At 40.8% G+C, this 72,089-nt stretch overlaps 1 long non-coding RNA gene across 1 annotated transcript; it reads left to right on the top strand.

Moving 5' to 3' along the window:
* Positions 1–47,540: 47,540 nt before the first annotated feature.
* Positions 47,541–48,123, top strand: LOC127214642 (uncharacterized). The gene is made up of 3 exons (XR_007833883.1): positions 47,541–47,623; positions 47,707–47,771; positions 47,912–48,123. It is a non-coding gene; the product is annotated as an uncharacterized LOC127214642 (long non-coding RNA).
* Positions 48,124–72,089: the final 23,966 nt, after the last annotated feature.

Below are 72,089 nucleotides of genomic sequence, written 5' to 3' on the forward strand. Positions count from 1 at the left end.
AGAGGCCTAATTTCTCCAGTGTCTTCTACAACTTCTGCAGTACACATTTAATGTTTAGGTACAAGATTCATGTTAAATTAATTGTGTGTATCGTGTAAAATACATTTTCTTTATTTCTTTACATACTTATATTTATTTATTTTTGATTTTTGAGATAGCTTTTTTCTTTTATTTTTACATATTTATTTTTTTTCTTATTTTACATATTGATCGAAGGTCCCTCTCCCTCCCTGCCATGCCTCCCAATTCGGCTCCTGTCCTATTTCTGTCCCCAACTCCACAGGGAGGGTGATGTCTTCCAGGAGGAGTCAAAAATCTGTCAAATCATTTGGATTAGGGACTATGTCCTCCCTCCTGCCTCTAGGCTAAGGGAGTATCCCTCCATTTGACATGTGCTCCCAAAGTCATTTCATGATCCAGGGATGCATCCTGTTTCCAGGGAGACAACTTTTTTCTATGTATAGCACTGGAGCATGACATGAAAGTTGCACTGTAGAGCAGGCTAGTCCCAAACTCATAGTGACGTACATACTTCTGAATCCTCAGAGTGATATTATAGGCTTGAGACACTGAACATATCCATACATCCATACATGGCATTCTTGTGTTGGATTGCACTCCAATACTAAACTGTGATGTGGAAGAGTAGAATTGTTCATATAAAAAGACGTACCAATTCATAGGGATATTGAGACCCACAAAATAGGATTTAGCTGAGGGAGTGCTGCCTATAAAATTACACAAAGATGAGTAGTGTGCTAATAAGGCATGTTAGAGATTAGGATGCTAAAATATACATTTGATCTCTAAGATTGTCCCGGACATTTGGCTCCAAACCATGAAAAGGAGAAACTCCTAATTCACAGAGAGCCCCCAGGCCCATCTCCTTCTAACAAAACAAGACTGTTAAAAATCTGATCAGCAGACATTGCTTGGGCACATTGAACATTAGGGCCTGGTGTTCCAGAAAGGGCCAGTTTTCTACAGAAAATCATAGTCATCCCAGATGGGCAAGATAAACTCAAGTGACAACTGTTTGAAAGGGAAAACCCTTTTGTTTTGAGGGTTGGACTGAGCAAGCAAGACTCTCAATCATGGAGATGGATCAATGCTCATTCTCAAAACTTGAAAATTTATTGGCAGAAACAGTAACAACCTGGAATCTTTGCCTTAGGACTGTTCCATCATGCCCTGAGATATGCAGAATAAAATAGAGCTCCTCCTTTAAAACAAGGAAGATGCTTATGAGGGAATGCAATTGTCTGCGGCCAGAGCTTTTGTGTAGGTGTTATTTCAAATACTGAGAACACAACTCTTAGTTCTGCTGACTTTCTAGAATTCTCCCATTTCCTTCCATTTCCCCCTGGAAATCATAAAGAGGAGGCAATTCTTCATAAGATGATTACATAGAATAAGACATAAGTTAAGCAAGACCTCCCTGCCATAGGTTTTATCTTTTCTTTGTTCTGCCTTTCCTATCTTCCCCATCTTCTGGCACATCTGTGTTCAAAACTATCATTAAAGTGTGACATGAGAGCATGTCACTAGTGTACTCTGAAATAATTATGGTACTATCTTTTCTGTTGAAATCTTTCATTGGCTTACTGGACCGACTTGCAGTTCCCTGACCCTTTTTAAATTTTTCAAAGTCTCAGCTGTCAGGTGACCCTGGAAGAACTTAAAAATGGCAGCATTAATGGAATGCAAATTATGTTTAAGAGCCAGACAATGATGATAAATGTGATTAACCCCAGCTATCAGATTGCACATACAGGCATATTTCTGTGAGTTTGAGACTAGTGTGCTCTATAGAGCTAGCCCACTACAACTAAGGCTATAGCACAGGGAAACCAAGAAACACTGTCTCAAAAAAATATCTGTTGTAGGCTTTCTCCTATGTGTACATTAGTGAGAGATAGTTAAATGTTATCATTACAGAGACTATTTTTTTTTCTTTTCTTTATTTACCTCTTTTGTCTATGGAGTTATTTGTTCACTGGAAAGGCAAAATCTAGAACAGCTTTACTCCCAGCATTTTAGAATTAATTTTCTGAGACATGCTTTCTCAATTACAATGGTTGCTTTGATCTCAGCTCGTTGCTTTCCAGGGCAATGTACTTTCTGTCCTCTTAAATACACCTCATTAAATTAAGTGACTGTATGCCCTCAGAAGGGAGAAGGATGATTTTTTTTTGTTTGTTTGTTTTGTTTTGTTTTTTGGACCAAGCATCTTAAGCACCTAATTTGAGGATACCAATTTCTTTTAAGGAAATATTTAATAAACAGAATCTGTAACACTGCACATTCATTTAAAATATAATCCACATCTACATCATAAATGATCTCAGTGAGAACAAGGTAAGAAAGTATGACCCCAGTGTTTTAAAATTGTCCATATGAGTCATGAAGTTGACTGTCCATTACACTTGCAACAAAAAGATTTGCATACTTTCATGTGGAGCATGTATGCTGCCTTCAGACCAGAGTAGAAAGAAGAGTTTATTGCGTGCACTGTAAGGAGAACCAGGGTAGGATATCAGCTGCTGTGTCCATCATTAAAAAGGCTGTGATTGCTGCATTGTGATGGTTTGAATGTGATTGCACCTATAATCTCTTAGGGAATGGCAGTAGTAGAAGGAGGAGATTTGTTGCAGTGACTTTGGCATTTTGAGAAGAAGAGTATCATTGGTGATGGGTTTTGGGGTTTCCTATGCTTTGGATATGGAAAGTATATAAGATGTCTTACTGAGGCCTGCATATCAAGATGTAGCCAGCACCATATTTTTCTTCAAATCATGCTCCCTGCTATGATGAAAATAGATGGAATTTCTGAAACTGTGAGTCAATCCAATTACAACTTTTCTTTATAAAATTTGTGGGGGATCTCTTCGTTGCAAGTAGAGTGATGAGTATTCCACCCCTGATTGTCACTGGGGAGACTAGGGTTGGAATCCCTGATAGGGGGAGCTTTACCCAGGAGGCAGAGACAGGTTGACCTCTGTGAGTTAGGGACCAGGCTGTTCTACAAGAGCTAGTTCCAGGACCACCTTAATGTCACAGAGAAACCCTATCTAAAGAATATCAACAAAAAGATTTGTGGTGGTCTTAGAACTTATACACAGCAATAAAAATCCTAACTAATGTAGGTTCAGTGATTTTCTTCTTTAGATACTCAGGATGTATTGATTCATATCATGTGAATGAAGACAGACTAGATTTGTTGGATAAAATTTGGAAGTTATATTGAGCTGGGTATAGCCAATGGTGTGATGTCATTGAGATTTGCATTGATCACAGCTACTCCAGATTTTGCTACCTAGTGATGGGAAGAAACTGCTGCAATTTCTTTAGGGAAAGGCTTTGAGTGCTCATTAAGAAGGAAATAAATGTTACTTATTTACTCTTTTCCAATTCCCCTGGCTGGTATTGGGAATGCAAATGACTACAAGGATATGGTAGAATGGAGTTCATTTAAGATCTTTGAAGCTGGTGTAGGCACAGTGCAGAAAGAGGTGGGAGAAGGAAGGAACAGGAGCAATTTCTTGCTTTCCCTTGGTGGAAATATCAGTGTGGAGCCTATAATCAATTGTAGATGGTTTACAAAATGTCTGACTGGCCATTTCTTGGTGTCCATAGACAAGGACAATCAATAATCTTGATAAAGTACTGATGTGATAATGAAACCAAATTGCTGACTTTTGTGTAGAAGGTGCAATGACATCAGCCCCACAGCATGGTCAGTGTGTAAGCTTCAGAGCAGGAGGAGCAGACCTGCCTAACTGTCATTGCTGCAGGGACAGGGAAGGGAACATGTGCCCTGTGCTGACCTGGGCACTGGCCCTTTTCCTCTGAGCCTCTCTGTGTGTAGGTTCCCTTTGGGGGAGTGAAATCTTTGTGTCCACACTGGGCTGTGGTGGGGCACAAGTTTTATTCAAGCACTTGATAGGCAGAGGCAAGAAGCTCTATGTGAGTTTGAGGCCAGTATGATTTTCAAAGAGAGTTCTAGTGTAGGTCCCAAACATAAAGAGACAGCCTGCCTTAAAAACCAAAAGAAAAACTAAAGGAAATAAAACAAAACAAACAAACCAAAACGAAACTAATATTGGTGTTCAATATGAAAGACAAAGTTTCTTTTAGTATGAGTTGGGAGCATCCAAGGGAAAAACTGAATGTTTGCTTCTGGAATTTATGAATATTGCAATCCACAATCAGACTTTTCTTACATTTGCCACACACAGTTTAGAAAACAGTGGAAAATGGTCATGAGAATCATCTTTCAGCAATACAAGATCACAGCTCTTTTAACTTTCCACACTCAATAGCTACCATAGCATGTCTCAGGAACGTTGAGCTCCTGGAGAAAAAAAAGGAATTTCTTATCTGCTCTTTTCTCAAGTGTGCATGGTGTTTAGTGGGTGGACAGGGCAGTTTCCACATGCTGTGGCATTATACATGTGGTTGGAAGTAGAAATTAAATCATTGTTCTGTATTAAATTTTGTGTGGGCATGATGGGGCTGGTTTTGCCTTAAACCACAAGGAGCCTTGAGAGTTTGCAGAAACATAGAAAAAGATTACCACCATTTTTAGAGAGAACTCTAAACCATGAGGCATTTCTGTTGGGAACAATGCCAGTACCTGGAGTGTCAGAAGAAGACAGCGAGCATTCTTCTGAGTTAATTTTGTGGGAGTTGTGAATTCTTTTTATGTAAGATCTAAATAACTAGCATGATGGGTAGCTGGTTAACATTGGTAAAGATCTCGGTTTTCCTGCCTGAATTTCCTCTGGTGTTTCGATAAAAATTTGATTATATTTTCCAGCTTTTGTTCTTGTCTCTGTCTCTGCATCTTGGCTTTATCCTTTCCCAAACATTGTACACCTTCTTGATCACCATATATTTGTTTTAAATATAAAGGTCACAATATGTCAAAGTATAACCTGAACGTTTCCTGGATTTCCTCTGTGTCCATTGTTATGTCCTCCTTTTCATTTCTGATTTTGTGAATTTGCATGTTCTCTCTCTGCTTTTTCATTAGTTTGGATAGAGGTTTGTCTATCTTGTTGATGTTCTTGAAAACCCAACTCTTTGTTATATTGATTTTTTTGTATTGTTTCCCTGGTTTCTGTTTTATTGATTTCAGCCCTCAAATTGTTTATTTTCTGGCATCTACTCCTCCAGGGTGAGTTTGGTTCTCTCTGTTCTAAGGCTTTCAGTTGCACTGTTAATTCTCTATTGTGACTATTCTCTGTTTATGTTCATATGGGGACATAGTGCAATGAACTTCTCTGGTACCACTGCTTTCAAGGTGTCCCATTAGTTTTGGTATGTTGTGTCCTCATTCTTGTTGAATTTTAGGATGTCCTTAATTTCTTTTTTTTTCTTCTTTGACACAGGTATGGTGCAATTGAACATTGTTGAGTTTGCATGAGTTTGTAGTGTTTCTTCATTTTGTGTTGTTGTATTCCAATTTTAAAGCATGCTGGTCATTTAAGATACAGGGGACTATTCCAATTCTCTTGTAACTCTTGAGGTTTGTTATACCACCTACTATTTGGTTGATTTTAGAGAAGGTTTCATGTGGAGCAGAGAAGAAGTTGTTCTTTTGTGTTTGGATGGAAAGTTCTATAGATGTCTGTTAAACCCAATTGAAACCAAACTTCTGTTAATTCTTTTCTTACTTTGTTAAGTTTATGACTGGTGGTCTTGCCTATTGATGACATTGGCATGTTGAAGTCTGCCACTATAAGTGTGTGAGGCTTTAGGTGACATTTGAATTTTAGTAGCATATCTTTTATGAATGTAGTTGCCTTTATATTTGGAGCACAGTTAGTCATAATTGAGACTTTGTGTTGATGGATTTCTCTTGTGATGAATATGGAATGACTGTTTTCATCTCTTTTGATTAATTTTGGTTTGAATTCTAACTTGTTAGATATTAGGACAAACACACCTGCTTGTGTTTTGGACCCATTTGATTGGAAGATCTTTTCTTATCCCTTTACCCTGAGTTTATGTCTATCTTTGAAGCTTAGATGCATTTCTTGTATGCAGCAGTGAGATGGATTCTGTCCTCATATCCACTCTGTTAACCTGTGTCTTTTTACAAGCAAGTTAAGACCATTAATGTTGAGGGAGTGTAAGGAGCATGGAATGTTAATGCTTGTTTGTTTTAGATTTGAATTTGGAAGTGGTATTGTGAATTTATTAGTCTTGCTTTACTCTTGATTTGTGGTGAAGTGGATTATCTGTTGCCTACATATTTGTGAGTATAGTTAACTTCCTTGGCTTGGAGTTTTCCTTCCAAATTTTTTTATGGCTGGATTTGTAGATACATATTGTGAAAATCTGTCTTTGTCGTTAAATATCTTGTTTTCTCCATCTATAGTGATTAAGAGTTTGCTGGGTATAGTAGCCTGGGCGGGTATCTGTGGACTCTTTCTACTCGTAGGACATCTATCCAGGACCTTCTGGCTTTGAGGCTTTCCATGGAGTAGTCAGGTGTAATTTTGATAGGTCTGCCTTTATATGTTACCTGGAATTTTTCCTTTGCTGCTCGTAATGTAATTTCTTTATTTGTATGTTAGATATTTTGGTTATTATATGTCAAATGGGTCTTTGTTCTTTGGTCCAGTCTATTTGGTGTTTGGTATGCTCATTGTACTTTCATGGGCATGTCCTTCTTCAGAGTGGGAATGTTTTACTCCATGATTTTGTTGAATATGTTTTCAGTACCTTTGAGCTATGCTTCCTTACTTTCCTATATGCCTACTATTCTTATGATTGGCCTTTTCACTTCCCACACTTCCTTTTTTGTTAAGAATTTGTAGGATTTATGATTTTCTTTGGCTGATGGATCTATTTCCTTTACTTTGTCTTCTGCACCTGAGATTATCTCTTCCATCTCTTAAATTCTGTTGGTTATGCTTTCATTTGCAGTTACTGATCATTTGCCCAGTTTTTCTATTTCCAGCATTCCTTCATATTACATTTTATTTATTGTTTCCATTTCAGTTTTCAAGTCTTGAACTGTTTCCTCCACCTGCTTAATAGTTTTTTCTGGGTTTCTGTACTTGCTTCAGGATATTTCTTCATTTCTTCTATTTTTTGTATGTTTTTTTCTTCCACTTCTTTAAGGGATTTTCTGATATCACTTGCGTATAATTCCAGATATCCACCAGAGGAACTATGATACAAGGTATATTCTAAGAGATTCATCTAAAGTCCTTCACAGAAGGGGAAGGGACAAAGCCCCCAGATCACATGGGAAGTGGGGGAGCAGTGCCTGGAGAGGGAACTAGGAGAAAGAAAAGGGAAGGAGAGGGAAGCTAGTGTGACTAGGAAGATTGAGTCAGAGTAGGAATAGAAGACAAGAGGGGGGAGAGAAAGAAAGAAAGCATGAGAGAGAAAGAGAGAGGGAGAGGAAAGAGAGATAATGGGAGTAAGAGCATCATCAACCCAAGCTTCTCTGCCTTCTGGTTTCATAATGTACCAAAGGCACCACATATAAGACTGGTAAGAAACCTCCCCTATGACTGTTGGCTATGCTTGAAGCTCTGATGGGCGATGGAAGCCTGAGTTACAGGACTAAATAAGCAGAAAAGACACAGAACTTGAGGGCAGGTTTGGATCAGGGCTACCAAATATTCTAAACTCTTTGTATAGATACAGAAGCCATTAGGGTTTCCACGCAACAACCCAGCTTCCCTGGGTATGAAGGTGTTGGTTTAAGTATGGCTTCTTCCTTCTTGCCAGGGATGATATGGAGAGGAAGGACTCAAGAGTTGGTGGGATCACTTTTTGCGGGAGGTGTGGTTTACAAGGTTTCCCTTAGCCGCCATCCTGTAGCCCATCGGCACCTGTATCTTGAGATGGACAAAGCAGGTTGTGTAAAGCTTCAACCTTAATATTGAGCTGCAATTGGAGAGAGGATGGTTTGACTCCTGGCAGTGTTTGGTAGCACCATTACAAGCCCTGCCCTCATGGTGTCAAGGGGGGCCCTGCCCTGGATTAACCTCACTTCAGACTTCACCCTTAAAAGGACTGCTATTGTGTTTCCAGAGTAGTGGAAAGGGACAAGGTCTCCTGAGAAAACTGGGATCATTGTCTGCAGTGAGGGAGAGTTGGGAGAAAGAGAATGGGAGAAGCAGATGGGAGAGGAGGAAAAGAGGAATCAAGAAGACTGAATTTTGGAAAGAATAGAGGAGAGCAACAAAAGAGATACCATACTAGATAGAGATATTATAGGTTGTAAGAGAAATCTGGCATTAGGAAAATGTCCAGAGATCTACAAGGATGGCCACAAATAAGAATATAACAATAGTGGAGTGGTTACCTTAAATGCCCTTCTGTATAATGAGATTGATATCTACTTTATAGGATATTCTAGAGCCTTCATCCATTAGTTGACAGAAACTGAAGCAGAAACCCACAGCTAAGCACTAAGTAAAACTTCTGGAATCCAGTTGCAGAGAGGGGAGGAGTGATGAGTACAGGGGCCAAGACCAGGTTGGAGATGCCCACAGAATCACCTAAGAAAAACAAGAGGGAGCTCATGCACACCAGTCTGATAGTTGGGAAACCATAATATGACTGACCTAAAACCCCTACAAGTGCATCTCATTTAGAAGGCCTGGTAAGTCTAAGGGACCTCTGGCAATGGAATCAGGATGTATCACTGGTGTATGAAAGACTTCAGGAGCCCATTCCCCATGGACAGATATATCCATCCACACTGAATCGCTTAAAAAGAAAATGGGAGGTACTCTTGAACAAATTGGTACAGGAGACCACTTTTTAGACATAACTCCAGGAGCACAGAAACTGAGATCAACAATTAATGAATGGGACCTCTTCAAACTTAGAAGCTTATGTAAGGCAAAGGACACAGTAGACAAGACCAAACCGCAGCCCACAGACTGTTTTGTGCATGGCAATAGACAGAGGTCTAATTTTGGTCTTCTAAACTCCCATCGTCCAGTTGTACCAGCACCATTTTGATGGGAGATGTCATTCTGAAAATATGTTTCTCATACTGGTTAATGAATAAAGCACTGTTGGACTATAGGACAGATAGATAGGCGGGACTAGGAGATAAGGAGGAAAGAGGGAAGGAGGAAGGAGGAGTCAAGATGGAGAGACTGGGGAAACGAGATGCCTGCCCTATTCCCCGGCAAGAAGAGACACCGTGAAAATACATAGATCAACAGAAATGGGCTGATACTTATGACAGAGTTAGCCGACAAGAAACTAGTACCTGGCCAACAGCATTATATCAAATACAGAGTCTCTGTATATTAATTGTTGCTGGTGCGGTGGCGGGACAAGACCAGCCCTGGGCGGAAAACCTTACTCACCATTTGTTGAAGATGCTTTCGTCATTCCATTGTACACTTTTAGCTGTTTTGTAAAAAGTCAGGTGTTCCCTATGTGTGTGGGTTAATATCAGGATTTTCTATTCGATATCCTTGAGCTACTTGTCTATTTTTGTGCTAATACCAGGCTGTTTTCAGGACTATAACTCTCTAGTAGATCTTAAAGTCAGGGATAAAGATGCCTCCTGAAATTCCTTTATTATACAGGTTGTTTTGGCTCTTCTGGTTCTTTGGTTTTTCAATATAAAGTAGATTATTACCCTTTCAAGGTCAGTGAAGAATTGTGCTGGGATTTTAATGGAGATTGCATTGAACATGTAGATTGCTATTGGTAAGATTGCCAATTTTACTATGTTTTTTCTACCTATCCATGAGATTGGGAGATATTTACATTTTCTGGTATTTTCTTTAAAGACACACATTTTTATTATGTAGGTCTTTCACTTGTTTGGTAATTGTTACCCCAAGATACTTTATGATGTTTGTTGCTATTGTGCAGGATGATGTTTCTCTGATTTCTTTATCAGCCCCTTTGTTGACTGAATATGGAATGGCTACAGATTTTTTTTATTATTTAATCTTGTATCCTCATACTTTGCTGAAGGTGTTTTTCAGATGTAGGAGAACCTGGTAGAGTTTTTTGGTTGCTTATGTAAACTATCATATCATCTGAAAATAAAGTTTGAGTTCTTCCTTACCAATTTGTATCCCTCTTGATCTTTATTTCTTGTCTTATTTCTTTAGCTAGCCCTTCAAGTAAAATAATGAAGAGATATGGAGAGATAAGGCAGCCTAGTCTTTTTCTTGATTTTAGAGGAATCGCCTTAATCTTCTCTACATTCAGCTTTATATTTGCTCTGGGTTTACTATATATTGCTTTTATTATGTTTACGTAAATTCCTGTTATCCCTGATCTCCCCAAGACCTTTAACATAAAGGATGTGGAATATGTCAAAGGGTTTTTCTGCATCTAGGGAGATGATCATGTGACTTTTCATTTTCAGTTTGTTTATGTAGTGGTATATTTGATGTATTTTCATATGTGAAACCATCTCTACAACCCAAGGATGAAACCTTCTTCATCATGGTCAGTGATTTCCCTGATATAATCTTGGATTCGGTTTTCCTATATTTTCTTGAGTATTTTTGCATCAATATGCATGAGGGATATTGGTCTGTAATTTTATCTCTTATTTGTGTCTTTGTGTGGATAGGTATTAAGGTGATTGTAGCCTCATAAAAAGAGTTTGGTAATGAACCTTCTATTGTGTGGAACAATTTCAGGAGTATTAATATAGATCTTCCATGAATTTTTGGTAGAATTCTTCACTGAAGAAGACATCTGGCTCTGGGATTATTTATGTTGGAAGGCTTTTCTTTTATTACTTCTACTATGTTAGTTGTTATAGGTCAAATTAAGTTGCTTGTCTATTCTTGATTTAATTTTGGTAAGTAATAGTTATCCAGAAATTTGTTCATATACTTTGAATTTTCAAAGCTTAGATAATATAGGTTTTCAAAATATGACCTTAAAATTGTTTGGATTTACTCATTATGTACCACTTTTTGTTTCTGATTTTGTTAATGTCCATGTTCTCTCTATGCTTTTTCGTTAGTTTGGATAAAGGTTCGACTTCCTTGTTAATTTTCTTGAAAAACCAACTCTTTCTGGCATTGAATTTTTGGATTGTTTTCCTGTGTTCTACTTTATTGTTTTTTGGAGAACCCATTTCTTTTGGCTCTGCCGCCTGTGCTACAACTATATCTTGTAGACCAGGCTGGTCTTTAACTCACAGAGATAAGCTTCCATCTGCCTCCTGAGCTCCAGCATTAAATGCATTTGCCACCACCACCCAGCTATTGGTATCTTTTTAAATGTCTTCTTTAAACACATTACTGCTTTTATCTCTATTTTGATGCTCTCCTATGTTTCGTAGATTTTACTTATTTCATTAGTTTTCTCAAGTGATGCTGATTATTGATTTCTGTGTAGAGCAAAGTGTCTTCTAACTGTGGCTTGTCTTATGCTGTGTAATTGAGGATTGTTTTGAACTCCTAATCCTGCTTCTTCTGTACAGTGCTGGGAAGAAAATTTTACACTTTGTTCCACTCAGGCCCTTGCCTTGTCAGTGAGAAGGAAAATAGACCAGAAAATGAATGAACTCCCAAGATCTCTGATTATTTTGGTGTCTTATAAATGGAGAAGGATTTGTGCAATGATTGAGTTCATGTCCCACTTGGATACAGCTGGAGTCACAGTGCAGAAAGATAGAGGCAGGATGGAAGCTGAGATTTCCTCCTTCAACAGTAGTTGAGGTAAGCAATGTCGAATTACGTAATCATTCCTAGATAATCCATAATTGTGGATTGTATACATCCATAGATCCATAATTGTGGGCTGTTTCTTGGAATCCACAGATGAGGGCTATCAAGATTCTGGATAGAGGAGAGACCTTATCATGTATACAAATTGTGTTAATTATAGTATTCAGCCAAAACCGTTCTGGGTGTACTCTTGTGGACTATGTAACAGGACTTTTATGTTTACTGGGTTTGGATGTACAATCTGAGAGAAAAGGTTTGAGGAATACTTTGTGTGCTCTAATTGAAACCCCTAGTCTCTGGAGCACATGTCCATGAAGCTATTTTCAGCTTTTCAAAATATTGTTTTTATTTTAGATCATAACTACATCATATCCACTTACACTTTTCTGCCCACAAGCCCTGCTATGATTACTCAATGTTCTCTAATTCACAGCCTGCTTTTCTTAAACAGGAGTTTCACATTAAACACAGTGAATATTGGAAGGTGGCATACATTTGGCTGCAGTATTTCCTAGCTATTAGGTCAAAGGTTGCTGACCAGGAACAATGAGTATGTAACAATATGTGCACAGAAAGGTCACTGTGATTTTCATAATGAGCTGCTTGACTTACAGGATAGTAGAAGAATGTATATTAAAACACAAACTTTCTGGAATAGGCCACTATCTGCAGGGTGGGTTGTGCAGAGCTACAAGGACTATAAAATCTGAGTCATTGATTTCTGATTCCATGGTAGTGGGCTGCAAAATTTTAGGTCCAACAGAGTGGTCCCAGGCAATGCTGGACTCTGAGAAGGCTTCTTTCCATGATTCTCTTGTCCTTCTGCTCTATCGAGTTGTAAGGAAGAACACAGGTTGCACCATTCTGAATGTACAGTTTTCAAAGCAGGTCTGCTCAGATGTCATTTCTGCAAAATTTGTATGGACCATGAGACAGACTGGGGTTCTTTTGGTCCATGTGGTGACCTGGGCAGTTACCCTTGTCCTCTGAGCCTTCCTCTCCATGTGTTTCTTGGTTTGGGGGAGACTCCACATCTCTGGCATGGGTGGGTGTGTTGCTTATTATATAACTGTCCAGTGTGCATATTCATGCAATGCTGTTGGTGTGCAGTGGGGGCTGATACTGGATAACTGAAGGTCTGATTTCTTGATGTTCTGAATATTCCACTCCACTTTAAGGTTTGCCTTATAAATATTTTAGAAAGTAGTAAAAAGTGGTGATGTGGATGTCTATCAGCAATACAAGATTATAATGTTTTTAACTCTCTGCTACCAAGAGTTACAATACTGTACTGAGTGAAGATTAATTCCAGTGTACAAATTGTGTCTTTGTTCTACAGAGATTCTCTGGTGTGTATGGTTTGGGACAGGGAGTTAGGTCAGGGTCTTCATCTTGGGCTTAAATCTCTTGGAAGGAAGCAGATTTTAAATTATTCTCCCATGTTGTTTGTGGAATGGGCATCAGTGGGGCTTAGTTTACCTGAATCCATAAAGGGGCATAAAGGTCTGCAGAGCCATAGCAGAAGATCAGCTCCATTTGCATAGAGAGCTCTAGAGCAGGGACATCCTGTCTTTGGAATAGATATCCATAGCTGCAGGGTCAAAAGTTTTGAAGGGTCACTTTGAATCGATTTATTTGGAGTGTTGAAGTCTGTGTTTATTTAATCTCTTTACACTTGGATGCATAGGTATTTGGATAACATTGGTCATGATCACACTTTTCATGGCTAAATTTCTTTTGTACTTTATATTAATAGTTGATATATTTTGACCTTTGCTCTTGGGTTATTCTCTCTATCTCTCTTATTCTTTTACAAAGAATATACATATTTTGATTGTTGTTACCTTGTGGTAAGTATAAAAGTCATATTATATCAGTTTGTGTATCTTGTTTTCCTAATTCCATTGAGCATTCTGTGTATTTCCAAAATAAAATGTTAATGTGCCTTTGTAATCTCCATTTTGTTATTAATTGTTGTTTATTGTCATTGGATTGTATTCATTTCATGTTACAAACTTAACATGTATAGGATCTTAAATTCTGATACTTCATGTTTCTAAAGACCATTATTTAGTTCTTTATTTATTTTGGTTTTATTGTTAATCCACGAAAGAGTTTTGGCTCATCAGAAAAAAACATGTTGTGTATCTTGGCAAGAGACTCAGCACATCTTTTGGGGGGATGACCAGAGTTCAGATACTGACATTCAACTTCACATAATTATCTACATCCCGTAACCTGTATACTTCTACAAACCATTTTCTCTCAAACTCATACATACAAAATATAGCAATAAACTGGATAAAATGGTAAAGATTAGTACCATGAATATTATTGCCATAAATTCTAATCTTATACACTATAATTTAGCTTTGACACACTGCACTGGAAATTGTAAAGCTACTTCTAGTTGTTCTTTTTTTTAATTTTATTTAATTTTATATAACAGTCCAATTAAATGAAAACAAACATTTACACACAATATTTGGGAATTTGGGCGTCGTTCTTTCCAAACTACTTCCTGCTTTCTAAGGGGCGCTGTCTTGGGGGATTCGAAGAAGATTCAGATATCCTGGCTGTAGTCTGTAGGGCTGTTTTGCCCAGCTGTTTTGAATGTAGGATCAGCTTTTACTCTGTTTCAGGCAGTCTGGTGTGATCAAGCCACATTAGTCTGGAAGGAATCCACATCTTTTCATTTTCTGTGGAAACAAAAATAGAAATCCATTTCCCCAGTAACTTGTCCTTCAACTTAAATTTTGGAGTCAAAGCATTTTTTTTTTAGTTTAATATTTTAAATGTCAATCCCAGTTCCCCTCTCCCTCCCTCCCTCCCTCCCTCGTTCCCTCCCCCCAGCCTTACCTCCCTCCTTCCCTCCCTTTTTACTCTCTCTGCCCTCTCACATGCACTCTAAACACCCTCCCTCCCATCCCCCCACCCCAATTCCATATGTAGGGGAGTGCTATCCAGTTGGGGTCATGTAGATCTGACAGGTCCTGTGAAGTAGGGACTAGGGCTTCTCTCCTGTCTCTAGATTAAGGCAGTTATCCCTCCATGGGGGATATGTTCGCAAAGTTCTTTTGTGAACCAGGGATACAACCTGGCTCCACTGTCTGAGGTCTCTTTGACTGCTCAGACCTTCTGGCTGAGACACATAATCAGGGGGCCTGAGTCAGTCCCATGCTGGCTTCCCAGCTATCAGTCTAGTGGCCATTAGCTCCTCCTTGTTCAGGTAAGCTGTGTCTATGTGTTTCTGCAGCATGGTCTTGTCCTCTCCATCTGCATCTGGGTTCTAGTTCGACTCAGTGTTTATGTATGGGTGTTTGATCCTGTTTTCAACAGGCATTAGTTGAGGGCTCCATGGAGAAGTTAGTTGTTGATCTCACTCTCCAGGAAGGACATTTATGATAGCCTTTCCACGTGAGCTCAACTTGTTAGTTGGGAGCAGTCTTATAGTTCTCTCGGCCTTTCTTTGTGTTCAATTTTATCTTCAAACCAATATTGGCTCCCTCTTTTATGTTCTCTCTCTCTGTCTCTGTCTCTCTCTCTTTCCTATCTACTAGTCCTAACCAGGCTCAATATTCCTGGTCGCACATGTTTTCCTTTCCTTCCCCTCATTTTCTCCTACTTCTCTCTCCATTTGCTGTCCTCCCCCCACTTCACCTGAGCTCTGGGGACTTGTTCCTTGCCAGTTCTGTGAGGGTCTTTATATGAATCTCTTAGAATACACCTTGTAGCCTAGTTCATCTGGTGATGTGAATTATAGGCTGGTGATCATTTGATCTAGGTCTAAAATCCATATATGAGTGAGTACATACTGTGTTCCTCTTTTTTGTGACTGGGTTACCTCATTCAGGATGGTTTCTTCAAGTGCCATCCACTTGCCTGCGAATTTCAAGATACCAGTATTTTTTACTGCAGAGTAGTATTCCATTGTGTAGATGTGCCACATCTTCATTAACCACTCTTCAATTGAGGGGCATCTAGGTTGCTTCCAGGTTTTTGCTATTACAAATACTGCTGCTATGAACATAGTTGAACAGATGTCTTTGTTGCATGGATGTGAATCCTTTGGGTATATGTCTAAGAGGGGGATTGCCGGGTCCTGTGGTAAACTAATTCCCATTTTCCCTGAGGAACCGCCATACTGATCTCCAAAATGGCTGTATGAGTTTGCACTCCCACCAGCAGTGGAGGAGTGTTCCACTTTCTCCACATCCTCTCCAACATAAGTCATCATTGGTGTTTCTAATTTTAGCCATTCTGGCAGGGGTAAGATGGTATCTCAAAGTTGTTTTGATTTGCATTTCCCTGATAGCTAAGGATGTGGAGCATTTTCTTAAGTGTCTTTCAGCCTTTTTGATTTCCTCTATTGAGAATTCTTTCTTCAGTTCTGTACCCCATTTTTTTAATAGGGTTATTTGGTGTTTTGTTGACTAGTTTCTTGAGTTCTTTGTATATTTTGGAGATCAGCCCTTTGTCGGATATACGATTGGTGAAAATCTTTTCCCAGTCTGTGAGCTGCTGTTTGGTCTTGTCGACTGTGTCCTTTGCCTTACAGAAGCTTCTAAGTTTGAAGAGGTCCCATTTATTAATTGTTGCTTTCAGTGTCTGTGCCCCTGGGGTTATGTTCAGGAAGCAGTCTCATATACCAATTTGTTCAAGAGTACCTCCTACTTTCTCTACTAAGAGGTTCAATGTGGCTAGTTTGCTGTTGAGGTCTGTGATCCATTTGGACTTGAGTTTTGTGCATGGAAATGGACATGGGTCTATCTGCAGCCTTCTACACACCCTCATCCAATTGTGCCAGCACCATTTGTTGAAGATGCTGTCCTCGCGCCATTGTATAATTTTAGCTGTTTTGTCGAAAATCAGGTGTTCATAGGTGCGTGGATTGATATCAGGATTTTCAATTCGATTCCATTGGTCTACCTGTCTATTTTTATGCCAATACCAGGCTGTTTTCAGAACTATAGTTCTGTAATAGATCTTAAAGTCAGGAATGGTGATGCCTCCTGATGTTATTTTATTGTATAGGGTTGTTTTTGGCTATCCTGGGTCTTTTGTTTTGCCATATAAAGTTGATTATTATCCTTCCAAGGTCGTTGAAGAATTGTGGTGGGATTTTAATGGGGATTGCATTGAATCTGTAGATTGCTTTCGGTAAGATTGCCATTTTTACTATGTTAATCCTACCTAATCAAGAGCATGGGAGATCTTTCCAATTTCTGGAATCTTCTTTAATTTCTTTCCTTAGAGTCACAAAATTCTTATTATATAGGTCTTTTATTTGTTTGGTCCCAAGTGTTATATTGCTTACTGGGCCAACTTGCAGTATCCTGTCACTTTATAAATTTCTCAACGTATAAGTTGGTGTCAGAATTTGAAAAAACTTAAGGAAACATACATGGAATGTAAAATCTGTTTTAGGAATGAGATTTTGGTGGTAAACATCTAAAATCACTACACTTAGGGGGAGGGAGAAAGGTAGATTTTTGAGACAAGGGGGCCTTTTTTTTCTAAAAAAATTTTTTAAAAATAAAAATATTTTTTTTTTTAAAAAAAATTTTTTTTTTAAAAAAAAAAAAAAAAAAACAACAATAACACCAATGCCCCGACCAGTGGGGCCTAGTTATTCGTGGGTCGAGGTGGGCTAGAACCTGAAAATAATGGGAGAGAAAGAAGGAAGGAGACCAAGCAATCTTTGTCAAGGTCTAACTTTATTAGGCACAAAGAGGGCTTTTTAAAGCAAAGCAGCGAGGAAATGGGAAGGGGTAGCTGTGCTGACTCTGGGGCTCTTTTATTTTCCCAGGCCAAAAATATCAGACCCTAGATGTCTGCCTATTTCAGTTCCTGGCGTCTTAGTTCATCTCAGTTCCTGGGTTGAATGGAACATAAATATCAGACCATAAGTGTCTGTTTATCTCAGTTCCTGGGTTGAATGGAACAGACTGCTTTTTCAGCAGTTTTCTGCTTTACCAAGATAAGGCTCAATTAGAGTTTTAAGGTATACGTTTCTGTGCAAGTGGATGTGACTCAAGGCCAGCTCCCAACATATCCCCCTATTTTATTATTTTTTATGGAGGGTCTATCTTAGGCTACACAGTGGGCTCCCACAATCGGGACCCTGGGGATGGGCTTGTCACTATGTAAGGAATGGGTAGGACCTCTGTCTTAGGCTACATAGGGTGCACCCGCCCTCAGCACTCAAGGACATAATAAAAAATCAGGCAAGAAACTCAGGCAAGATGAGTGGGCTCCTCAGACACGGCCCTATGATATTCCCGCATTGAGGGACATACAGCCGAAGAGGAGGGTTTGCATCTGCTTTTGGCACTGTGATACTCCCATCGTTGACGTCTCCATATTTGAGAGAACCAGGTCCTCTGTTGTTCGAGTCCTGTGAAATCAAGTCCTTGTCTAGGGAGATCAGAATTGGCATTGTCAGCATCCTCAACAGGTTCCTCAGAGGAGTCCTGTTCCTTTTCCAAAAGCTGATGATAGTGTACAAGAATAGGTTTTTTGAGTATGGAATCAATTTGAGTTTTGATCAGTTCAGTTAGTCTCTGGAATGTCCAAGGCCCAAAAGTCAGCAGAAGCAATAATCCCACCAATGGTCCCAGGAAAGAAGGAAGCAGGGTGAAAGCCAAGGGGAGGTGGAAAACCAGTTTTTATACCAGGACTCTGCCTGTTCCCTCTGTCATTTACGTTCCTCAAGACTTGTCTGTACTCTATCTAAGCTGTCTTCCACTAAGCCAGTCTTGTCAGCATAAAAGTAACATTCCTCTTTTAAGGCCACACAAAGGCCACCCTGTTGCAAGAATAATAGATCAAGCCCTCTTCTATTCTGTAACACAACTTCTGCTAAAGATGTATGTGAATCCTTTAGATTTTTTAGTCCATATTATAATTCTTTAATATCTTTATCTAATGCCACTGTGAGTCGATTGAAATGGGTGTTAGTCTGTACTAGAGAGGCTGTTCCTGTCCCTACCCCAGCAGCTCCAAGACCTAGAATAACAGCCAAGGTAATGGCAGTTACCGGTTCTCTTTTTACATGGCTGAAAGTATCTCGACCCCAGAAGTTAAGGAAGGTTTCTGGATCATGTATAGTGAGTCGAGGTACCAACTGGAACAACGTACAATAGTCTCGTTTCGTTAGAAAAACTTAGACTACCACATAAGTAGTCAATCCAGAGGAACAGGCAAGATAGGTTCCATCTGGTGCTGTAACATAAATGTATTGTGAGGAAATTACGACTGTTTGGTTCCATATTGGAATTAATGAGGAGGGAGGAATCATGTGAGGACCAAGAAGACAAAGACCCAGTCCTGAGACTTGGACAATGGTTAGGCCTTGTTCTGTGGAGGAAGTAGGGCTCCATCTTAACTGGCTAGTATCATTAGTAAAGACAACATTATCAAAAACAGCAATCCCTTCGTAAAAGGGGGGGACCTGGAGAAAAGCAAATCCAGCATTCTTGTAGATCTGTATTATTGGTCAGATGGAGGGTATGAATAGTTGAATTGGCTAATGCAAGAATCAATTCTGCAGAGGAAGGAGGTCCAGGGGGTAAGGTGGGTTGAAAATTTCCTGTGACCTTCATGGGGGAAGGGTAAGGTTTGGCAGAGGGTCTAACAGGAGGCCTATGAGGGACATTTCCCTTCTGGTGTAATTCAGGATTGGGGACAACGGCTGTTTTAGGGCTCGAGGGAAGAGATTTTTGTAGCTGTATTTTAAAGGTAAGGCCTATATCTTCTCCTGAAATATACAGGTCAAGACCCCATTGAGCTCCCTCAAGTTGGCCAATTTTGTAATTGTTTTCCCCCCATTGGTGAAAGAGATCAACAAAGGATTACACCAGTGATTGGAGCATTGTCGATTATAGGGAACAGGTCCTGAATTTAACTCATAAGAAGGGGGATTTAGGCGCTTAACCATTATAAGATTCCCAACTAGAGGAGGGTTTCCAATATGTGTCCCCAGTGGTCTCACATCCCCAGGCAGCGCAAAAGTAATCTTGTTCAAAGCCATATTTGTCCTCTATAGATCGGTCTCCATGGGATCCAGGGCAGACATATATAGGTGCCATAGTAAGATAAGTCCTGGACTGCCCATTAAAACATCCCGCTAGGGAAGTAGATCTAATATTTGTATTGACCGGTCTGGACTGGGGCAAGTAATAGCTAGGCATTTCCAACCTGGTTTCAGAAGCCCCCATAGCCAGGGCACAGAGATCAACAACTAAGAAATCACAAGAGGGTTGGGGCCCAACATGTGAGGAGGTGTTGGCTACATCTCCGGCTTCATTGAAGATGATCCATGTATAGTTTTAGATTCGATACTGGTTAGAGATGGCAGGAACTCCCAAGGACAGCAGGCTGCAGGCGGTCCAGAGAAACAGCATGATTGTATCTGGAATTTAAACACAATTGGAATTTTTCTCAGGGTTTCCCTTGGGTGGGTTATATAATTTTAACAGGCGTACAGGCAGCCATCTGGAATTATTGGCCTGAATATCAAATATGCAGGTATGTGCTTTTCCCCAGATAAGCACTGGATCTTGGTCCATGCCATTGGTTGGTAAGTGGATCTTTCCATAATGCCTGGGTATGATCGTGTGCTGTGGTCGGATGCCAAAGGCAATCAGCAGCTGACTTTCCAAATTTATCATAGGTAAGGAAATTAAGCACAAACAAGGAATGGTTTAGAAGATTTTTAGGACTATTTTTATTGGGGTACAATTTTTCTCCCCCAGAATACAGTTTATAAAGCATATTTTTAAGTGTCTGGTGTGTTCTTTTGACAACTCCTTGACCTTGGGGATTTTAAGGAATGCCTGTAATATGTTTAATTTTTTTATTGGGCACAAAATGTTGAAATGCTTTACTAGTATATCCAGATCCGTTGTCTGTCTTTATAATTTTTTGGAACTCCCATGTAAACAAAACTTTTTAAACAGTGACTTATCACATGTTTATTGGCTTCTCCAGTTTGTGCAGTGGCCATTAAGAAGCCTGAATACATATCGACTGTCACATGTACATACTTTAATCTGTCAAATTTTGTAATATGAGTAACATCCATTTGCCATAAATGATTAGGAATCAGGCCTGAAGATTTATTCCTGTATTAGTTACTGGTAAATATTGTGGGCACATATCACAGTGTTTGACAATCTGTTGAGCAGTCTCTGTAGTTAAACCAAACACTTTTCTTAGACTATTCCTATTTTGATGATGACGCCACCTTCTTAGGGGAGGCTGGAAATGAATCCAATATATAAGGCCATTTTGCAAAAACTGGAGGAAAGTATAACTACAACAAGAAGCTGTTCATAATCTAGGTGCCAAAGATGGGCTTTTTCAATGCTTTTTAATAGAATTGGATGGCCTCTTTGGCCTTGGTGTAATTTGTCTGGGAGAGGTCTGAGCTGGATCCCCTGGAAGAATATTATATATTGGTCTAAGCTCCCGTTTTAATGGAGAGAGAGGTGGATCCATTGAACATCTACCAAAAACTTTTTTGCCAATTGTGAAGAGTTTTTAAATTTGAACAATCAATTTGGAGTCTTTGAAGGTGGAGGACAGTCTGTTGGATTTGATAGCCTAGGTATGTGTAAGGAGGTTTCTTTTGAAATCCATGAGCCTTCAGGTGTAGCACTGACCACGCCCATTGGGGGGTGGAGCGGTGGGCGGAGGTGACCTGAGGAAGGAGGGTCGGAGGGGGCCAGGAAGGCACTCTCTCTTTCTGGCGTGACTCAGACAGGAGAGGATCGGGTTGAATTTCCTGGTCTTCATCTGTCTAGGTTGTAAGTTATTTCCTCCCTGAATAAACATCTATTCGGCCTATTTGTTTATCCTGATCCTTATTTACCGCAATATTCAGGAGTTCCTGTCATGTTGCAAACACTTTAAGACATCTCTCCTCAGCAGGCTCTGCCAGCAGAATATCATCCATATAATGGATAATGTAAAGATTAGAAAACCTCTACCTGATAGGATCCAGGCAAGCAGCCACATAAGCCACATAAGCCTGGCATATTGTAGGACTTTAGCCATTCCTTGGGGAGAGCACCACCCATTGAATGTGACGGGTGTGTTTCCCATTAGAAATTGAATCGAAGGAAGGCTAAATGCAAACCAGGGGATAACTTGGGAGTGCAGCAGAATGGAAAAGAAGCAATCCTTTAAATTAATAACAATTAGATGCAGGGAGGAATTGGGGAGGGGTAACTTTGCTGACTCTGGTGCTCTGGTACATAAATGTCTGTTTATCTCAGTTCCTGGCGTCTTGGCTCATCTCAGTTCCTGGGTTGAATGGAACAGACTGCTTTTTTTAAGCAGTTTTCTGTTTTACCAAGATAAGGTTCAATTAGAGTTTTAATGTGTAAGTAATTCTGCAAGAGGATATGACTCAAGGCCAGCTCCCAACAGAGTAGGACTTCTGTCTTGTCTCTAGGTTAAGGCAGTATGCTCCATGGGGGATTTGTCCAAGGTCCTTTTGTGCACCAGGGATACATCCTGGTTACACTGTCTGGAGGTCTCTTATACTGCTCAGGCCTTCTGTCTGAGACCCATATTCAGGGGGTCTGAGTTAGTTCCATTCTGGATATCCAGCTATCAGTCTAGGGGCCCCTTATCTCCTCCTTGTTCAGGTCAGCTGTCTCTATGTGTTTATGCAACCTGGTATTGTCCTCTCCTCTTTATCAGATTCTAGTTTGACTCAGTGTTTACTTATGGGTGTTTGCTTCTGTTTTCAACAGGTACTAGATGAGGGCTCCATGATGGTGGATAAGTTAGTTGTTGATTTCACTATCTGGGAAGTGCATTCATGGTAGCCTTTGAGGAAAGGATTTCCATCACAGAGCATTGTGTAGAAACTTTTTTGTAGTCAGGTCCATTATTCTATTGGAGCACAGGGATGGCAATTTACCAAACAAGAAGAGGTTCTGTTTGTCCAGCACCTTCTAGAAGTTCTGCCCTTCACATCTAAAGTTTAGGGGTCAGATCCATGAGGAGTTACTATCATTTTTTTTTATCTTTTGCCATCAAAATAGCTTTTCTTCTGTTTTTAAAACAAAATAAATAAAAGATCTTATTTTACATATATCCCAGTTCCATCTCATCATCCCATTCCCCCAAGCGACCTTCCCATCCTATCCTCCATGCATTACTCAGGGAGGCTGAGGTCTTCCAGAAGGGATCATCAAAATCTGTCAAGTCATTTGAGCATTAGCCCAGGCTCTCCCCCTTGTGTCTAGGCTAAGGGAATATCCATATTTAGAGTTAATTTTGGGCATGATCTAAAATGATATTCTTTAATTCTTCTTTAATGTGTGTGTGTGTGTGTGTGTGTGTGTGTGTGTGTGTGTGTGATTTTTTGAAATAGGATTTCTCCTTGTAGCTTTGCAGCCTGATTTAGAATTTTCTATGTAGTGCAGGGTAGCCCCAAACTTACAGAGATCTGTGTGTCTCTGCCTCCCTAGTGCTAGGTTAAAGTCAAGTGCCAATAAAGACATGTATATTTGATATTCTTGTGTTGGAACACACTCCACCGTTGAGCTCTTTTGTGGCAGATGGGAATTGTTGATATAAATGTTTACCAATTCTTGGTGGATAGTTAGTCTCTCAAGGGAATTTAGCTGAGGTAGTGCTGCCACTAAAATAAAAAAAAAAATGAGTTTCATGCTAACCAGTCATGTTAGAGATTAGGATGCTAAAATATGCATTTGCTCTCCAGGATATTCCAGATATTTTGCTCCAAATCATGGCAATGGACTAAGCACTGATTTAAAAACAGCCCCAATGCCCATCTCCTTTCCATGGAGGAAGGCTTTTACAAGCTGTTCAAGGGTGCATTACTGAGTCACAATGAACATTAGGACCTCGTGTGCCATAAACATCCATTTTCTTCTTGAGAAAATCATGGCTGTCATATGAGCAAGATGAGCCCATGTGACAAGTGTTTGAAAAGGAAAATAGTGATGTGTTGTTGGCTGCTCTGAGCAAGCAAGAATTTTTGTCTAGGGCCTCACTTATGAAGAAATAACATAGCTCCATCTGAAACACAGGAAAGTGCTTGTCAGAGCAAATAACAGCCTCAGGGTTCTAGTCTTAGGTGTTCATCCTTTGAAACAAGGAAGATGCTTGGGAGAGAGTGCAATTGTGTATGATCAGGGCCTTTGTGGAGGCTTGCTTCAGATCCCAAGAACACAACTCTTCCCACTACATTGAGCTCTGGTTATTGGGCCCATCACAACTGAGGTCTTAGCTAGTAATGTCATTGGGATTCCCTTTGTTTCCCCTGCACTGCATTATTTGAGTAGCATTCTCTTTGTCCCTTTGAATGGTAACTCCTGTTGACTTCCTAGAAGCCCCCTACTTCCTTCCATTTCCACATGGGAGTAGTATACAAGACACTATTCCTCACAATAAGCTTACTCAGAATAAGACACAGCTTCAGGAAAACCTCCCTGACCAAGCTTGCATCTTTTCTTTGTTCTGCCTTCCCTACTTTTCTCATCTTCTGGCACTTCTTCCTAAGGACCTGTCAGTAAAGTGTGATCTGCTGTTTCATGTTCCTCCTGTACTATGAAATAATTATGGTGCTACCTTTTGGGTTGAAGGCTTATATTGCCTTACTAGCCCAACGAGCAGTAACCTGTCACTATTTAAATTCCTGAAATTATAAGCTGGAGTCAGACATTGAAAGAACTTAAAGATGGCAAAACATGTCGAATGCAAAATCTGTTTTAGGAGTCAGGTTGTGGTGGTCCACGCCTTTAATCACAGCACTCAGGAGGCACAGGCAAGTACATCAATGTGAATCAAGTTTAGCATGTTCTACACAGGTACGCCTGAGATTCTCTCTTCCATCTCTTGAATTCTATTGGTTATGCTTGTGTCCGTAGTTCCCGATTTTTTGCCCAGCTTTTCAATTTTCAGCATTCCTTCCGTTTGTGTTGCCTTTACTTTCTCAATTTCAGTTTTCAAGTCTTGAACTGTTTCCCTTCACCTGGTTAATTGTTTTTTTCTTGGCTTTCTGTCCTTTCCATAAGAAATTTGTTCATTTCTTCCACTTTTTTTGGTTGTTTTTTCCTCCATTTCTTTAAAGGATTTTCTCACATCTTCTTTGAGGGCCTCTATCATTTTTATGATGGTAATTTTTAAGTCGTACCCTTCTGCTTCTTCTGCTTTGTTGTTGTGTTCCATTCTAGTTGGTGTAGATTCCCTAGATTCTGGTGGTGTCATGTTTGTCTTTCTGTTGTTAGGTGTTCTCTTGTATTGCCTTCTTCCCATAGCTTCTTCCAGTAGGTGTTGTTGGTGTCTCCCCCCCCCCTCTCTATGGTACTTCCCCGATGGGCTTATGTGGGTCTGAGATTCAATATCTGTAGCTCTGTGTGGTCCAAGCTCTCTAGGAGGTTTCTCCGCAGACCGGGATCCAGGGATGGGGTCAAGGATGAGGATCCAGAAGAAGATGCCAGCAGGTACTCACAGTGGTCCTCTGGCCAATAGCTCTGGCCAATAGCTCTGGCCAATAGCTGGCGGAAGAGGGCAAGGGCTGAGCTGGAACTTGAGAAGGTTTTGCAGGATGGTGGGATCTCCCTGGAAACTGGCGCTCTCCAGCTGAGACCTCATTCTTTGGCAGAGGCCAGGATTTGGTGGTCAAGGAATTTGCCTGCAGGAACTCTGAGTGGACCCACAGAGATAGGCGGATATCTGGGAGGGCCCCCGGGACTCCAGCAGAGGACTGGAGGCGGGGTCAGAGACCAAGCCAGTGGAAATTACGGGTGGTCCCGCATGGATAGTCAGGTCTCCTTTGTTCGGAGTTGCTCCTAGAAGTCTCCGAAGTAGGGTGGACTGTTGGCTCCACCCTCTGTCCCAGTGCTTAACCCCTGGTATCATTTTTATAGATTTCATTTATTTATTTATTTATTTATTTATTTATTTTGAGACCCAATTTCTTTGTGGCTCTGGAGCCTGCCCCAGACTAGATCTTGTAGCCCAGGCTGATCTTGAACTTACAGAGATAGGCTTCCCTCTGCCTCCTGAGCACTAGCATTAAATACATGTGCCACCACCACCCAGATATTGGTATCTTTTTTAAATGTCTTTTTTAAACATATTAATGCTTTTATCTCTATTTTGCTGTACTCCTCTTTCTTAGATTTTACTTATTTAATTCCTTTTCTCAAGTGATGTTGATGATTGATTTCTGATTAGAGCAAAGTCTCTTGTAACTTTGGCTTTTCATATGCTGAGCTATTGAGAATTGCTTTGAACTCCTCATCCCACTTTTCCTGGACAGTGCTGGGAAGAAAATCCTACATGTCCTTCTAGTCTGGCCTTTGACTTGTCACTGAGAAGTAAAATAGACCAGAAAATGAGTGAACTCCTTACATGTCTGATTATTGTGGCAACATATAAATGAAGCGGGATTTATGCAAGAATTGAGTACATGACCCACTTTGATACTGGTGGAGTCACAGTGCAGAATGTGACAGGCAGGGTGGAGGCTGAGATTTCCTCCTTTATCAGTAGTCGAGGTGAGCAATGTAGAATTAGATAATCATTCCTAGATAATCCATAATTGTCCCAGTGGGTAGTTTCTTGGAATCCATGGATAAGGACTATCAAGAATCTGGATGGAGAGAGACCATAACGTGAATACAAATTGCTATAGTTACAGTATTCAGCCAAAACAGGTCCGGGTGAACTGTTGTGGACTAGGTAACAGGACTATTACTTTTTGTGGTTGTAGATGTACAGTCTGAGAGAAAAGGTTTGAGAAATCCTTGTTGTGCTCTAAGAGAAACCCCTAGTCTCTGGAACACATGGCCATGAAGCGATTTCCAGCTTTTCAAAATATTTTTTTTTTAGAACATTACTGCATCATATCCACATACTCTTTCCTGCCCCCAAGCCCTAGCATGATTCCTCATTATTTTCCAATTCACAGCCTGCTTTTCTTAAACAGGATTTACACACTGAAAACAGTGAACATTTGAAGGTTTCATGCCCAACTATGTGGTCAAGAGTTAAAAGCCATGAACAATAAGTGTGTAATAGAATGTGCACACAAAAGACACTGTGATTTTCCCAATGAGCAGTTTGTGTTCCAGGACAGTAGAAGAATGTATACTAAAACACAAACTTTCTTGACTAGGCCCCTGTCTCCTGGGTAGGTAGTGCAGAGCTACAAGGACTGTGCAATCTGAGTCATTGACTTCTGATCCCCTGGTAGGGGGGCTGCAAAAATTATAGGTCAAACTGTGTGGTCCCAGCCAATTTGGGACTCTGAAAAGGCTTCTTTCCAGGACTCCCTTTTCCTTCTGCCCTATTGAGATTTAAGGAAGAACACAGGTTACACCATTTTAAGTGTAGGATTTTTAAAGCAGGTATGCTCAGCTGCCATTTCTGGAATGATTTGTATGGACTCTGAGACAGACTGGTTCTTTTCATCCATGAGGTAACCTGGGAAATTGCCCCTGTCTTCTGAGTCTTCCCATTCATGTGCTTCTTGGTTTGCTAGAGACTCTGTAGCCCTGGCATGGGAGGATGTGCTGCATATTACATAACTGTCCAGTATGCACATGCATGCAATGCCGTTTGTGTGCAGTGGTGGCTGACACTGGAAAACTGAAGTCTTATTTCTTGAAGTTCTGTATATTCCATTCCACTTTCAGGTTTGTCTTCTAAATATTTTAGAAAGCATTAAAAAATGATGATGTGTATGTCTATAAGCCATACAAGATCATAATGTTTTTAAGTCTATGCTACCTCCCCTTATAAGACATGTTACATGAAGTTTAATTCCAGGGGACAAAAGGAGTCCCTGTTCTGCAGAGATTTCTCAGGTGGGTATGGTTTTGGGTAGCGAGTTAGGTCAGGGTCCTAATGTTGGGCCATCTAACATGTGGCAGGAAAGCAGATTTTAAAATATTCTTCCATGTTATTTGTGGAATGGGCATCAGTGGGGATGGCTCCAGAGTCATAGCAGAAGATGAGCTCCTTTTGCATAGAGAGCTCTAGAGCAGGGACCTCCTGTCTTTGGAATAGATATCCATAGCTGCAGGGTCAAAAGTGTTGAATGGTTACTTTGGGTTGATTTAATTGGGGTGTTGAAGTCTGATTATTTAATCTCTGTACACATGGTTTCATAGGTATTTGGATAACATTGATCAAGATCAAACTTTTCCTAGCAAACTTTCTTTTGTACTTTATATTAATAGTTGATGATATTTTCTGGCCTTTGTTCTTGGGTTATTCTCTCTATTTCTTTTATTCTTTTACAAATATTGTTCGTATTTTGATTGTTGTAACTTTGTGGTAAGTATAAAAGTCATATTGTGTCAGTTTTTGTACTGTGTTTTCATAATTACACTGAGCATCCTGTGTATTTTCGAAGAAAAATGTTAATCTGCCTTTGTAATAAGCATTTTGTTATAAATTGTTGCTCATTGTCATTGGATTGTATTCATTTTATGTTGCAAACTTACCATGTATAGGATCTTAATTCTGATGCTTCATATTCCCAAAGACCATTATTTAGTTCTTTATTTATTTTGGTTTTATTGTTAATCTGTGGAAGAGTGTTGGCTCATCAGATAAAATATGTTGTGTATCTTGGCAAGGGACTCAGCATATATACTTTTGGGGGATGACCAAAGGTCAGATACTAACACTCAACTTCACATAATTATCTACATCCGATAACCTGTATATTCCTACAAACCATTTTCTCTCATGCTCAAACACACAAAATGTAGCAATAAACTTTATAAATTGATAAAGATTTATACCCTCAATCCTTGTCTTGTACACCATAGTTTAGCTTTGACACACTACACTGGAAACTGTAAAGCTAATTCTAGTTAGTCTTAATAGTCAAAATATGGACTCAGATATGTGGTTAATGATGAACGATCAGAGAAGCAGAGCAGTGATCCCCTAGTTCTTACTTCTACTCTATCTTCAGACCAAAGGGTCTGGCGATTTTGATCCTAGGAGTCTTCCATTAGAACACAATGAGCTTCTGTCTTCTTCACCCTTATATTTCTCTCTCCTCCCAGCCATATCTACCTCCAAAGTACAGGAATAAAGGAATGAGCCATGACCTGTCTTTCTTTCTCTTTAGACAGGATAAATCCAGTGTATCCTGGGGTGGCCATGAAATTATATAGATCCCCCTGATCCAAACTTCTTTGATTAAAGGTGTGTTCCTCCATTGCCTGTCCTCTATGGCTAACTACTGCCTAGCTACACATTCTGTTCCTAAAGCAAGTTTTTTTTTTTTTTTTGATAGATTTATTTATTTTTTGTTTTTTTGGTGTTGTTTTGAGACAGGGTTTCTCTGTGTACATTTGGAACTCTACCGAAGACACAGAGATTCACCAGCCTCTGCCTCTCAAGAACTGGAAGTTAAGGCCTGTGCCACCACCATCTGGCAGGCTTCATTTGCTAAAGCACAAACAAAATACAACAACACTTGGAGGAAAATTTTACAGTCTCCACAAATATAATTCCATGTGGATCCTGCTGAGTCTACCCCTTTATAGCACTGAAGCGTATTTCTTTGAAATACTTGTGTATACTGAAGACCAGATGGAACATCCACACCCATAAACCAAACAAATACCAAATTCTTCAAATGTACATTGGTCAGCACGATTGATGTACTAGCTGGCCCAGAGCCTGTAAGACATTCCAATAAAGCCACGTTCTATAGACCTAGAGAGATATGTTCTACCAATCCTGCTCTAACAGAAAACATCGAGTAATGCAGCTGTTTCCTCACCTTCCTACTGAGGAACCTGTGTTGGTTCACCATAGTCCTCATAGATAAAGACATTTTTCTCAGCCACACTCTTTGAGTATTCAGCTTATCATGCAGATGACACTTGTTATTATTATTCACTTCTCAAGAATTTGACTCTAATTTCAGGAATAAAACTCCAATACAATTGACCAATATCCCTGGCGTCTGTCAGGAGAAAATTGTATCATCTTGTTTGTAATATTGCTCATGCCTTTCTCTCATGGTTTTCTGAGGTACCTGTAACAACCAGGTAAAAAGTCCCCTCAGGTCTCCTGACCTCAGCAAGATAGCACAGAACAAACATCACTTGTGTCCTAAAAAATGTCCCTATATTTTAATATTCTGGGGAGTCTTCCATCTGTTTAATAAGAGAATCATTTCAGTCAGCATTGTACAATGGTCTGAGCAAGATCTACACATTATGTGGAGGAAGAAAGAGAGATTGAGTCTGTGCATGCAGGAAGAGAGCTGGACCATTTAAGGGTGACATGAGGAAGCAACATTGAAATTTGTGTCTGACTATGCAGTGGTGGCTGTCTTCTTTTATTCCAGCACTCAGGAAGTAGAAGAAAGTAGATTTCTGTGAGTTTGAAGACAGTCTGGTCTACAGAGTAAGTTCCAGAACAGCAGGGTCACACATGGTAACTGTGTATCAAACACCAAAAGAAATTAATTAATTAATTAATTAATTAATTAATTAATATTGAACAAGTAATGAGAAAAATCTACTAGAACGTGACAAAAACAAGATTAATAATAATAATTAGGAAGTAATTGACCAGCACAGTTTACTGAGTGAGTTCTTGCACAGCAGGGACCAACAGGGAAATTCTGTCTCAAAAAAAAAAAAAAAATCAAAAAACAAAACAAACAAATAAGTTCCTGTTCGTGCAGATCTCTGAAATGTCTAGGTCTAGAGTAGAAGCCAGGGGCAAAGGAGGTTCGGGGCTTGCTGTGTGTATAAGAACACTCTTCCCTTGAGAAAGAGCTCTTGTCACTCAAGCCTCACTAGACAACCAGGGACACTAAGCAACCCTGCCAGTTTCAGGTCTTGAAGGAGACTTCCTGGAGCCATGCTGCAGGCTTGGTTTTATATCAGAACAGGTGCCAGAGGAGTGATTGCTGCTCTGTGAGTGCTGCTGTGCGGAATTTATTGGAGAGCATGGATAAGCACAGAACATGAGGTATGGTAAGCAAGGGGGTGGGGAGGGTGGGGTGGGTATTCATGAAAGTTGGTTTGGCAGGCCCTCCAGGAGGAGGCTATTCTGGAGTATGCTGCCACATTCAGTGTTCTGCTAGGCCATTGTGGTCCTAGCAGCTTCCTGACCAGGGTATTGCCTATGAATACTTCTCCATGTGGGTTGCCTGAGGAAAGGAATTAAATCAGGTAAGATTGTGAATAATCTTCTTTGTAGTCAGCTCCATTATGGTTTTGGTGCACAGGGATGGCTATTTATAAAGAAGGAGGGGTTCACTTAGTCCAGTGCCTTCAAGAAGTTCTGCTCTTCACATGTAACATTTAGGGGTCACATCCATTCAGAGTTATCATGTTCTCTTTTGCCATCAAAATAATTTTTCTTCTGTTGTTAAAAAATAAATATAAAGATATTATTTTACATATCGATCCCAGTTCCCTCTCCCTCCCATCCTCCTATTTTCGCCCAGCGACCTCCCCATCCCATGGGCCATGCATTCCTCTGGGAGGCTGAGGTCTTTAGGAGGGGATCATAAAAATCTGTCAAGTCAGTTGAGTTTTGGCCCAGGCCCTCCCCCTTGTCTCTAGGCTAAGGGAGTATCCACATTTGGAGTTAACTTTGTGTATGTTCTAAATGGCATTCTTTTTCTTCATTTCTCTGTGTAGATTTGCAGCATGATCTAGAATTTTCTATGTGGAGCAAGCTAGACCCAATCTCATAGAAAACTTCTTGCCTCTGTTTCTGAATTGCTAGGTTAAAGCAAAGGGAAAATACAAACATCTGTATACGGCATTCTTGTGTTGGATTACATTCTACCACTGAGCTGTGACATAGAGGAGGGGAATTGTTTATATAAAGGATTTACCAATATTTGGGAGATAGGGAGTTGCAAAAAACTTATTTAGCTGAGATATTGCTACCCCCAAATTTAAAAAAAAAAATAGAAAAAAAGTTAAGTTGTGTGCTAACCAGGCATGTTACAGAATAGGATGTTATAATATACATTTGTTCCTCAGGATACTCCAAATATTTGGATCCAATCCATGTCAATTAGCAAAGCAATGATTTACAAACCCCCAAGGCCCACCTCCATACCATTGATTAGGTCTTTTACAAGCTGTACAAGGGTGTATTACAGGGTTCCAATGAACATTAGGTGCTGGTGTGCCATAAACATCCAGTTTTCTTCAAGATAAAATCATGGCTCTGTCATATGGGCAAGATGAGCCCAGGTGAAAACTGTTTGAAAAGAAAACAGTTGAGGGCTAGACAAAGCAAGCAAGACTTTCTCTTTAGGTCTTCACTCATGGAGAATGAACATAGTTCCTTCTGAAACCCAGGGACAATAACACCCAAGGTTTCTAGAATTATGATGTTTCTATCAGGTCTTGAGCTATCAAGAATAAAGTAGAACTCCACCTTTAACACAAGGAAGATTCTTGAGAGAAAATTCAATTGTCTGGGGCCAGTGTCTTTGTGGGGGGTTTGCTTCAGACTCTGAGAACACAAATATCCCCACCACATGGAGCTGTGTTTATTAGGCCCATGGCTACTGTGGGCTTAGTTGGTGATGTTTTGGAGATCCCTGTGTTCCCCTTGTACTGCACTTTTTGAGTATCCTTCTCCTGAGTTTGTCCCATTGAATGGTAACTCCCACTCCCTAGAGTCTCAAATTTCATTCCGTTTCCTCATGGAAGTAGTATACAAGAAGCTATTCCTTATAAGAAATGTACCTAGAATATGGCATGGCTTAAGCAATACCTCCCTACCTTACCTTTCATATTTTCTTTTTCTGCCTTCTATTCTTTTCTCATCTTCTGACATTTCTCCCTCAGGACTTGCCAGTAAAATGTGACCTGCTGTTTCATGTTACTCCTGTACTATGAAATACTTATGGTGTTATCTTTTCTATTGAATGCTTATATTGCCTTACTGGCATAACTTGCAATATCCGGTCACTAGTCAGACATTCAAAGTACTTAAAGAAGGCAACATATGTTGAATGCAAAATTTCTTTTATGAGCGAGATTGTGGTGGTTCACGCCTTTAATCCCAGCATTCAGGAGGCACAGGAAAGTTGATCTGTGTGAGATCAAGGCCAGCAACGTCTAGCAAGATATTCCTAAAACAACTAAGGGTTTTTATTGCAAAGAGAATCTCTGTCTCAAAAAAAAAAAAAATCCAAACAATTAACAACAAAAGTGACCATCTGTTGTAGGTTCTTTCCTCTTTGCTCATAAGCCAGAAATGAACACAATTTGTCATTGCACACATATTTCTTTATTTATTTCTTATGTCTATGGGCAATTCCCTTCTGTCCTCTTGATTACTCCTTCTTACATTAAGTGACTGTATGTCCTCAGTCGGTTTTTGGGAACAAGCTTCTTAAAAAAATTATTTGTGGATACCAGTTATATTTATGGATATATTTAATAAACAGAACTCATTAATTTGTAACACTGTTCATTAAATTAAAATATAATTCTCTGAATCATAGCAGGAGATTACCCCATACGTATAGAAAGCTCTAGACTGTGGGGTGTCTCTATTAGTAACAAGTATCAATAGCTGGAGTGTCAGAAACCGAACAGTGTAAATATCCTTTTGAGTTTTGTATGAGTCTATGTATTTAAGTTCTGAACACATAGAATCATGGGTAGCTGAGTAACATTGCTCAAGATCTAAGTTTATCTGGATGAGTTTCCCTTGTATTTTTGAGAGTAAAGTTGGCAGTATTTACCTCTTATTGTTCTTTTCTTTTTCACTTCCTCTCTTTGTTCTTTCCCAAATATTGTACACCTCTCAATCACTGCATGTTTATATTAGGTATAGAAGCCATGCTGTGTCAATATATGTACTATGTTTTTCGTAATCCTCCAGAGATTCTAACTGTTTCCCCATTTTCCTGAATCTTTCGAATCAGATATACTCTTATAAAGTGTCAGGAATATAATTTGCACTGTATTCAATTAATGTGGCAAATTTATCTCATACAGAATATAAATATTAACTCACCAAGTTCTCATTGATCATTTACTTTTCTCTTCATGTACTCTCTGTTATTCTTATTGTTTTCAATCTGGAAATGCCATTTACTGTTTTTCCTAAAAAGTTCAATGGGTCTTGGATGGTGGCACAGCACATATTCTACTTGGGGATGACCTGAGTTCATACCCCCAAACCCAAAATTCTAGGCTCAATACAACCTCACCTCCAGATGCAGTGTTTCTGACAACCTCTACTATGTTATGTAATAAGTACACATGGGAAACATCTCTCACACACAATCTGAATATACAAAAACTAGGAATGAATTTGTTTTCAAAATCTTTGTTACTTAAAAAACAATGAGCGCAAAACCAGTCACTTTTAGTACATGATTCTAATAATGTAATGTTTCATTTTTTTAGTTTCATTTAAAGTTTTATTTTCATTTTACATACCATACACTCCCTTCCTCCCCATCTTCTTCTCCAATTTCTCTCCCTTCCCTTCCACCCTTTAGTAGTCAGAGAGGGTAATGCCCTCATTCAGGACTCACCAAAGTCTGGCATACAAAGCAGAGGAAGGACCAAATCACTCAATTGTTTATCAAGACTGAGCAAAATATCTCACTATAGGGTGCGGATTCCAAAAACACAGTTCAAGCAACTGGGATGGATCATGGTTTCACTTTCAGGGGCCCCCTAACAGATCAAGTCACCTAAGTGTTTACTACTTTCAGAGGGTCCAGTTTGTTGACATGAAGGTCCTCCAGCTGTAAGTGAATATTCTGTGAGTTCCCACTAGTGAAAGAAGATGTGGTGTGGCTTTGTTGGAGTGGCCTTCTCCCTGTTAGAAGAATCACATCATTGTAGGATCAGACATGAGGTTTCTTATTCGCAGAATACTGCCCAGTGTGTCAGACAACTCCCTGTTGACTCTGAGTAATGCTGTAAGGACTATAACATCAAGGACTGCAGCAGCATGCATGCTGACATGCCTGCTGCCATGATGATTAACTGAAGCTCTGAAATTTTAAGTGTGACACCTCAATTAAAACTTTTCTTTGTAAGAGTTGCCCTGGTCCATGGTATCTCTTAACAGCAATGAAAACCTAAAAAAGACAGATGTTGTTTCAAGGTCCTTCAGTATTTCTGTGATAGGCTGTGCCTATTGTACAATTTATTTCTGATGTGTTCTCAGTAGTGTTGTTCTGGTAGCTTGACACTTCCTTTATGTCTGTTTATAGGGATTTCTTTCTCAGGGCTATATGCTAATTAAAGGGCCAAGAAATGTTGCATGTGAACCTCCTATTCAGTTTCCTACTAAATGGATCATGTGAATGCATTATAATGTCCATGTCATGAAATAAGTGTGCAAGGCTCCAGACTTACATGAGTATGTTGTCAAAGTTGTTTATATTTACATTGTGAGTATCATATTTCTTTGTCAAACATGTTTGGGTTATTGTAGGTTGCAGTGACCTATGACGATGTGTACATCCATTTCACTCAGGAAGAGTGGGCTTTGTTAAATCCTTCTCAGAAATGTCTCTACAGAGATGTGATGCTGGACACCTACAGGAACCTCACTGATACAGGTAAGATTGAAATTTCCTTCATGTTTTAAAATAAGGGACCAAATATTTCTTGGTTATTGATACTATTCTGTAATTTTGATTGAGGAAAAGGAAACTTGGTTGAATGAGGCATGGTTCTAAGGTTCACTAAAGTTATTAATTTAAGTTTTGTACAATTTACAATAATACATTGTATACTTTCTGTTATTTCAGGCTACATTTGGGATGACCATAACATGGAAGATCATTGTCCAAATTCTAGAAGACATAGAAGGTAAATTTTCACGTGTAAATTTATGCAAATTTGGCTCTGAAGATATTTTAATGTATTCTGGAAATTTTATTGAAGAGACACACAAAAAGAATTAAAAAAAAAATTAAGAAGATCAAAGTTGAAAAAACCACAGCTTAAAGTATAGTGATGGTTCTCATTTTCTAACAAAACCATGTACCTCAGTGAAAGGGAGCTCTTCTGTGTTTGCAAGGTATTCATGTAAAAAGAGAAGGAAACAATGCCTTCACAGATACCACCATTTGAATTATAGCACCTGGAGATCTATGATACAGATATGCCAGTCTGTTGAGTTTAATAATATTCAGATATTTTAAACAATATATTTCTTGTATAGGTGATAATTATATGTCCAAGACTTTCTAAGAAAAATGTGTATAGTTAATCAAGCATTACTTATATATTTGTGACTTTGCTATGTATATAGAAAGGGTCAGTTCATGAGTATCAAGAAGGTTTTTGTGGAGAAACCTTAATCCCTGACACACATGTCTGTGAGCAAAAGAAAATCAAATTGCATGAGTGCAAAGTGGAAACTTTTTCTTTGTTATTCTTACTTTAATAAGTATATCATATGTTGAGTTAGGTAGTTGTGACCCATGCCCTTAATTCCAGCATTAATGATGAAGAACAAGGTGGATCTCTTAAGTTTCTGATCAGCCTGATCTACAAAGTGAGTTCGAGGCTAGCCAGGCCTACACAGAGATATTCTGTATCAGAAAACGTAGGGAAAAATAAAGACGATATGATACTCTAAATGCAAGCCATGTGAATTTAGAATGTGGAAAGAAGCAACATACGTCTCTCTCTTAGGACATTGAGAAGAAATGAAAGATGATTACTAGCCCCCACTTTGAGGATATTTGTTGAGTGTGAAAGAAGTTTAAAATTTATTAGTATTCCAACATCATCTGAAAGATATGAACAAACTCCCACTGAAGTAAATCCCAATGACAATTGGAATGGGTGAATGCTTCCATTTTTACTGGTATATTTGGCCAATGAAGTATAATTCATACTGTGGAAAAACTGATAAATGCAATAAGTATGTTAAAGCTCTGAGTTGTTTTCAGTCCTTTTCAATTATGTGAGAATTCTCATGTAAATAGATGCCATAAATGTGGCCCGTGAAATAAAACTCTTACTCTGAATCACAAGTATCTTCAAAGAAAACAAAACAACACCTCATGAGGGAAGCATTATAAATGTAAAACTTAAGATCGGATTCTTGTTCACAATTGGCCAAGTTATAAATTTATTTTATAAATATACTGTTTCTTTAGTATCATGCATGTGGTAAAGTTTTACATGTGCTAATTATCCTTGCTGGAATGAAAGAAGCCATAAGGTTGTGAATCCTGTGAATATATGCAATGAATGTGTGAAAAACTTTTTATGTTACAAGCATCTTCAAAGGCTGGAAAAATTTCATACTGGAGAGATACCATATAGATGTCTTCAGTATGGTGAAGTCTCTGAATGTCACAGTTTCTTCCAACTCTGTGAAAGAACTCAAATGGTAGAGAAAACCTATGAATGTAGTCAATGTGGTAAATTATTTGCAAGACATACTATGCTTAAAAGACATATTAGGACGCATACGGGACAGAAAACACAAGACTGTAAAAAATGTGGTAAAGTCTTTTCCCTATGCAGTAATCTCAAAAAACATAAAAGAACACATACTGGAGAGAAGCTGTATGAATGTAATCAATGTGGTAAAGGATTTGCAAGTAATGGTCACCTTAAAAGACATATAAGAACACATACTGGAGAGAAACCCTATGCATGTAATCAATGTGCTAAAGCGTTTTCACAAAACAGCACTCTGGTGTGTCATAAAAGAACCCATACTGGAGAGAAACCCTATGAATGTAATCAATGTAGTAAAGCTTTCACAACACATGGGTGGCTTAAAAGTCATATATTAACACATACTGGAGAGAAACCCTATGGGTGTGATCAATGTGGTAAAGCATTTGCAAGTAATGGTCAGCTTAAAATACATATAAGAACACATACTGGAGAGAAACCCTATGCATGTAATCAATGTGGTCAAGCTTTTTCATAAAACAGCAATCTGGTGTGTCATAAAAGAACCCATACTGGAGAGAAACCCTATGAATGTAATCAATGTAGTAAAGCTTTCACAACACATGGGTGGCTTAAAAGTCATATATTAACACATACTGGAGAAAAACCCTATGAGTGTAATCAATGTGGTAAAGCATTTGCAAGTAATGGTCAGCTTAAAATACATATAAGAACACATACTGGAGAGAAACCCTATGTATGAAATCAATGTGGTCAAGCTTTTACACAAAACAGCACTCTGGTGTATCATAAAAAAAACCCATACTGGAGAGAAACCCTATGAATGTAATCAATGTAGTAAAGCTTTCACAACACATGGGTGGCTTAAAAGTCATATATTAACACATACTGGAGAGAAACCCTATGAGTGTAATCAATGTGGTAAGGCATTTGCAAGTAATGGTCAGCTTAAAATACATATAAGAACACATACTGGAGAGAAACCCTATGCATGTAATCAATGTGGTAAAGCTTTTTCACATCACAGCACTCTGGTGTGTCATAAAAGAACCCATACTGGAGAGAAACCCTATGAATGTAATCAATGTGGTAGAGCATTTTCATGTGTCAGCAGTCTCCATTATCATCATAGAACACATACCGGAGAGAAACCATATGTATGTAGTCAATGTGGTAAAGCATTTGCAAGTAATGTTCTTCTTAAAAAACATATAAGAACACATACTGGAGAGAAACCCTATGAATGTTATCAATGATGTAAAGCATTTGGAAGGAATGCTCAGCTTAAAATACATATAAGAACACATACTGGAGAAAAACCCTATGTATGTAATCGATGTGGTAAAGCTTTTTAACATCACAGCACTCTAGTATGTCATAAAGGAACACATACTGGAGAGAAACCCTATTATGTAATCAATGTGGTAGAGCATATTCCCGTGTCAGTACTCTCTAGTCTCATCATAGAACACCTCGTGGGCAGAAACCCTATGGATGTAAGCAATGTGGTAAATCTTTTACATGACACAGCCATCTGATACATCATAAAAGAACACATACTGTAGAGAGACCCTATGATTATAATCAAAGTCATAAAATTTTTCCAACACATGTGCTTAAAAGTCATATAAGAACACATACTGGAAAGAAGCCTTATGAATGCCATCAGTATGGTAAAGCATTTGCACATCCCAGCCATCTCTTAAATCATAAGAAATTCATACTTGAAAGACACTGAATGTATCCCATGTGGTGAATCCTTTCTATGTATCATTAGTCTTTATAATCACACACAAAAAAATCATAGTGTATGGAAACCCTGTACATGTAAGCATTGTGGTAAAGTTGTGCACTTTACTTATCGCAATAATCTTTGTGGTCCAAAGAAAACTCTTATAGAAAGGAATCTTACTAGAAAGGATGTGGTATGATCGTCAGCCAACACACATTGTGTTACATAGGATTCTGGAAAGAAGAATATCGGAAAAGTTTGAACAGTCAGTTCAAGCATTGCAATATCTCTGTTTTGCTCTTAAAAGCAAAGTCACGTGGACAAAAGCCCTAGGAATTCACTGATAAGGGAACCCTGTTTCATTGTAATACTTGTCTTTATTTAAACAAAAACCTCATTCAGATTGATTGACTTCCATAAGCCCAATCCTTCATGCTTGCTTTCTTTTACATGAAGCAAATCATGTTGTAGGAAACCTTTGAAGACTTTAAGACCATCAACATGTGGGTTACACAAATGAGTCCTCTTAAGAGAAAATATTCGCACTTTGAAATCTATTCAGAGATTCCATTTAATTTTAATTATGTGATGTCAGTGTGTGAGTTTCTGACTGATTATGGTTTTTTAAAAGCGGTTACACCCTTGAGTATTCCTGTAGGAGGAACTACAGTATGTTCTCAGAAAATGGATATAGGTCATAGCAATAAACTTTTCATAATTTTGTTCATCTGTATTTCTTACCTGGTACATATTTTAAATCCTTTTTTTATCATCTTGATATCAGGTAATAGGGAAGCAATCTTGGAAGAGAAAACCCACATCATGCGTATAATTTTGTGAACATGTGAGACATCACACTTGACTTTAGTCTTAATAAATAAAATTGATTCATGTAGAGATGGTGTGTTACTGAGTTCAATAGAATGAAGACAAATGATAAATGAGTTTATTATTTGGGAACAACATAAACAGATGATAATAAAGAACTGTGGAGTTGATCCAGCTCAGGAGGATGCAGTCCCTGCCTTTCTGATTTGATCTGCAACATGGGAGAGAGAAGTGAGAGACAGAGAGATGGAAAGGGAGTGAAAATTGAGGGAGGGGGATTAAGAGTTACAGACAGATTGGGAATGAGTGAGTGTCCACCCCAGTGTTCTCAATCTTCTCTTCATGTACACAGAACCAAAGGTACTGCATAAGAAATAACTTTTAACTCTATGAGATGATCTTGAAAGACAAAAAAAGTAATGTTAAACCTGGAAACCAACATCTGTTCCTTGGAATTTGCAAACTTCATCTCACAAGGCCCTGAGATAACAAGAATTCACACTGCTCCTCCTTTCCTGTGAGTCAGCAGGTGGTGAATAGTGTCTTTAGGAAACAAAGAGATAGCTTTAACTCTGGCTTGCCCAGACAAAATTAATTAGCACACCCTGAGGTCCTAAGGTCTGTTGACCCTAATAGCAGACCGTCCAGCCTCCAAGGGTCATATACTCAATGGACAAAGGGTCCTACCCCCTCCCTAAGATTGTGAGTTTGCCTTTAAAAACACCTGGGCCCAGGGGAGGGGGCTTCTCTCTAGCCTGCGTGTCAGAGGAGCCCATTTGCACAAATGTTTCCTGTAAATTAAAGCCTCTTGCGTGTTGTAGCAACTGGACTGGACATTGAGTTCTTGGGGTACCGACCGAAACTGGAAGACTCCTCATTCTGAGGGTCTTACATTTTGGAAGTTCCACCAAGATCCGGTCGACCCCCAGACTCAATTCCATTGCCAGTTGGAGGTAAGAAAGAGCTCGCAACCTATATGTTTGATGTATGCCTGATGCATCTGATGCTACATGTTTTTGACTCGAGTACTTGAATCTGTGCCTAGCCTTCAGAAGACTTGTATGTTATGTGTTTTTGACTCGAGTATTTGAATCTTTGCCTGGCCTGCACAGGACTTTTATAGGACTACAGGGGGAAGCAGACGTGTCCTGAGACCCTTGGTCCCACCCTGGATGAAGTCCAGGGTTGTTTGGAGGAGGGAAGGAGACGAAGTTTCTCTTCTCCAGGGGACAGCAGGCCTCTGGACTTGCTTCCCTCCCGCTTTGTAACTTTGGTTTGGGCACTGTTTGTCTGCCGCACAGATTTGTCCTCTTTGTCGGATTGTTCTGTGTTTTTTGTGTCCTTCTGTTCATACTGTTTATGTCCATTTCTATTCTCCCCATGGGTCAAAAACTAACTACCCCACCTAAGTTTGACTTTAGATCCACAGGAGAGCAGGGCTGGAGACCCAGCTAGACAATGAGCATGCTCATCCCCTGCCCTTAGGAATGTGGCAGGGCAGCCAGAGCCACTGGGGCTGAGCTTCAGCTGAATAGCCATGGCCGCGAATGGCCTGGGCAGATCCATGCTGGAATGGAGGGACAGGGATATGACTTATGACCCTGCCACTGCACATATTTGGTTCCCAACATCAGCCTCCAGGGCTGACCCTTCTCCCCAGATCTTTGTAATTGGAAAAACTAACCACCCCCTTTTTGGAGTTCCTTATGTTCTCTCTCTAGGCTATTTGAGATGATTATCAACAATTTCTGCTTGAGGCTAGAAAAATATCCCTGGGGCCGATGGGCGGCCAGCGCAAAAGCAGAAAAAAAAAAAAAAAAACAAGATTGACTTGGGATTCCTTTTGAGGTGCCCCAGTTGGGACTTCAACACTGCTGAAGGTAGGGAGACCTTAAAAATCTATCGCCAGGCTCTGGTGGCAGGTCTCTGAGGTGCCGCGACATGGCCCACCAATTTGGCTAAGTTAAAGAGAACACTTTTTGACACTACTTCAGAAGCCCAGAGAGCTTTGGTGGCTCTGGTCTTCATGGGGAAATTGGGCCCCAGATATTAGGAAGAAACTCCAGAGACTGGAAGAGTTAAGAGACAGAGAAAGTGTATTGAAGGGACAGAGAAGAGGAGAGAAACGAAAGACAGTAGAGAGACAGAGAGCAGAGAAAAAGCGTGACAGAAGACAGGAAAAGAATTTCACTAAAATACCTTGGCTGCAGTGGTTAAAGGAAAAAAATAGAGAGAGAGAGAAAGTTAGGAAATTTAAAACAGGCTAGGGAACCTGGGCAACAGGACTCCACTTGACAAGGAGGAACAGTGTGCATATTGTAAAGAAAAAGGACACTTGGCAAATGACTGTCCCAAGAAGACAAGGTCTCGAAGGTCCTAGCCCTAAGAAAGGATAAAATTAAAGGGAGATGGGGTTTGGAACCCCTCCTAATGCCCAAGGTAATTCATGGACTACCCGAAGAACAGTGGACCTTGGCATGGGCCGGGTACCCCACTCGCTTGAGCCACCAGCCAACTGCCTTTTGCCTTTGAATGGAAGGACACTGACACGTGCAGAACTAGGCAGCTCATCTAGAGCTGAATGTCCCAAGGGTTTAAAATCCCCCAACGATGGCCAGGCAAGTAGGAGAATTTCTGGGGACATCTGGGTTTTGCAGGCTGAATAAGGAAAAAATTCTCCTGGACCCCAGAGCACCAGGAGGCATTTGATGCCATTAAAATGGCCCAGCTGAAAGCATCGGCTCTAAGCCTTTTGATGTAACTAACCTTTTACCCTTTATGTGGATGAGCATAAGGGGGTCTCCTGGGGAGTTTTAACCAAATCCCTAGGGCCTTGGAACAGACCAGTTGCTTATCTGTCAAAGAAGCTTGATCCTGTAGCAAGGGGAGGGCCTGTCTATCAAAAAGATATCACTGCTGACAAGTTGATTTTGGGGCATAAAGCAACATTAATAGCCCCCATGCATTGGAGAGCATTGTCTGGCAGCCACCAACTGATGATGACCAATGCCCGTGTGACCCACCACCAAAGCCTGCTTCTCACTGAGAGACTGAGTGGATTGTGTTCGCCTCCACCAGCTAGCCTCATCCCACCACTCTTCTGTCTGTGGAGACTGGTGAACTAGGGATTCATGACTGCCATCAACTGTTGGTTAAAGAGACTGGAGTTTGCAAAGATCTTAATGACATCCTGCTGGCTGGGGAGATGATGACCAGTTCACTGCCATAAAAGGTAAAGAAAGGACTGGGGCAGTGGTACTGCTAGACAAAGAGAAATCCATAAACATTAACAGGCAATAGGTATGCTTTTTCAACTGTTCATGTGCATGGGACTGTCTCAACTGTTTGGCTAAAAAAAATTACTGAAGAAAATTTTCCGAAGATTCAAAATACCTAAGGTAGTAAAATCAGACAATGGTACAGGTTTTGTGACCCAGGTAAGTCAGTCACTGGCCAAGATACTGGGGATTGATTAAAATTACATTGTGCATACAAACCCAAAAATTCACGTAGAAAGTATAAATAAAACCATTGAGGAGACCTTCACTAAATTGACCGTGGAGACTGGTGTTAATGATCAGATAGCTCTCCTACCCTTTGTGCTTTTCAGGTTTAAAAACACCCCTGGACCATTTGGGCTGAGCCCCTGTAAATGGCTCATTGGGGGGCTCCCTCTACTGGTGGAAATTACCTCTGTACATAGTGCTGATGTGCTGTTTTCTTAAGCCTCTGTTTGCTAGGCTTAAGGTGCTCGAGTGGGTGAGACAGTGAACAAGGAAGCAGCTCTGAGAGACCTACGTGGTGGGAGACTTGGAAGTTTCACATCACTTCCAAGTTGGAGATTGAGATTTCATTAGATGTCACTGCACAGAAAACTTGAGACTTGGAGGGTGGAAATAAGGGAGAGGGAACTGGGATCGACATGTATAATAATAAATTACAAAAAAACTATGCTCTGACTCAAATATTTATGTTCAAGGACAAGTTACTGGGGAAAAGGATTTCTATTTTTTTTTTCCCACAGAAAACGAAAAGCTGTAGATTTCTTCCATATTAATGTGGTTTGATCAAGCCAGACCGACTGAAACAGAATACCAAGAGAGCCTACACTCAAAACAGCTGGACAAAGCAGCCTTACAGACTACAGCCAGGATTTCAGCATCTTCTTAGAATCCCCCATGAGAGCACCCCTTACAAGCAGGAAGTAGTTTGGAAAGAACGATGCCCAAATTCCCAAATATTGTCTATAAAAGTTTGTTTTCATTTAAATGAACTTGGTTATAAAAAATAAATAATAAAAAAGATGGAAAAATACTGTTAAAAGTTTATGATTATCCTCTAAAATTAGTAAAGCAATGCAAGAGTTCTTATCAATGCTGTTAACAGTTTACCGATCAGAGATAATGACTTTTCTCTAAACTCAGTAAACCAAATCTCTAGTACCCTGACCACAGGCAGGTGAAAATAAGTGTTTTTTTTTTTTTTTATCTCATGCTTCAAAGGAATTACTGGCATTTTATAATATGTCTGTAAATTGTGACCAAAGATCTGTTCCTTGTAATTTCTGTATAAAAACCCAATACTCTAAAGTAAAAATGGCAGCAGTTGCAAACCGCCTCCAGTGTGTTTGTTTCTGTCAAGACGAAGCCACTCCTGACATAGTCATCGAGTTTGGTACCCATGGGGGCACATCACCCACTGAGCAGTCTGCAGCATGAGGTGTTATTGGCCGGGTTGTACAGGAACATCCAACTGTCAGGAAATAAAAGCAGGTACCAGATCAAATATGATAATTTTCTTTCTCTCATCAGAAAGCTTGATCATTGCTCTATAACTGTAGGAGTTTTATTCCTGAACCTCAGAAAAACCACTTAACAAACACAAAATTATAAAAAGAGTATTCTTCGTGGAAAGTTGAAAATTTAGAGAGGAATGGAGCTAGGAAGATTTTCGTGTATGACCACTACTGTTAGCCAGCACATCTTACTCAGTGAGCAGTTTTAAACAATCTGCATTATTCAAGAATTCAAGCTTTGTAAGACCCTCAGAATGAGGAGTCTCCCAGTTTCCATCGGTATCCCCAAGAACTCAATGTCCAGTCCAGTTGCTGCAACATGCAAGAGGCTTTAATGAACAGGAAACATTTGTGCAAAGGGGCCCCTCCAGCAGGCAGACTAGTGAGAAGAAGCCATCTCCTCCCTCCACCCCGCCACATGCACAGGTGTTTTTAAAGGCAAATACCCCAAGCTTAGGGAGGGGGTGGGACCCTCTGTCCATTGAGTACATGACCCTTTGAGGCTGGTCTCCCTATTAGGGTCAACAGACCTTAGGGCCTCAGGGTGTGCTAATTAATCTTGTCTGGGCAAACCAGAGGTGCAGTTATCTATTTGTTTCTTAAAGACCCCATTCACCACCTGCTGACTCACAAGAAAGGAGGGGCAGTGTAAATTCTTGGAATCTTGTTTTCTCAGGGCCTTGTGAGGGGAAGTTAGCAGATTCCAAGGAACAGATATTGCTAGGGGTTAACTTTCCAGTTTAGTCTGTCCTTCATTTAAAGTGGGGCGTTTCTCTAACTTTACTTTTTTGTCTTTCACGCCCTATATCTTATCTCTAGAGAGTAAAGTTCTAGTACTCTGATCTACAAAGCACCCCACCCAGAACCCGCACTTTCCCCACCCTGTGTCCTACTGCGCCCACTGCTCCACTGGTCTGGTTGAGCACTGGGACCGAGAGCGGGTCAAATAAACAAAACACCTCCACCTCCGGAAAATTTCTTGGACCTGCTTTGAAAATACTGGACCCCTCTATCCCGCTGGAGCAACCAGTGTGCCCGCCTGCCTGATGTTTATCCGTCATTACTGAGGCTCTGCCGGGGGAGAGACCTCCTAGAGTGACTGGAACAGACAGAGTTACAGACATGGAGCACCTCTCACAACTCTGTCCCCAGGAACTCCTTTGCAAACACACGGTTCCGGGACTGTCCCCTGCACAAGCAGCTGCGATCTCACAAGCGGCTGCGATCTCAGGACTTCCGCCTTCCGGTCACGAACTAAAGCTTCCGGTTCGTGGCTGTCAGTGTCCCCGGAAGACACACATGGAAAACATGCTTCTAGTTCCACCCGGCCAAACTGACACACGATTTCCGCTTGTGAACCAAGGACGTCAGGCTTCCAGTCACTGACTTGAGCTTCCGGCCTGTCACACAAAATGGTCCCCAGGAAAGGTTGCAACGAAGAGATGCACAACTTGAGTTCCACCCATGAAGTAAACAGGACGGAGTGCGCTGCAGCCTGAGTTCCGCTTCTGGCACATTACTTCCGCTTACGGATGGTGCAACATGCGATTCCCTGCCCACCGGGCGGCGATTAAATCGGATCCACTTTCGGCCCAGGAAGGGAATTGATCGCATCGGACATTGCGGGCCCGATAGGAAACGCCTTAAGGGACGGGACTAACAGGTCCAAGTGAACAGGTCAGAAACGGCTGATTCTGACCGCAAAAGAGGCAGCACAGAGCATATTCCCTGTCACTCATCGAGGCGGTAGGTGGGACTTCCGGGTGCGGCGAACAGGGCAGAAACAGAGATCGCAACCCTAGGTTTCCGTGCACCCCTCTGGTTTTCGCTGTTTCCCTGTTTATGCCACGGTTGGCAGCAGGGTTCCTGTTGCCGGGGAAACCGGGTTGGGACTTCCGGCAACATGGTAAATCGGGGCGGGACTTCTGCGTGGGAGCATTGACCAGGAATTAATGACTTAGAGAGGTTCCCAGGGGATGGGCGGTGTCACGGGAGCCGTGATGTCAGAGGAGTTACAGGCGTGGCCTGTAGGGCACACAGCTGTCAATCAAACACCTGTCATTCAGTCATTCATTCACTCATTCATTCAGTCATTCACTCAGCCACTCATTCATTCAATCACTCATTCATTTAGTCATTCATTCATTTATTCAGTCATTAATTCATTTACTCAGTCATTCACTCATTCATTCAGTCATTAATTCAATCATTCATTCATGTAGTCATTCATTCATTGATTCAGTCATTAATTAGTTCATTCAGTCATTCATTCACTCATTCAGTCAAAGGTCAGTCATTCATGAAGTAATTCAGTCATTTCAGTCATTCATTCATTAGCTCATTCATTCATTCATACATTCATTCATTTACTCATCCATTCAGTCATTAACTCATTAATTCATTGTACAATCATTCATTCATTCAATCACTTCCTGTGTGTGCTGGAGGCGGGACTTGCGGTCCCTGAGGCTAAGGCTCTGACATAGACAGGCAGTAGGCAGGATTTCCTGTTTCCTTTTACCTACACTGTAGCCCATGGTCATCTTGAACCCCGCCGTCTTTTTTGTACACCCAGGGGCAGGAAATAAGTCCCATCATCTCAGAGGAACCGGAATTGGTTGTCTCAAGCCGGAAGTGGACAATTTCTGGTCCCTCCCAGAACGGAAGTGAACCCCCCAGACCGGAAATGTGCGATCCTTTCAACATGGAGCTGGTTCCACTCACCAGGCTGCTGCAGGGGAAGTGGGTGGTGCTGGCGGTCCCAGGAGGCGGGACATCCTGTCCTCCATGGTGACTTCCAGGGGCAGGGCCTGCTCTGGGATTGTCAGCTGTGACTTCCAGGGGTGGGGCCTGCTGTGACTGACAGCACCCCCCCCCAGGGACTGCAGTTCGAGGTCGTACCCTCCCACTTCTAGCAGTCCCTGGAGAAGGCTGGGTTTCCGGCTCCGCCCAAATATGCCTGGGAGACAGCAAAGCTGAAGGCTCTGGAGGTGGAGTCGCTGCTGCGCAGGGTGAGGACGGCCCCATCCCTTCTGGTCAGGTGGTAGGCCCCACCCCTTCCTTTCGAGGCCCCGCCCACAAGCCTGCCCCGCCCTCTGCTCTGCAGGACCTGCACCCTCCTGATGTCATTATTGGAGCTGACACCATTGTGGTGAGTGAGGCCCCGCTTCCGGCCCTGCCCGCCCTGCCCCTCACTGACCCGGCCCCTTGGCATCTGGCTCCCGCCCACTGCAGGCCGTGGATGGCGTCATCCTGGAGAAGCCAAAGGACAAGGATGATGCCTACAGGATGCTGCGCAGGTGGGCGGGGCCTGAAGGGGCGGGGCAGACCCACCCAGGGCAGAGTGGGCGGGGCCTCTGCATGGAGCTCCAGCCTCTGCCCACCCCAGCCCTGCCCCTTGCCAACCACGCCCTGTCCCGCCTTCCCTGGCCCCGCCCAGGCTGAGTGGCCAGCAGCACAGTGTCATCACCAGTGTGGCCATCTTGAGGCCACTGTGGCGGAGGCAGCTTCAGGAGCCAAGTTCCACATGCCCAGAGGCCCCAGAGGCGGAAGGGGACCCAGAAGCAGAAGTGGAATTGTCACTGTTCCACGAAGAGACCCGTGTGACATTCTCGCGGCTATCGGAGCCACTGCTCTGTGAATACGTGGAGAGCGGGGAGCCTCTGTGAGTGGGTGCGGGGTGGGGTGGGTGGGGCCAGGAAACCTGGAAGTGAGGCCTGAAAAGGAAGAGCTGTCCCTGGCGGGCGTGGGTGTGGCTGAGCATGGCACCTGGTGTGACCTCGTCCCTGCCTTGCACCCAGGGACAAGGCTGGCGCCTACGGGCTTCAGGCGCGAGGCGGTGCCCTAGCAGAGCGCGTGGAAGGGGATTTCTTCAATGCCGTGGGGTTTCCACTCAACCGCTGCATGCGTGAGCTGGCTGCCATCTTCCCGGATGTGGGACCACACGTCCCTGTCAGCCAGCGTCCGGCCACACCCCAATAATGAGGATTGTAGATGGAGAGTGAGTATGTGAGTGACTGTCCGGGCGGGAATTCTGGTGAGAGAGTGACTGAAGGGGTGGGACTTCTGGTGAGTTTGTGAAGCAGTGACCCATTTCCCATGATGCCCTTGGTGCATTGTGTTTGATTGACAGAGCAAGCTTCCCTCAATTGCATCACTTCCCAGTGCTAGGACACAGGACATGGGGTGAGGTGTGTGGAGGCAGGGTTAGGGGACAGGCCCACCGAGGGGAGTACACCTAAACCCCCCCCTGTGGCCCCGCCCCTCCTGATGCCCCGCCCTCACCATCTCCATGGGCCCTGCCCTTGCCCCCACTGGGTCCTGCATGAGCAGCTTCACCATCAGATGCCTGTGATGGACATTTGACATCAGGAGCAGGGTCAGGGGAGGCCCCACCCCCTGCCCGCACTCTGATTTGCATATTCAAGAGCTGCCTGGAGACTCAGAAGACATCAAGTGCAGAAACTGCTGGGGTTAATTTGCATGGCCACACCTCCAAATGACCTAACCTGCATGTATTTGCAGGTCAAAGTCCCAAACAGATGGGAATACTTGCATTCATTTGCATAGCAAAAGCATGCAAAGCAGCACAAATTTGCATATTAAAGTGTATTTCCGAAACTGGGGTTTGCTCATTTACATACTCAAATGTGAAGCCCCAATCAGACTTCCAGATTTCCAGGCACTGTGCTTATTTGCATAATCAAAATTACTAGTGCATCCTTTACGTAACAGTTTAGTAGCCTCATTTGCATATTTAAATGAGTGGCAGGTTTTTACTGCTCAGCATCAGGCCCCACCCGTTCAGCACTACCCTAGCTCACCTGTCCCCTACCCCGAGGTCACAGTGTCCAAGGTCACAATCAGTGACCCTCTCCAGGCCCTGCCCTCAACCACACCAGGCCCTTCCCCACTTTCTCTCCTAGGGTCCCCGAGGGCAGGGCCGGGGTCTGGGTATTACCTATGGTGCAGACAGGACTTGGTCCTGGCAGTGACATCACAGGAAATTGTGACTGTGAGCAGGAACTGCCCTCCTTCCCTATCCTCACCATCTCCACCCCCAGCTGGGCATGGCAGGAGTCTCCTACCAAACTCTTAGGTTACCAAGCAGCAATGCTAGGACCCAGAGGGCAGTGGCCATGGTGAGCAGGTTATGAGAGTAAAAACCCTGAGGATGCTGAATGTGGCCCTGTGACATCACAGAACTCACCCCTCCAGGCCCTTGTGATGTCAGTCACCGCAGGCCCTGCCCCTCCAGCTGTCAATCACTACAGACCCCACCTCCTGCCTCTGGGCCATGAGGTCGGCTGAGGGTGTGATCTACAGGCTGACTGGGCGGGGCCATGTCAGCTATCTTCATAACGGTAAACGGGCAGGCTGCAAGCCGAGGGCAGGACTTCCTGGCAAGGGAAAACTGGCAGTAGAGACTCAGGTCAATCATCAAGGGTGGGGCATGACTTCTGCTCCCAGATCGCAGCCAAGGCTGACCTGAGCCAAGTTCATCAGGAACTTTTGTAACTGCTGTGGCTGGGACTGCATTTCCCAGCATCCTATGTGGCCACTTACTGCTTCCCTGCCCAGAGACTTCTGGGTTTGGATGTTCATGTCCAGGACTGCATTTCCTAGCATCCTGTGCAGTCGATTCCTGTCTTTATGCCCAGGGACTTCCGGTTTTCATCTGTACCGGCCAGGGACTGTAGTTCCCAACATGCTCGGCGGTAGCTTTCTGTTTTTCAGCAATGAAACTTCCAGTTTGTAGTTTTTGGAGGCCCAGGACTCCATTTCCCAGCATCCTCTTTGGCCACTTCCTGCTTCCCTGCCCAGGGACTTCTTATTTTCATCTTTGGCAGCCAAGGACTATATTTCCCAGCATGATTTGTGTCCGCTTTTCTATGAATGGACTTCCGGTTAAAAACTTTGGGGTCCAGAACTGCACTTCCCAGCATGCTGTGTGGCTGCTTCTTTCTTTTCTCCCCTTGACATTCTCTTCTGGACTTCAAGGCCCCTAACTACAGTTCCCAGCATGTGCTGGGCTTGTTTCGATCTTTTCAGTTCCTAAACTTCTTCTGGTCTCTGAGGCTCCAGGACTCCATTTCCCAGCTTCCTGTGGTGCCGCTTCCTGTTTTTTCAGTCCTGGAACTTCCACCATTTAAAGGCACATAATAATTTAGAAATATTTGAGACTTAGAACAGTTGAATTTAAGTTGTATGAAGTTAGCTTACATTTACATAAAGTTAAGTTGAAATCGAATGTACAGATATATTATTCAGGACTGGGTAAATTGAGAAGGACAAGAGTGTGAAGCTATGTATAACATAGTCAGAGAAAAAAGATATTACAGACAAAGAATAAAAGGCAAACGGTAAATGACTTCCAGGTTCTGTTGGTGGCAGAAGCTGGCTAGACTCTTTCTGCCTAGATGGCTGATGTAGCAGAAAGAAGAACCATGGTGGGTAAAGCTAGGCCACATGGTCAAGATGGTGGCTGCCATAAACATATTCCCAACAGCTGAAAGAAATAGTAAAGTTTTGAGATATAATTTTGTCTTGAGCAGATGCTGCCTCAGCCCAGCCCACCATGCTGAGACAGGTTGCAGCTGGGGCAGGCAGGAGAATTTGAGCGTGCCGGGAAGAGAACCAAAACAAGATTAAGGAAAGAGATTGTTTAGCAGAGATATATATAAAAAATATATATATATATATAAAAAAAAAAAAAAAACTCCTTCCATCTATCTGTTCCCTGGCAGTAATTTGAAAGATCCCATAAAATATCGGGATCTAGAGAGCAGTTACATGGCCAATTTGAATTATTTTCTAGGGGATATCTAGGCTACTTTTCAGTACAAAGGTAAATAAGTCTGGGTGACTTTATAAGTGGCATTAAGTGAAAGGGTTTTAATTTTCTATCAGGCATCCCAGTGGAGTGGTTGGGGATATTTCCTTGGTCGGTTTATTCCCCATGGGTGGAGTGAAAGTGACCATGCAGTCTTGGAACTCACCAGCCCAAGAGTGTGGCCACACAATTAGCGAGAATGGCAGAGCGTTATTCGAAGCTCGTCAGCCCAAAAACGTTGCCAGGACCAACAGAGGCCGGAAAGACTCAGCAGTCTGAGAACAGAGCCGATATACCACACTGGGAATTATGTCTTCCACCCATGGAATGTACCTGACCTTAAGGAATTGGGTTAAAATGTAAAAGGGTACCTTACCTAATTGAAGCCTGTGTGGGGTGGTATTTCCAGTGAAGGGGGGGGTGATGGTGGTGGAACGCTGGTATCTGAAACAAGATCCTGAGTGTTTCTGGCTGGGCCGCCCACCACCAGACAGCTGCCAGTGACCCTCAAGGAGAGCCTGCCTGGGTTTCAGCACCAATGTTGTTCTTTTCCTGTGCAGCTAATGCCTAAGAAACACAAACAGGAGACTCAGCACCCACGTGGAGATTGTTGAGAGAAGGGAGAGAAAGAGGGGTAGCTGTTGGCCAACTGAAAGCAGGAGAGAGAGAGAGGGGTGTGGGGCACTTGCTTTAAAAGGGGAGGCTTGCACATGTGTAACTGAGTCCTGTGGCAGCCAGGTAAAGCTTGAGCCATCAGGTAAAGCTGATGTAGCGATGACAAGGCAATGAGGGTCCTGCCCATCAAAAGGGTGGTGGGGGTCAAATGGCTGCTAGTTCCTAACAATCAGATTACTAAGTGGAGTCACTATTTAGCCACACATGTAGTTAAGTGTAAGCCACTAGTTAGCCACAAACTAACCCACTAGTTAGCCACACATACTAGCTCACTAGTACCCACACACACCATGCCACTTGTTAGCCACATACTTAACTCACGATTTAGCCACACACATGAAGTCACTAGTTAGACAAACACCTAAATCAATAGTCAGCCCCTATACCTATGTCCCTAGTTAGCCACAAAAACTAAGCCATAAGTCCATCACACAAATAAAGCAGTACTTAGCCACACACACTAAGACAGTAGTTAATCACACACCTAAGTTACTATTTAGCTACATGCCTAAGCAGTAATTAACCACATTGACAAAGTCACTAGTTAGCCACAAAGCTAGGTTACTAGTTAGCCACAGTCTCTATGTCTCTAGTTAGTTACACACAATATATCACTACTTACCCAACCATACTAAGTGACTAGTCAGCCACACATCTAATTTACTAGCTAGTCACAACACCAAGAAAATAGTCAGCCACACACACACACACACACACACACACACACACACTGAGATAGTAGTTAGCCATTCACCTATGTATTTCTATGTATTTAGTCAACTACACACCTAAGTCACTAGTTAGCTACCAACACTAGGTCACTAGTTATCCACACACATTAAATCAGTAGTTAGACACACACTATGTCACTATTTAGACACATACTAAGTCTGTCTAAAAGAAAAACAGCTCACACTAAGGTGGTCCCAGGACATGGGAATCAGGCCTTTAATCCCAGCTGCAGGGATTTGGAGATGGGAGTGACATGGCTGGACAGAGAGAGGAAGATAAGGTAGAGGAGCGAGAAGAGCATGCAGTGAGATGATTTTGATTGAGAAGTTAGTCTGAGGGATCAAAGTGGAGTCAATCTGAGTAGGCAGTGTGAGGACAGAAACACATCGCTTGTCTGAGATTAGGTAGAGATAACAACTCTAGTAGCCAGATGCTCTGAATCTGTGATCCTTCAGTTTTCACCTTCCCCTCCCTGTTAGATTACTGTGAGTTTTTATTATTAAGATCTATTAGAACTTGTGCTGGAAGTGATGATCTCTCTGTGGAGGTGTGATATTTCAAAGTCAATAGAGGTAAAAATTTTAAATTATTAAAGTATATTAACTATGTTTTTTGAAAATTACATTGGTATCTTTTTAATGTTTTTAATTTGTAAAATTTTTTTATTATACTTATCAAACCAGTTCCCTCCAACTTACTCCCACCCTCCTTCTTTCACTCCCAACTTCCTGGGCGCCCAGCCATTCTCTCCTCCCATCCAACCAACACTATACACGTAGGTGGATGCCTACCAGGAGGGGTCATCTAAATCCTTCCAGTCATTTTAATTAGACACTAAAATGTCTCTCCTGTCTCAACGTTAATGGAGTATCCTTCCATGGGGATTTTCCCCCCAATGTGCTTTTTGCAACAGGGATACTTCCTGGTCCCACTCTCTGCAGACCGTTAGACTGCACAGGCCTTTTAGCTGAGACCCATGTTCAGGGGTCTGTGTCAGTCCCATGTTTGATTCCCAGCTATAAATCTGGGGCCCCATTAGCTCCTCCTTGTTCAAATCAGCTGTGTCTTTGGGTTTCTGCAATATGGTCTTGTCCTCCCTCTCTGCATATGGATTCAATTTTGGCTCAGTGTTTAGTTGTCCAAGGTTGCTTCTGTTTCCATCAGCTATTAGATGAGGTCTCCATGATGGTGGATAAGTTAGTCATTGATCTCATTGCCAGTGAAGGGAATTTATGGTAGCCTTTACACTGTTGCTCAAATTGTTAGTTGGGGTCATTCTTGTAGGGCTCTGCACATTTCTCTAGGTTCTATTTCCTCTTCTAACCTATAATGGCTCCCTCTTTTATAGTCTCTTTCTCTCTTTTCTCTCCTCTGTTCTGCTCTCCTCTCTTCTTTTCCCTTCTCTTCTCAAGTCTATTCCTCCCCTGACCAAATGTTCCTAGACCCACAATCTTTCATCTCCTCCCATTTTCCTTGTGCTAGTTCCCTCTCCACTCACTACCCACCAAATACCCACCCATATGCTCTGAGGACCTTGTCCCTTCCTGCTTCTGCAAGTGTCCTTATGTAAAACTGTTAGAATCCTCCTTCTATCCTAGTTTCTCTGGCAGTTTGATTTGTAGGCTGGTGAACCTTTGCAATATGTCTAAAATCCACATATGAGTGAATACATACCATGTTTCTCTTTCTGTGATTGGGATACCTCGTTCAGGATGGTTTCTTCAAGTTCCATCCACTTGTCTGTGAGTTTCAAGATTCCATTGTTTCTGCCCACCCCCACAGAGTAGTATTCCATTTTGTAAATGTGGCAAATCTTCTTTATTTATACTTCAGTTGAGGGGCATCTAAGTTGATTCCAGGTTCTTGCTATTATAAATAATATTGCTATGAACATATGTGAGCACAAGTCTTGGTTGCATGGATTGGGATCATTTGGGTATGTACTTAAGCGGGAGATTACTGGGTCTCGTGGTAGACTGATTCCCATTATCCTGAGAAACTGCCATGCTAGTCTCCAAAATAGCTGTACAAGTTTGCAGTTCCACCTGAAGTGGAGGAGTGTACCCATTTCTGCACATCCTCTCAAGCATAAGTTGGCATTGCTGTTTCTAATTTTAGCAATTCTGACAGGAGTAAGATGGTATCTCAAAGTTGTTTTAGTTGGCATTTCCTTGACAGCTAAGGATGTTGAATACTTTCTTAAGTGTCTTAAATCATTTTTTATTTCCTCTATGGAGATTTATCTATTCAGTCCTGTAGCCCATTTTAATAGAGTTATTTGGAGTTTATTGACTAGTTTCTTGAGTTCTTTGTATATTTTGGAGATCAGCCTTTTGTTGGATATAGGATTGGTGAAAATCCCAGTTTGTGGGCTGCAGTTTGGTCCATCATCCAGTTGTACCAGCACCATTTTGATGGGAGATGTCATTCTGAAAATATGTTTCTCATACTGGTTAATGAATAAAGCACTGTTGGACAATAGGAAAGCTAGATAGGTGGAACTAGGAGATAAGGAGGAAAGAGGAAGGAGGAAGGAGGAAGCAAGATGGAGAGACTGGGGTGACAAGATGCCCGCCATCTTCCCCGGTAATAAGAGACCACGTGAAAATACATAGATCAACAGAAATGGGCTAATACTTAAGACATAGCTAGTTGATAAGAAACTAGTACCTGGCCAACAGCATTATATCAAATACAGAGTCTCTGTATATTAATTGGTGCTGGCACAGCTGCAGGACAAGACCAGCGGCAGGCGGAAAACCTTACTCAGCATTTTTTGAAAATGCTTTCCTCATCCCATTGTATACTTTTAGCTGTTTTGTTAGTATGTGTGTGGGTTAATATCAGGATTTTCTATTCGATTTCATTGAGGTACTTGTCTATTTTTGGTGCTGATACCAGGTTGTTTTCAGGACTATAGCTCTGTAGTAGATCTTAAAGTCAGGGATAATGATCCCTCATGAAGTTCCTTTATTATACAGGTTGTTTTGGCTATTCTGGTTCTTTTGGTTTTCAATATAAAGTAGATTATTATCCTTTCAAGGTCAGTGAAAGATTGTGCTGGGATTTTAATGGAGATTGCATTGAATATGTAGATCGCTGTTGGTAAGATTGCCATTTTTCTTTGTGTTTTCTACCTATCCATGAGATTGGGACATCTTTACATTTTCTGCTATTTTCTTTAAAGACAAAAATTCTTATTATATAGGTCTTTCACTTCTTTGGTAAGTGTTACCCCAAGATACTTTATGTTGTTTGTGGCTATTGTGAAGGGTGATGTTTCTCTGATTTCTTTAACAACCCCTTTGTTGACTGAATATGTAATGGCTACAGATTTTTTTAATTTAATCTTGTATCCTCTATTTTACTGAATGTATATTTTCAGCTGTAGGAGAACACTGGTAGAATTTTTTGGTTGCTTATGTAAACTATCATATCATCTGAAAATAGAGAAAGTTTGATTTCTTCTTTACCAATTTGCATCCCCTTGAACTCCTTTTCTTGTCTTATTTCTTTAGCTAGCCCTTCAATTACAATAATGAAGAGATATGGAGAGATAGGGCAGCCTAACCTTTTCCTGATTTTAGAGGAATCACCTTAAGCTTCTCTACATTCAGGTTGATATTTGCTATGGGTTTACTATATATTGCTTTTATTATGTTTACATAAATTCCTGTTATCCCTGATCTCCCCAAGACCTTTAACATGAAATTATGTTGAATTTTTTTCAAAAGGTTTTTCTTCATCTAGGGAGATGATCGTGTGACTTTTCATTTTCAGTTTGTTTATATAGTGGTATATTTGATATATTTTCATATGTGAAACAATCCCTGCAAGCCAGAGATGAAGTCTACTTGATCATGGTAGATGATTTCTCTGACATATTCTTGGATTCAGTTTTCCCATATTTTCTTGAGTATTTTTGCATCAATGTGCATGAGGGATATTGGTCTGTAATTTTCTCTCTTATTTATGTCTTTGTGTGGATGGGTATCAAGGTGATTGTAGCCTCATAAAAACAGTTTGGTAATGAACCTTCTTTTCTATTGTGTGGAACAATTTCAGGAGTACTAATATAGCTCTTCCATGAATTTTTGGTAGAATTCTTCACTGAAGAAGACATCTGACTCTGGGATTTTTTATGTTGGAAGGCTTTTCATTATTACTCCTACTTTGTTAGTTTTTATAGATCAATTTAAGTTGCTTGTCTATTCTTGATTTAATTCTGGTAAGTAATAGTTATCCAGAAATTTGTCCATATCCTTTGAATTTTCAAATCTTGTGGAGTATAGGTTTTCAAAATATGACCTTAAAATTGTCTGCATTTCCTCAGTGTCTATTGTTATGTACTACTTTTTGTTTCTGATTTTGTTAATTTTCATGTTTTCTCTATGCTTTTTGGTTAGTTTGGATACAGGTTTCTCTACCTTTTTAATTTTCTCGAAAAACCAACTCTTTCTATCATTGATTTTTTTTTGTATTGTTTTCCTGTTTTTTATTTATTGTTTTTTAGAGAACCCCATTTCTTTTTGGCTCTGCTGCCTGTCCCACAACTATATCTTGTGGAAAAAGTTGGTGTTGAACTCACAGAGGTAAGTTTCCATCTGCCTCCTGAGCACCAAAATTAAATTCATTTGCCACAACCACCCAGCTTTTGGTACCTTTTTAAATGTCTTCTTTAAACATATTACTGTTTTTATCTCTATTTTGCTGCACTCCTATGTTTCTTAGATTTTACTTATTTCATTCCTTTTCTCAAGTAATGCTGATTATTTATTTCTGTGTAGAGCAAAGTGTCTTCTAACTGTGGCTTGTTTTATGCTGTGTAATTGAGAATTGTTTTGAACTCCTAATCCTGCTTCTCCTGTACAGTGCTGGGGAAGAAAATCCTACACTTTGTTCCAGCTGAGCCCTTGCCTGGTCAGGGAGAAGGAAAATAGACCATAAAATGAGTGAACTACCAAGATCTCTGATTATTGTGGGGTCTTATAAATGAAGAGGAATTTGTGCAATGATTGAGTTCATGTCCCACTTGGATACTGGTGGAGTCACATTGCAGAAAGGGAGGGGCAGGATGGAAGATGAGATTTCCTACTTCAACAGTAGTTGAGGTGAGCAATGTGTAATTAGATAATCATTCTTAGAAAATCCATCATTGTCTCGGAGGGCAGTTTCTTGGAATCCACAGATGAGGGCTACCAAGACTTTGGATAGAGGAGAGACCTTATCATGTATACAAATTGCTATAATTACAGTATTTAGCCAAAACCAGTCTGGGTGAACTCTTGGCTTGTAACAGGACTATTATTTTTTTTTGTTTGTTTGGATGTACAGTGTGAGAGAAAAGGTTTGAGGAATACTTGGTGTGCTCTAAATGAAACCCCTAGTCTCTGAAGCACATGGCCATGAAGCTACTTTCAGCTTTTCAAAATATTTTTTTTCAGATCATAACTACATCATATCCACATACACTTTTCTGCCCACAAGCCCTGCCATGAATACTCAGTGTTCTCTAATTCACAGCCTACTTTTCTTAAACAGGAGTTTCACATTAAACACAGTGAATATTAGAAGGTGTCATACATTTGGCTGCAGTATTTCCCAGCTATGAGGTCAATGGTTACTGGCCAGTAACAATGAGTGTGTAACAAAATGTGTACACAAGGTACACTGTGATTTTAATAATGAGCAGCTTGACTTCCAGGACAGTAGAAGAATGTATACTAAAACAAAAACTTTCTGGAGTAGGCCGCTATCTGCTGGGTGTGTAGTGCAGAGCTACAAGGACTATGCAATCTGAGTCATTGATTTCTCATTCCCTGGTAGTGGGCTGCAAAATTTTAGGTCCAACTGGGTGGTCCCAGCCAATGCTGGACTCTGAGAAGCCTTCCTTCCATGATTCTCTTTTCCTTATGCTCTATCAAGTTGTAAGGAAGAACACAGGTTACACTATTCTGAGTGTAGGGTTTGCAAAGCCGGTCTGCTCAGATGTCATTTCTGCAAAATTTGTATGGACCATGAGACAGACTGGGGTTCTTTTGGTCCTTGTGGTGACTTGGGCAGTTACCATTGTCCTCTGAGCCTTCCTCTCCATGTGTTTCTTGGTTTGGGGGAGACTCTGCAGCCCTGGCATGGGCGGGTGTGTTGCTTATTATATAACTGTCCAGGCTGCATATGCATGCAATGCTGTTGGTGTGCAGTGGGGGCTGATACTGGATAACTGAAGGTCTGATTTCTTGATGTTCTGAATATTACATTCCACTTTCAGGTTTGACTTATAAATATTTTAGAAAGTAGTAAAAATGGTGATGTGGATGTCTCTCAGCAATACAAGATTATAATGCTTTTAACTCTCTGCTACCAAGAGTTACAATACTGTGTTAACTGACATTTAATTCCGGTCCTGCAGAGATATCTCAGGTGTGTATGGTTTTGGGTAGGGAGTTAGGTCAGGGTCTTCACCTTGAGCCATAAACCACTTGGCAGGAAGTTGATTTTAAATTATTCTCCCATGTTGTTTGTGGAGTGCGCATCAGTGCGGCTAGGTTTACCTGAAACAATAAATGGGTATAAAGGTGTACAGAGCCATAGCAGAAGGTCAGCTCCTTTTGCATGGAGAGCTCTAGAACAGGGAAATCTTGTCTTTGGAATAGATATCCATAGCTACAGGGTCAAAATATCTAAGGGTCACTTTTAGTTGATTTAATTGGAGTGTTGAAGTCTGTTTATTTAATCTCTGTACACATGGATTCATAGATATTTGAATAACACTGGTCAAGATCACACTTTTGTTGGCTAAGTTTCTTTTGTACTTTATGTTAATAGTTGATATTTTTTGACCTTTGCTCTTGGGTTATTCTCTCTATCTCTTTTATTCTTTTACACATATTATACATATTTTGATTGTTGTTGCTTTCTGGTAAGTATAAAAGTCATATTATGTTAGTTATTATACTGTGTTTTCATACTTCCATTGAGCATTCTGAGTATTTCCAAAAAAATTGTTACTGTGCCTTTGCAATAAGCATTTTGTTATTAATTTTTGTTCATTGTCATTGGATTGTATTCCTTTCATGTTACAAACTTACCATGTATAGGATATTAAATTCTGATACTTCATGTTCTGAAACCATCATATAATTCTTTATTTATTTTGGTTTTATTGTTAATCTGTGGAAGAGTTTTGTGTTCATCAGATAAAACAAAATGTTGTGTGTCTTGGCAAGAGACTCAGCACATCTTTTGTGGATGACCAGAGTTCAGATATGTACACTCAACTTCACTTCATTATCTTCATCCCATAACCTGTATACTTATAGAAACCATTTTCTCTCAAACTCATACATACATAATATAGCAATAAACTTGATAAAATTGTAAAGATTAGTACTATCAATATTATTAGCATAAATTCTAGGCTTATACACTACAGTTTAGAACTGACACACTGCACTGGAAATTGTAAAGCTACTTCTAGTTGTTCTTAATAATCAAAACATGGATTCAGATATGTGATTAATGATGAAAGATCAGAGAAGCAGAGCAGTCAAGCCCTAGCTCTTATTTCTACTGAAGTACTCATACCAAAGGGGTGGGCAATTCTGATATTTGGAGTCTTCCCTCAGAAAACAATGAGCTTTTGTCTTCTTCCTCCTGGTATATTTCTTTCTCCCATCCATATCTATCTCCCAATTTCAGGGATAAAGGAATGAGCTACCACTTGTCTCTCTTTTTCTTTTAGACTGGATCAATGTGGTGTAGCGTGGGGTGGCCATGAAATTACAGACATGCACCTGATTATGTCTCCCAAGTGCTAGGATTAAAGGTGTACTCCACCATGGCCTGTCTTCTATGGCTAACCACTGCATAGCTCCACATTCTATTCTTAAAGCATGTTTGTTTTTTGTTTATATATGTTTATGGTTGAAGAAGAGAATAGTTTCAGTCTGAATTGTGTAATGGTCTTTGCAAGCTCTGCACATTGCGTGGAGAGAGAAAGAGGGTTTGAAATTCTCCTCTGCAGGAACAGAGCTGGGTTGTCTACTGATGACATGGGAAAGTGACATTGAAATTAATGTCTGAATATGCAGTGTTGTCTTTTGCCCTTTGTTCCAGCACTGAGGGGGGAAGTAGACGCAACTGGATCTCTCTGATTTAGAGGTCAGCCTGGTCTACAGAGTAAGTTCCAGGACAATAGGGCCACAAAGGGAAACATTGTCTTTTCAAAAATAAAAATAAATAAATAAATAAATGTATCAATAAATATTAGACAGTTAATGAAAAAAAACTATTAGAAAACAACAACAACAAGTTTAATATTAATAATTAATAAGGAATTCACCAGCGCAGTTTACTAAGCAAGGGAATAGGATGGCAGGAGCCACACGGGAAATTCTGTCAAAAAAAAAAAAAAAAAAAAAAAAGCAAAAAAACTAAGTTCCTATTTGTGCAGATCTCTGAAATGTCTAGGTCTGGAGTAAAAGCCAGGGCCAAAGGAGGTCCCATGGTAGTGTGTCTTTAAGAACACTCTAACCCTTGAGGAAGAGCTCTTGTCAATCAAGCCTCACTAGCCAATCAGGTACACTGAGCCAACCCACCAGTCTCAGGTCTGGAAGGAGACTTCCTGGAGCCATGCTGCAGGTTTGCTTTTATATCAGAACAGGCACCAGAGGATTGATTGCTGCTCTGTGAGTGCTGCAGGGGAATGGAAGAGAACAGAAGCTGCAGCATGGTGAGTGAGTGGATTCAGAGGGTGGTATGGGGAAGTCATGAATGTCTGTTTTGCAGGCCTTCCAGGAGGACGCTGGGCTTGGAAAGTGCTGTCAAATTCAGTGTTCTGTTAGGTCCATTGTGGTCCTAGGAGCTTCCCCAACCAGGGTGTGGCCCAGGAATACTTTTCCTTGTGGGCTGCATCTGTGGAAAGGATTTCGATTCTGCAGCAAGGTGAATAAATTCTTTGAAGTCAGCTCCATTATGCTTTTGGTGCACAGGGATGGCAAGTTACCAAAGAAGGAGAGGTTCAGTTTGTCCAGTGCCTTCCAGAAGCTTTGCCCTTCACATCTAACATTTAGGTGTCAGATACATGCAGAGTTATTAACATATTTTTGCCATCAAAATAACTTAACTTCTGTTGTTAAGAAATGAATAGAAAGATCTTATTTTGCATATCATTCCCAGTTCCCTCTCACTCCCTTCCCCAGTGACCTCCCCATCCCATCCCACATACATTTCTCTGGGAGGCTGAGTTCTTTAGGAGGATTCATCAAAACCTGTCAAGACATTTGGGTTTGGCACGGGCCCTCCTCCTTGTCTCTAGGCTAAGGGCGTATTCACACTTGGAATGAATTTTGTGTAGTGCTCTAAATGGCATTCTTTTTTCTTAATTATATATATATATATATAAATATATATATATATATATATATATATGGACTTTTGTGTTACAGCATGATCTGGAATTTTTTTTTATGCTTGTTGTATTTTATTTTTCATCCCTTAATCCAATTGTTTATGCTTACTGATACATGTTAATAGTAAATGATATATAAGTAATATAATCCTTTTGAAGCATGTGAAAATTAGGTAATTATCACACTCAGATAGCCTAGTTTAGTTCTATTTCCTGAAATTTCAAAATGCTATTTTTTATTATTATTTTATTTTATATAACAAAGTCCAATTAAATGAAAACAAACATTTATACATAATATTTGGGAATTTGGGCGTCGGCGTCTTCCAAACTACTTCCTGCTGGTAAGTGGGGGACGCATGTCATGGGGGATTCAAAGAAGATTCAGAAATCCTGGCTGTAGTCTGTAGGGCTGCTTTTTCCAGCTGTTTTTAATTTAGGATCACTTTATACTCTGTTTCGGAGGCGGTCTGGCGGATCAAGCCACATTAGTCTGGAAGGAACCCACATCTTCTCATTTTCTGTAGAAATAAAAATAGAAACCTTTTCCCCAATAACTTGTCCTTCAACTTAAATTTTGGAGTCAAAGCTTTTTTTTTAATTTAATTTATTATTTTACATGTCGATCCCAGTTCCCCTCCTTCTCTCCCTCCCTCCATCCCCCTCCCTCCTTCCCTCCCTTTTACCCTCTATGCCCTCTCACATGCCCCTAACCACCCTCCCCCCTCCCATCCCCCCACCCCAATTCCATATGTAGGGGAATGCCAGTTGGGGTCATGTAGATCTGACAGGTCATATGAAGTAGGGACTAGGGCTTCTCTCCTGTCTCTAGATTAAGGCAGTTATCCCTCCATGGGGGATATGTTGGCAAAGTCCTTTTGTGCACCAAGGATACATCCTGGCTCCACTGTCTGAGGTCTCTTAGACTGCTCAGTCCTTCTGGCTGAGACCCATATTCAGGGGTGCCTGAGTCAGTCACATCGCTGGCTTCCCAGCTATCAGTCTAGTGGCCATTATCTCCATCCTTTTTCAGGTATGCTGTCTGTATGTGTTTCTGCTGGAAGGTCTTGTCCTCTCCATCTGCATCTGGGCTCTAGTTCGACTCAGTGTTTATGTATGGGTGTTTGATCCCTGTTTTCAACAGGCATTAGTTGAAGGCTCCATGGATAAGTTAGTTCTTGATCTCACTCTCTGGGAAGGGCATTTATGATAGCCTTTCCACGGAAGCTCAAATTGTTTGTTGGGAGCAGTCTTGTAATTCTCTAGACCTTACTTTGTGTTCAATTTTATCCCCAACACAATATTGGCTCCCCTATTTATTGTTCTCTCTCTGTCTCTCTCTCTGTCTCTCTGGTCTCTGTCTCTCCTCTGTCTCTCTGTCTCTCTCTCTCCTGCCTTCTATTCCTAACAGGACTCAATCTTCCTAGTCGCACATGTTTTCCTTTTCCTCCCCCTCATTTTCTCCTACTTCTCTCTCTGCAGTCACCTGTCCCCCCCCACTTCCCCTGTGCTCTGGGGGACTTGTCCTTTCCCGGCTCTGTGAGGGACTTTATATGAATCTCTTAGAATATACCTTGTATCCTAGGTCCTTTGGTGGTGTGAATTACAGGATGATGATCCTTTGATCTAGGTCTAAAATCCATTTATGAGTGAGTACATCCTATTTTCCTCTTTTTGTGACTGAGTTTCCTCAATCAGGATTTTTTTTTTTTCAAGTGCCCTCGTTACCTGCGAATTCCAATATACCATTATTTTTTTTTTTTCTGCAGAGTAGTAGTCCATTGTGTAGATGTGCCACATCTTGTCATTAAATATTCTTCAATTGAGGGGCACCTAAGTTGCTTCCAGGCTCTTGATATTACAAATAGTTTTGCTATGAACATAGTTGAACAGATGTCTTGTTTTGTATGCATGTTTGAACCTTTTCGGGTATGTCTGGGGGATTGCCGGGTCTTGTGGTTAACTAATTCCCATTTTCCTGAGGAACGGCCATACTGATCTCCAAAATGGATGTATGAGTTTGCGACTCCCACCAGCCAGTGGATGAGTGTCCCCCTTTTCTCCATATCTTCCCACAAAATGAGTCATCATTGGTGTTTCTAATTTTAGCCAATCTGGCAGGAGTAATATGGTATCTCTAAAGTTTTTTGATTTGCATTCCCCTGATAGCTAAGGATGTGGAGCATCTTCTTAAGTGTCTCTCTTGCCTTTTTAATTTCCTCTATTGAGAATTCTTTCTTCAGTTATGTATGCTATTTTTTAATGGGGTTATTTGGTGTTGGTGTTGACTAGTTTCTTGAGTTCTTTGTATGTTTTGGAGATCAGACCTTTGTCAGATATAGGATTGGTGAAAATCGTTACTCCAGTCTGTGGGTTCCGTGTTTGGTCTTGTCCACTTTGTCCTTTGCCTTACAGAAGCTTCTAAGTTTGAAGAGGTCCCATTTATTAATTGTTTTCGCTTTCTGTGTCGCCCGGTCTTGAGTTATGTTCAGGAAGCAGTCTCATATGGACCAATTTGTTCAAGGGTAACCTTCTACTTCTTTCTAAGGTTCAATTTGGCTGGATTGATGTTGAGGTCTTTGATCCATTTGGACTTGAGTTTGTGCATGGTGACAGACATGGTTCTATCTGCCTCTTCTACACCACCTCACCAATTGTGCCAGCGCCATTTGTTGAAGATGCTTCCCGCCCATTTATAATTATCACTGTTTTGTCGAAAATCAGGTGTTCATAGGTATGTGGGTTAATATCAGAAATTTCAATTCGATTCAATTGGTCTACCTGTCTATTTTTATCGGTGAATACCAAGCTGTTTTCAGAACTATAGCTGTGTAGGAGAGCTTAAAGTCAGGAGAGTGATGATGCCTCCTGTAGTTTTTTATTGTATAGGGTTGTTTTCTTTCCTCTGGTCTTTTGTTTTTCCATATAAAGTTGATTAATCGTCCTTTCAAGGTCAGTGAAGAAATTGGTAGGATTTTAATTGTTGAAAATCTGTAGATTGCTTGGCAAGATTTTTTTGACATTTTTAATTATGTTTATCCTTCCTATCCAAGATCATGGGAGATCTTTCCATTTTCTGGTATCATCTTTAATTTCTTCTTGAGAGACACAAAGTTCTTATTATGTAAGTCTTTTACTTGTTTGAAATCATTATTTACTTAGAGTTATTTATTGTTGGTGGTGTGTCATGTTATCAGCCCAACAGAGTTCATGAGATGAGTTCCCTGATCAAGAGATTATTTAGTTATTCCATTTTTAAAATTGGTGGTGACTGTTTCCTTCATGGGTCAGTCCTGTTGCAAGCTCTCCGAAACTGATGATGTGAAACAATACAGTTTTTTTTTAAATCATTTAATCACTGAGACTATTAAAAACTATGATTATATAATCAGTAATCATTTGGCAACACAGTGTCCCTCATTCCCTGGGAACTGCTTCTGGTACAGATCTCCTGCCAAATGACCGATGACACCATCATTACTTAGGCAATCAAATAAGTTTATAATTGGATAGTCCTGCATACTTAACTTTCATAAGGTAGAACCAAACTCCAGTGATTTTCAAAGAAGTAGTACTTACATAATTAAATAACGCTCGCGATTAACTCCCAGAGAAGAATGACCGACTCTAGTCACGAAGAACAACATTCTCATTGATTTAAGTAATTAATATATAATGAAAAATGATTAAATAATGACAGGGTGGTGCATACTTAAATTGCACATGAAATAGTCAGACTGATCTCTTCCTAGCATAATGATTTATTTAAAAAAAATTAAATTGACAATTAATTAGTTGGCATTTTATATTAACACCGAGGAGGTGGCACCAAAGTCCTAAAACTATCGCTGATGTAATGATCTATTTACATAGCTAAATGATGAAGTAATGAGATGATGTTATGTCATCGACTCCCCAAAATCTGACTCCAAAAGGGACTTATGGTCCATAACATTACCTCTATTTTAAATACATTAATTAAATGATGAATTATTACTTAATTTCCTAGTTTAACAGTTAAATAAATAAGTGTAGTATTAGATGATGTGATGGCCTGGCACGATGGACTCCCATAATGAGGCTCAAAACTCCAGTGACCACTGAATACATAATGACAGATTTTCATAATTAAATGAATAAAGATTAAACAAGTGGATGGTGTTCTTATAAGTGGAGCCTATTGGGTTTCTTTATGTTTCGTGTACTTTCATGGGCATGTCCTTCAGATTGGGAAAGTTTTCCTTGATGATTTTGTTGAATATGTTTTCAATAACTTTGAGCTGGGCTCCCTTACCTTCCTCTATTCCTATTATTCTTAGGTTTGGCCTTTTCACGGTGTCCCACATTTCTGGATTTTTTTGTGTTAAGGATTTGTTGGATTTATGATTTTCTTTTTCGATGAATCTATTTCTCCTAGTTTATCTTGTGAACCTAAGATTCTCTTCCATCCCTTGAATTCTGTTGGTTATGCTTGCATCTGTAGTTCCCAATGTTTTGCCCAGTTTTTCTATTTCCAGCATTCCTTGGGTTTGTGTTGCCTTTATTTTCTCTATTTGAGTTTTATAGTCTTGAACCGTTTCCTTCACCTGCTTGATTCTCTTGTTTCTTAGTTTTTGTATTTTTTTTTCTTTCCTTAAGGAATTTGTTCATTTCTTCCACTTTTTTGTTTATTTTTTCTTCCATTTCTTTAAGAGATTTTCTCACATATTCTTTGAGGGCCTCTATCATTTTTTGACGGTAATTTTTAAGTCATTCCCTTCTGCTTCCTCTGCTTTGTTGTTGGGTTCCATTCTAGTTGGGGTAGATTCCTTAGATTCTGGTGGTTTCCATGCTTGTGTTCTGTTGTTAGTTATTTTCTTGTATTGCCATCTTTCCTAGCTTCTTCCAATAGGTGTTTGTGTTGTATCTCCCTCTCTATGGTGCTTCCCCGGGGGCTTATGTGGGTCAGAGTTTCAATATCTGTCGCTCTCTTGTTGGTCCAAGCTCTATAGGATGTCTCTCTGCAGACAGGGACCCAGGGATGGTGTCAGGGATGAGGATCCAGTAGAAGATGCCTGCAGATACTCAGAGTGGTCCCGCAGAGATAGGCGGGTCTCTGGGTGGGGCCTGAGACTCCAGCAGAGGACTGTAGATGGGGTCAGAGGCGACAGTTAAGAAATGCAGTTGGTCCCGTGTGGATAGGCTGGTCTCCTGTGTTCATATTCGCTCCAAGATTTCCCCCAAAGTAGTGTGGTCCCCCAGCCAATGGCTGGCAGAAGAGGACTAAGGCTGGGCTGATACTCGAAATGTTCCTCTACCGATAGTCCAATCTCTCATGGAACTGGCACTCTCTACCTGGCTCTCTCTCTTTAGCATAATCTCTGCTTTGGGGGTCAAGGATTTGCTGGAGGGAACTCAGAGTGGACCCATAGAGATAGGCAGATATCTGGGAGGGGCCCAGGACTCCAGCAGAGGACTGGAGGTGGGGGTCAGAGACCAAGCAGGTGGAAATTACGGGTGGCCCCACGTGGATAGGCAGGTCTCCTTTGTTCAGATTTGATCCAAGAAGTCCCTGAAGTAGTATAGACTGTTTGCTCCACCCTCTGTCCCAGTGCTCAACCAGAACAGCAGGACAAGGTGCAGGGTATGGCACAGAGTAGTGGGGGGCAGGGTGGCGGTGGGGATGTGTGGGGATGTATCAGAGCTCCAAGTGTGCTCTCTATGGGGAAAGGACACAGGAGCAGCGGGATGAGGGGCCAACTCAGGAAGTTGGGGGAGAGGTTGTAGGGGAGATGCTGCCCCACCGGCCCATACTCACCACCTCTAGGCAATGGCTGGCAGAAGAGCAAGTTCTAATAGATCTTATAAATACAAACTCACAGAGAGTGGAGGGTGAAAAATGGAAGGATCACAGACTCAGAGCACCTGGCTACTAGAGTTCTTATCTCTACCTATTATCAAACAAAGAATGTGATCCTGTCCTCATACTGCTTCTTCAGATTGACTGCTATCTCTTTGATCCCTCAGACTAACTGCTCAAACAAAACCTTTTTCTTCCTCTTTCTGTCCAGCCATGTCACTCTATCTTCAAATCCCTACTGCTGGGATTAATGGACTGAAATCCTAAGTCCTTTGATCACCTTAGTGTGAGTTGTTTTTCTTTTAGACAAATTTTTTTCTCCCTCCCCCCTCCTCTCACTCTGTCTCTCTCCATCTCTCTAATAGCCAGGACTGGCCTTGAACTCGCACACTTCCATCTGCCTCCATCCCCTTGGGCTGGTATGAACGCTATGCCCATACCCTGCTCTGTTAAGGAAGACATTGGCCTCAATGTCAAAATAGTGGCTTGGGTGTGTAGATAGCTAGTGACTTACATGCATGGCTATCTAATGAGTTAGGTACATGTCTGACTAGTGACTTACTGTGTATGACCAACTAGTGACTAACTGTATATGGCTAACCTATGAGTTAGTGTATCTAACTAGTAACTCAATTGTGTGGCCAACTATTGACTTAGGGTGTGGTCTACTAGTAACTAGTGTGTTGGGCCAATTACTAACTTAAATGTGACTGACGAGTGACAGCATATTCGGCAAACTACAAACTTAGGTGTGTGGCCCACTAGTGACATAGTGTTTGTGGTTAACTAGTGACTTAGAAGTGGCTGACTAGTGACATATTGACTGTGACTAACTAGTGACTTAGTGCATGTGGCTGAAAAGTGCCTCTAGTGTGTGGCTAACTAGAGGTGTGTAGTTAATGTGTTAGTGACTGTAGCTAACTAGTGACTTAGTGTATGTGGAACCTAGTGACATAGCTGTGTGGCTTACTAGTAACTTAGTTTGTGTGGCTAACTAGTAACTTAGCAAGAGTGGCTATATAGTAACTTATGTTTGTGGCTAACTAGTGACTTAGGTACCTGGCTGACTAGTGACTTAATGTGTGGTTAACTGCCACAGCAGCCACACTGGAGACAGTGTAGCAATGGCTGAGAGAAATTTCAATGGCTACCTGTCCAGAGGTTTGTACCACATGTGGTTATGCTTCCTGGGGAAAAGTGGTCCATGTTCCTACAGGTGCTTGCCTGACTGGCTGATTGGAACAGGTGCTTGGTGTATTTTGTGCTATGATAGATATAATGCTTTTGATCATGGGTGTTTTGGCCTGTAGCTCCACTGTTAATTCAGTGAAGCCCAGAAAACACTTAGATATAGTTTCAGAAACTGAAAGATATACATACCAGCAACAGTAGATGTATGCTATCCTCTGTTCCCTGAACTACAAACCCCACTTAGGCAGTTGAGACTTCAGGTGTCAGCACAAGGCATAATAAATTAACATAGCTAAAGCTGTAGGACTTTGCCCACAAGATGACCCTTCCTGTAATTAGCCTGCCTTCAGAAAAGATGTTGTGGGATTTACTACAATACTCTAACTTGCAGTCTTAGGGGCCCCTGAATCAATACAACAGTAAAATAGTTATTACCAATGTTGTTAAAAGTTTACTGACCAGTGACAATGATTATTCTCTAGACTCAGTAAATCAAATCACTGGTATGACAACCACAAGCAGGCCAAAAAAACAGTTTCCCAGCTACACACTTGCTTAGATGTATTTACAATCTCATGCTTTAAAGTAATTGCTGACATTTTTATAGTATGTCTGTGAATTTTAAACTGTGGCCAAAGATCTGTTCCTTGAACTTTCTGCATAAAAACCCAATGATCTGAAGAAAAAATTGCAGCTGTTGCAAAGCTCCTCAAGTGTGTTTGTGTCTGTCTGTCAAGCCAAAGCAACTCCTGACATGTTAATCAGAGTCTTGGTCTCCCCACAGACCATTGCCCACTGAGAGGTCTGCAGCAGATAACAAGGGACTTAGTTTTTCTGGGTAATAGTGATTTAATGTGTGTAGCTATCTAGTGATTTAGTGTATGTGGCTACCTAGTGACTTAGTGTCGGTGGATAAGTAGTAACTTACTATGTTTGGCTAATTATTGATTTTGTGTATGTGGCTAACTAGTATCCTAGATGAGTATGACTAACTATTGACTTTGGTGTGTGGCTTAATAGTGACTTAGTATGTGTCTAACTAGTAACATAGTGTGTGTATCTAACTACTGATTTAGTGTGTGTGGATAACTAGGGACTTAGTGTATGTAGCTAACGAGTGATTTAGGTGAATGGTTAACTACTCTTAGTGTGTGTATGTAATTTAGTGTGTGTGGCTGACTACTTTCTTGGTGTCTGTGGCTAGCTAGTGAATTAGATATGTGGCTAACTAGTGACTTAGTATGTGTGGGTAAGTAGTGGTATAGTGTGTGTGGCTAACTAGTGACATAGTGCCTATGGCTAAATAGTAACGTAGAATTTTGTCTACCTAGTGGCTTAGTCAATGTGGTTAACTACTGCTTAGGCATGTAGCTGACTAGTGACTTAGTTGTGTGACTAACTACTATCTTAATGTGTGTGGCTAAGTACTGTCTTATTTGTGTGGTTGCATTGTGACTTAGATTTTGTGACTTAATAGTGACATAGGCATATGGGTGGCTGCCTATTGATTTAGGTGTTTGCCTAACTAGTGACTTCATGTGTTTGGCTCACAAGTGACTTAGGTGTGTGTCTAACAGGTGACATAGTGTATGTAGTTAACTAGTGAGTTAGTGTGTGTGGCTAACTAGTGGGTTAGTTGTGGTTAACGAATGACTTACACTTAACCAAGTGTGTAGCTTAATAGTGACTCAGCTTAGTAATCTGATCTTCAGAAATTTGATAGATCACAAACAAAATAGAGCAGTAATTAAGAAGAGATAGACTGATGCTGCCCATATGCTGTTATTTTGTATTGAGCATGGTAACCTTACACTAGTCAATGATCTTCTCAAACCTCTGAGCTGATATTAGTGTGTCATGCAGGATTGAACATTTCTCCACGAAGAGAGTTACCTATTGTCAAATTCAACATTCATTGGCTCAGAACTAGCTTCCTAAACTGTATACCCACATACTCTGGTCTGTGTTCATACACATGGCATGGATTCAAACATAATGGGAAATTACAAAATCACTCCCCTAACACAGTCATTTACTTTTTCCTAGTGGTGACTCCAGCACCTGGTTGCTTACCCTGAATCCTCTTTCAGTGTAAATAATTTTGCTTATTCTGATCTGAAAGCAGAGGCAATGCTCCACATGTGAATCCTTTTCCTGTGACTGCACTGGATAGTTCTCACCTGACACTAGTGGATATTTTAAATCTCTGAGGTTACAGTAATTTAAGAATTTGTAGCGAATAGCATAGAACACAGCAAGGCCATTGTTTGGAGAGCAACAGACTGCAACTAATGCCACCTGCATCAACATAAGAGCTTCCCTCATAAACATTCTTCTAACAGGAGGAAAATGCACCTTTCTTAGCCTCAATATGCCTTCCCAGGGAAAAATCACTTCACCCACAGTGGAGATCTATAAAAACAATACATCTTACATAATATGTATCCATCTTAGAAAATACTCGAACAGGAACCAGCCTAGACATATTTTTGCATTTCATATATTCTATCCTTCTCAAATGGCTTTTTAAGTTCAAGTTCCATTTTAGACATTGAACAATTCTCAATGTCTGACTACTAAGGAAGATGAGAGGATTATACAGCAAATGTGTTCAAAATACTATTTCTTAAGGACATCAGATACCTGAAACTGATGGACCTGCTTCACATGTAGGATCCTGAGGTGAAGGTATTGGTAAATGTAGAAGGTAGAAAATATTAAAAAAAAAAAAAAAAAAAAAAAAAAAAAGTTGGATGGGGAGAAGTTTCTATGCCAAGTAAGCTTCTCCTAAGGAGAATAGACTGTTGTACACTACTTCCAGGAAGGAAAGGGAAGGAACAGGAGAATCCTTTGAAGTCATTCAATGGGACAAACTCAGGAGAAGACCACTTAAACAATGCCACACAAGGGGAACACAGGGTATCTCATGATTATTACTG

Source organism: Phodopus roborovskii, unplaced genomic scaffold (genome assembly GCF_943737965.1).
Source record: "Phodopus roborovskii unplaced genomic scaffold, PHOROB, whole genome shotgun sequence".
Taxonomy (NCBI): Eukaryota; Metazoa; Chordata; class Mammalia; order Rodentia; family Cricetidae; genus Phodopus; species Phodopus roborovskii.